The 65,841-nt window shown below is 44.4% G+C and overlaps 3 protein-coding genes across 4 annotated transcripts; 2 read left to right on the top strand and 1 right to left on the bottom strand.

Annotated features, from left to right (window-relative positions):
- Nucleotides 1–16,703: 16,703 nt before the first annotated feature.
- pde6hb (phosphodiesterase 6H, cGMP-specific, cone, gamma, paralog b) lies at nucleotides 16,704–19,780 on the top strand. Its single transcript, XM_071512133.1, has 3 exons — nucleotides 16,704–16,749; nucleotides 18,515–18,672; nucleotides 18,818–19,780. The coding sequence occupies exons 2-3, from the start codon at nucleotides 18,530–18,532 to the stop codon at nucleotides 18,933–18,935; spliced, it is 261 nt and encodes an 86-aa protein (XP_071368234.1). The 5' UTR covers nucleotides 16,704–16,749; nucleotides 18,515–18,529; the 3' UTR covers nucleotides 18,936–19,780.
- Nucleotides 19,781–21,673: 1,893 nt separating this feature from the next.
- LOC139638099 (G-protein coupled receptor family C group 5 member D) lies at nucleotides 21,674–26,153 on the top strand. Its single transcript, XM_071512132.1, has 4 exons — nucleotides 21,674–22,025; nucleotides 23,184–24,425; nucleotides 24,852–24,907; nucleotides 25,093–26,153. The coding sequence occupies exons 2-4, from the start codon at nucleotides 23,267–23,269 to the stop codon at nucleotides 25,189–25,191; spliced, it is 1,314 nt and encodes a 437-aa protein (XP_071368233.1). The 5' UTR covers nucleotides 21,674–22,025; nucleotides 23,184–23,266; the 3' UTR covers nucleotides 25,192–26,153.
- Nucleotides 26,154–28,775: 2,622 nt separating this feature from the next.
- On the bottom strand, nucleotides 28,776–60,017 carry LOC139638098 (RNA binding protein fox-1 homolog 2-like). Of its 2 annotated transcripts, none has more exons than XM_071512131.1 (12): nucleotides 59,627–60,017; nucleotides 50,516–50,719; nucleotides 49,283–49,462; nucleotides 48,700–48,753; nucleotides 48,248–48,340; nucleotides 39,378–39,465; nucleotides 38,203–38,259; nucleotides 37,606–37,753; nucleotides 35,678–35,720; nucleotides 33,704–33,801; nucleotides 32,537–32,612; nucleotides 28,776–31,926 (listed from the first exon to the last, which is right to left on the bottom strand). In XM_071512131.1, exons 1-12 carry the CDS (start codon nucleotides 59,657–59,659, stop codon nucleotides 31,882–31,884), a joined length of 1,119 nt encoding a protein of 372 aa, XP_071368232.1. In that variant the 5' UTR covers nucleotides 59,660–60,017; the 3' UTR covers nucleotides 28,776–31,881. The 2 variants fall into 2 exon arrangements, with proteins under 2 accessions (XP_071368232.1, XP_071368231.1); XM_071512130.1 differs by lacking the exon at nucleotides 35,678–35,720 and adding an exon at nucleotides 36,238–36,280.
- Between the last annotated feature and the right edge of the window lie 5,824 nt (nucleotides 60,018–65,841).

The following is a 65,841-nucleotide window of genomic DNA, read 5'->3' on the forward strand; positions in this document are numbered from 1 at the left end:
GTGTTTACCATTCTGTCGCCGCATACCTCGGAATAATCTGCGTCTATTTCTCATAAGAGCGCTATCCAACTTCGTTTTATGTGATCTTTACTCGGTGCCCCACTGCTCTTCTCCGGTGCCAAATCTAACAAACGGACCTGCAGGGCATCGTACCAGCATTCACCCACCCTGTCAGGAATCTCACACACACACACACACACACACACACACACACACACACACACACAAACAAGCAATCACACGGAGCGGCTCGCTTTATGAAAGGGCGTTGAGTGCAATAATATGAAAGCACAGGATAGGAAAGCTCTGCCCTTTGCAATCTGTTGTGGAGGAATTTCCCCGACCAAGATCCCCACACTGATTGTTATGCATGACCACAAACACACTAACTGCAACAATCTGCTCATCTATAAATAAGAATCATCTGTCTCTCTCTCTCTCTTTCTCTCCCTCTCTCTCTCTCTGTCTCACTCGTAAGCATTCTCTTTCTCTCTCTCCTCTCACCTTATCTCCTTTCTTCTCTCTGTCTCTCTCTATCCCCCTCTCTCATACACACTCAGTCTCCCTCTCCCTCTCTCTCTCTCTCTCACTCTCCTTCTCCCCCCCCCCCCCCCCTCCATATCTCCTGTTTTGCACAACAGTGCTAGTCTCGTCTGCTGTTCCTTTCCTCTTGGCCATGCATTCCCACTAATTATCCGAGGCCGGTCTTGGACTCACTATCGTCTCTTTTTAGGATTCTAAACTTAAACTTTACAGCTGGACTTGATGCTGACTGTGTAGGGCCAGACAGAGTATAGCCTATATACTGTGTGACTGTGTAAACCTGCTTGCAATTCCATTTCTGTGTGTTTGAGTTTATTACTACTATATTACAACACTATAACCTCACTACCTGAACTTGTAATTTTGCTCCTTTCTGTCACATCTCCAGTACACTTGGTACTTTGTTCTCTCTCTCTTCTGCTTCTGTGATCTCTTCTTTTCATCCATATTTGATGGCCTGTTTCAATTTTCTCTCCCCATTTCAAATTCTCACTGCCTGAGTCCTCACCCACCATTTCTCATCACCTCTCGATTATCCCTTTACCCCTCTCTCTGCAGGCCTGCATCTCATCTTTCTCCCTCGCTCTCTTTCTCCGCTCTCTGTCTGACTCACTTTCTCTCTCTCTCTCTCTCTCCCTTTGCGGTTGTCAGAAGCGGTCAGCGTAATCACATGTGCGCAGCCACTAACACAACAAGCCAAGTAGCCAACCAACACACAGTCTGCAGCCGACGGGTGACACGCAGGCAGCCAGCGGCACGGAGTGACGGCGACCCGCGGAGCCCTGCGGAGACGCACTCGGCGACCCCTTCACCTCCCTTTCTCGTCCCTTCACCTCCTTCCAGCTCCCTTCATCTCCCTGCAGCTCTCTCCGCTCTCTCATTCTCCCAGCTGTCATCTTAGTTTTCCGGCGGTACGCCCGCTGAGAAATAATGTACAGCCGTGTCACAAAGGCCGTACCGTATACTTATCTTTCCGCCATCATGAGGACTGCATAACCCAAACCTTACCAATAAGTTTAAGATGAGGTTAGGATAGGGGTGGGATCAGGGTCTAAGAGGGAACAAAGGGTCAGAGGGTACATGTATGACATTCAAACCTCGTCCAATCAAAATGGTACACAATCTTTCACCCCACATACTTCCCTTACACTCTTGACCTCCTACTAAGAACGCAGCCCTCAAAAGCAATAAGCAGGTGCTGCTTATCAAAGTGCATCGATTACACTATTTTTTTTAATCTTTTCTACTATAAAAGGTATATGGGGTGTTTCTAGACCGCTGACTGGCAGCTGACATCAGGACTACATCCGCTTCTATGAGAGCAGCGTCATATCCAAGAGGGTTTGCTGATTTCGTAATAACAAGCCGTGGATTAATAAAGACTTTAAAGCCCTCCTCAGCAGGAACAAGAGGGCTTTCGTGGCAGGAGACGGGGGAGGAGGTCAAGTCGGTCCGCAGGGAGCTGACGAGGGGAGCCGCGGGAGGCTAAGAACAGCTACAAGGATGAGAATAGAGGGCAAGCCGCAGCAGAGCGATGCTAAGGAGGTGTGCAAGGGGATGGAAAGGATCACCGGCGACAAGTCAGGACCAGTTGTGGAGGGGGAACCAGGAACTTGCGAAACAAGCTTAACCTGTTTTTTCAATAGGTTTGATTCCCTGATGTGGTGATGGGCAACACCGGCACCCCAAGGAACCTTTACACCTCAGACTTCCACTTCGACTCCCCCAACCCCTGTCACCATCCAGGGGGAGGAGGTAGAGATGGTGGACCCTGGACCCCCTTACACCCCCCTCCCCCTAACCTAAAACTGCATTAAAACCTAAAACTGGGTCTTGGCTATGTCGCACATGGATATTACGTACCTCTGGACTAGGTCCTTGGACTCAATCTTGCACAGGAGTCCATTTATTGCACAGAACTAATGCTTAACACCACTTTAGACACTATGCACTATCATTTTATTGTTTTATATTTATTCATATTATCTTTCCTATTACCTTTCCTGTATTGTTTTTATAACTTTTCCTGTACTTCCTAGCATTGTTCCACCAATTGCTGCCGTGGCACTTGAATTTCTCCGAGGGGATCAATAAAGTGCAATCTTATCTTATCTTATCTTATCTTATCTTATCTTATCTTATTAGGCCTATGTTTGTGCCTTACACAGTGCATTTATGACATTTGCACCTTGCAGAGCGAAGACACTTGTAGAACCTTTTGCATAGGGAAATATACAGATATTACTTTTATGAGTACAGATGGAGTTGACCAGATATGATAGCGCTAATTTAACTATGCCCTGAATCATCCAGAACTTTACACAATGGGCTTCAGCATGTGTCACGATCAAAACGAATATATATTGGTATATTATATCTAACGCATGTAACATGCAAGAGCTCATGCTTCAGCACGAGAGCCTCTATCCTCTGCATGAAAAGCCCAGACTGTGTGCAGTGGATTGGAAGTCCACACACCAGGAGCACGAGCCACAAACCACTTACTTTATTCATAGCTGCCTGCGGTGTGCTGTCTGCTGCATGTGAGCTGTGATCTGATACCTTGAAGCCGTGGTAATCTGCCCTCTCTCACCCTCCCTGCCACTGTGATTGACTTAAAGCTTAAAGAGGGCTTGACACCTGCAGAGCACTGTGCTCTGCTAAGTGAAACTAGTCTGCCCCCTGCAGGTGTACAACAGTGATTGCGATTATGAATGCACTCTTGTTGTTATAGTCTCTGTTGCTGTTGGAATTATTCAGCTTGGATCATCATATGAAAGATTGAAATATAGATGCTTAATATGTAGGAGACACTGAATAGGCAAAAATGTGATCGATTTACACAGAGAGGATACAGTCTCGATCTATTTGAGTGAATTCATATGAGGGCCTCAGATGTGTCTGCGTCTCTCCCTCCCTGCATCTCTCCTTTAATTTTTTTGCGCTCTCTGTTTCTCTCCCTCTCCTACTTGTGGTTTGGGGTCTCTTGCCAATCCTGCAATTCCTCACTTACAGCCTCATTTCCTGAATTCTTGCACCCTCCACCATAGATACCCTGTATCCTCCTCTCCTCTCCTCTCCTCTCCTCTCCTCTCCTCGACACCATCTCCAGCCAACAAAAAAAGCTCTGGCAGCACATGCTGGCTGCGTACTTGCTGCCAAAGCAACAGAAATGCCAAATGTTTTCCTTAACGTAAGATAGACACAACACAGATGAACACGCGAAAAGACTCCTCCTGGTGCTGCGCCACTCAGTTGTGTTTTTTTTTAAACATGTGAATGTGCATATTCATTCGGGTGTTACAGACACGGCCGTTCCCACAATTAGAGATGAACTATGAAAGAATCTACTCATGAATCCTCTCTCTAAACCATTCCTCAGAGTCTTTCCATTTCTCTCCACTTTTATGCTATTAAGCTCTATGAGAGCCTCCCTGTTAGCATGTCCCTCTGGAGCTTTCCTGACCTCTGCCTGACTGCCTGAGAGCCGCCAGCTAAGACTAGTAATGAGATATTAGCCCTGACAGTGGTAACCAGGGAGGGAAGGAAAGTGCTATTCCCTCATCCCCGCTCTTCTTTCCTCTCATCATCTCGCACCGTCTGAAGATTTACCTCCCTTCACTCCTGCGGGGAGCCGCGGCATCTCTTCTTTATTCAGATTCCCCCCCCCGCTCTCTCTCTCTCTCTCTCTCTCTTGTTCTCATCCCCTCTTTCCCCTCTTTTCTGTCTCTCTCGCCCTCCCTCCCTGTCTCTCCATCTCTCCCTGTTATTCTCTTGCACGTCTTTCTCACACGTTCTTTCTTTGCTCCCGTGTTTCTGCACATTGCAGCAGTGTGAGTGGGTGAGGGATTAAAGTGAAACTTCCACCTCGGCTGCACCACACACACACACACACACACACACACACACAAACACACACAGCTGGGCTTTGGGTGCAGAGGAGGAGGTCTGGGCACTCTCAGTGTGGAGTATAGGCTCCACATAATGTTAGTGGTGTGGCTGAGCCATTTATCATAGAAACACTATGGGTGGAATGAGATAAGATAAATATTGCACAGGGCCCATTGCCTGATGTATAATGTCCTGGCATCTAACAACATTGTTTTTATATCATGTTTTTGGATAGCAAAGGCCTATATTTTTCAATTTGCCAAGTCGCAGACATTCTGCGGAGAATAACTAATTAGCAGGAGCAGGTTTGATACCGTTCAGTGTAACATTTGAGATCATATCTGGCTTATGTTTTCTGCAGAGCCTTGGCTGGAGTTAGAGAGACACCTTCAGGGACTAGAGTCTAAGTGTGCTGTCTGGGTTCACAGAGTTTGTTTTCTCGCAGCCTGTTTCATAATGCTCCGCACTCCTTCACTATCGCGCAGCCGCTCACAGCATATAGCACATATAATGCATATGCCTCGCTTTAATGACTGCTTAGAAGCGGCGATCGCAGCATCACATTATTACAGGCTCTCTGTTAAGTATTAATGAGTACATTACTACACTGTGGGCTAGACGGAAATGGGACGTGTGGCTAGCCGAGGGCAAAGCCCATACACAGGACTGAATAATGAAGCTGGACACGTTGTAACAGCTACTTGGTTTATTTGGGTTATGGGCGAAGATCTAAGAGGTAAACAGATAAACACACATGCATCACATTCATTAACAGTATATCACACACACACAGTGAGAGTATGGAGGTGGGAAATGAATTCTAAGATGAACTTGAATAGCTGTCCAAACAGATTTCTGTGTGTGTGTGTGTGTGTGTGTGTGTGTGTGCGTGATGGAGAGAGGGCAGAGAGATGCATGCACTGAAATGTGTGTTTGCTATAAATATGTTGAACACAATACCACTGCAATGAACAGATGTTCCATTAAAAGATCTCAGGATGTGTATAATAGTAAAATGAGTAATTGCTTAATTAGTACATTTAATGGTAATACTTAACATATGGCATTGACAGTCCTGAAACAGAACCAGAATATTCTCATTAATTGTGGTTTTGTGGATTTTGTTGCAATTTATTTATTACCCTGTAAAGATTTGGTTCTTGGAAATATATATATGTTTTCAAACTTTTCAGTCAAAATAAGCCTAGTTTTTCATTATATATATAGCTATCCCATTCCCTCCCATTTCGACCCGGCAGTGAATACAGCATTTATCAGGTCTGCAGGGTGAGAGAGAGCACCGAGCGCACGTGTACAATGCAAAATTAAAGGGAAGAGAGACGCAGAGAGAGCCGTGGGGAGCTGGCAGGGGAAAGCTCGAGTCACATTGTGTGTGATATAAGAATGAAATAAGACCGCCTGACACTGCAGAAAGTAAAATCACATCGCATCAACTCAAAGGACTAATTTCCCCTCAGCGTGACTGTGTTTTTATCATGTACTGTACAAAGCCTCTGAGGGACGCCTCTGAGCCGAATAGCCTTTCCCTTCCTTGCTCCTCTCCTATTCAGCTCTCTCTTCCTTTAATCTTTATCTCTTTTTTCGCGCCGCGTACACATCCGTGCCCTTTTGCTCCTTCCACTCCTTTTCTCTGGGCTCTCTCACTGTTTTTGCAGCACCAGTGAGCTGATTTGCAGGCAGCGTGGAGTGCTGTGTGTGATGTGCAGGCAGCACAGGAAGTGAATTACAGCCAAGGCACACACACACACTCCTCCAACGCATGACACATGCCGACACAAAGATGCACAATATTCCCTCAACATGCGTGTGTGTGTGTGTGTGTGTGTGTGTGTGTGCAGGTATACATGAATGCATGCCATATGTGTGTCTGCACCTGCTTGCATGTATAAGTGTGTACGTGAGCTTGAATGTGTTTACATAAATAGATACGTGCACATCGAATAGTGCATGTATGTGTGTGTGTGTGTGTGTGTGTACGTCTGCCTGTGTTTGTGCGTATTTTCGGGCAGCATTGGCGTCATTGGCCTCCCTGCGCTATTAACGGCGTCTCCATTGTTTCCCGGCCCATGTGAACGTCATCCACCTCTACTCTGCTGTCCTGGGTCTGCACAGCGTCAGGCACTCTGATTTGGTAATATCCAATTAGTCTCTCCTCCGAGGAGAAAACGCTCACCGCTCCGATCTAATAAGTGTCTTCCCTTAATACCCATGGAAGCCGTAAAGCCCAGATTACAGCTCCAGCTCCCCTCGCTCCTTTGCTCCATCTCAGCCTCACACCCGCATCTACCTGCCCCTCCTCTCTCCCATCCGCTGTACCTCTCCCCCAGCCTTTCTCTCGCTCTCTTGTGCTTTATGGACCTTTCTGTGTTTCTCTGCACTCACTCCCAGCAGCTGGCTAGAACACTATCCGTACGTGGGCAACGTGAAGTGGGAAGAGAGAGTTTCTGGAGTGCAATTTGAGGAGGATGAAAAGCGAAATGTGAAGTTCACTCTCTTCCAATAGGATTCAAAACAAACTTTTACCCGCTTTCGATCCTCACACCTCATCTGTATGGCCTAAATGTCATTCTCAGCATTATACTTGCAAATGGTTATCATATATATATGAATGGATGTTTATGCTGCAGCCAAGCAGCTAGTGAGTAACCTATTAAAATGTAAGCAATGAAGAGAACAGATGAAATGGCATTCATTCATATAGGATTGAAAGCGCTGATAAACAGATAGGAGGCCGGAAAGCGTTTTAGCTTCTGATATTAAAGATATTAGTGTTGCTCTATGGAAAAAGAGTCTTCTAGTCATGAGGTAAAAGAGATTCAAGGCATTCCAAAATATTATGTGAAAAAGCCTTTATTCTATTTGGCTATTCATTATGAAAAGTTTAGAAAATGTGGCCAATGCATTTCTACCCCACAGCCTTCATCTGGTTAAGGAAACCTTTACTTGCATTACTTGCAAATGGATATCATATATATATATATATATATATATATATATTATGTTACTTACTACAGGCTTCAGCCTTCAGAGAGAGTAACCAAGTGAGTAAGCAATGAAGAAAACTGATTAAATTGCATTCATTCATATAGAATTTAAAGCCTTTTTTTTTTAATATGATCTCTATTTGTTTACATACAAGAAATCCATCCCTCCATTCTTCCAGCTATCTCTCCCTCTGCTCTGACTCATCTTTAGTTAAAAGGCAGGGTCGGCTTTAGGGCTCTTTTCCTCTCTTTCTGTCTCTCCGTCTTTCTGGAACTTCAGTGAGACTCAGACCAAATCTTCGTCTGCGGAGCCCGCGTGTGATTCCCGCCGTGCTTTGCAGTGCATTTCGCTCCAATGGGTTTTGCCTTCAAAGCGTAAGCCGTCAACTAAAATGCAAATAATGTGAAATAGCATTTATTCAAATATTTGTTTATATACGCTCCTCCGGCTATCTGTCGCTCTTTCGCTGTTTGTGTAGCATCAAAGCAAAGGTCAGCTTTTCTCTTTCGTACTCGTCTGGCCGTCTTTCTGCAACTTTCTCTGATTTTCTGGCTTCATCCTCAGCCAGTGAGATTCTAATCAAACCTCTCACACTTCCCTCCCTACATGTACATTCTCTGCACTGTCATGAATGGATTTGATGTGCCATACTGTATACTGCTATATTCTGTATGTTGTGTATACTGCACCTCCACCAGGTAGAATCCAAATGGTGAAATAGCAATATATGCAATGTGTAATCTATTAATTTATTCCAAACTTTGCTTAAATGCAAGGTTTTCTGTGGGAAAAAAGAACCCACTCTACCTCTCATCTATCTCTCTCTGCTCTGTCTATCATATCTGATTCATCTGACATCAAAGCCAAGGTCAGGTTGGGACTCTTCTTCTTCTCTCCTGTCTCTCCATATCTCTGGTGGTTTTCTGTGCTTTTTCCCCCCGTGTTTCCATTCCGGCCAATAATATCCTCTCCCCTCACCCAGATTGAAACCAATCATCCCCGCCTGTCAGATTCTCACATCAGTACGGCCCGCACGTAATTTTTTCCTCGCGTCTTTGCAAAAACAGTCATCATCACGCGCGGACGGGTTGGCGTCGGTACATCCTCGTTCTATAGGTCGAGATGAGAAGGGAAGGGGCGAGGCGCAAGGCTTCCTGTGAAATCGCTATCAACTATCTCTCATTCTGTTCTATCTATCATTTCTGATTCATCTAACATCAAAGCCAAGGTCAGGTTTGAGCCGGGTTGGGGGGGGGGGGAAGGAGGGGTGTGTGTGTGTGTGTGTGTGTGTGTGTGTGTGGGGGGGGGGTTACAGGGTTTTCTGTGCAACATGAATCTCAATTTTATTCCCCTGTTTTACATTCTGACTTTGGCATAATGGCTGCAGGACAGTGGCGCTGTCCACTGCTTCCTTCCTTCCTTCCTCTCTCGCAGTGTTTTCCCTCCATCCTCAAATCAAACATGGCACATTAATAATTGCGTGCCCCCGTACTTGCTGCTGGACATGTACAAGCTCACAGCCAGACAAAGAATAACAGGACTTCTGTGGCTGTGAGGGGGGGGGGACCTCGCCATGACTCTTCTTCTGTGAAAAGCGCCATATTTGCGCAGTGTAATCCCCACTTCCAGACACTCACCGAGCCGTTTGAGAGACAAAGGGAGAGAGGTTGGCAGTTGGCACAAATGTCAGCCGATGTTTTCCGCTCCCGCTGCACGTACAGCACTGGGAGAGAGTCAAGAGGAAAGAAATGTGCATTACATTTTTTTTCAAGCTGATGGGAGCCCGCAACATATTGTGGACGACCACAGCGAGTTTCAGCAGCGTGACAAATGACACCGCCGTCTCTTGATAGGTTCTGTAGGTGCCGAGTCAAAACAGCCTTCGAAAGAATGTTAAACAGCTTATCTCATAGCAGAATTCACAGTGGAAACCCTTTGAGCCTGAAACGTTTTATGATTCAACAGTGTCTCCCTGAACGAGAGATGATGGTGCTGAGAGAGAGAGAGAGAGAGAGAGAGAGAGAGTGTGTGGCAGTGTCATCCATCTCATCTGTAATGTCATCAGCTGACACTTTTAGGAGCTCCTCCTTTGACAGTGAGTGAAGAGACAAGCTCAGATGACGCTGTGACAGACAGTTTCTGGTTCTGAATCATTAGTGCTACGATGGGAAAAGAGTTCATTAGGGTGTAAATGTTCCTTCAGACATTACCAGCATACCAACAAAGTCACTTTCCCCTTTTTACATAAAGGTTTATTGTATTTGCTAAACACGCACAAACGGCAGATTCAAAGTCAGTCTCCCATTCAATTTCCAATTCACATGCAATAGAGCTTTCATTGAGTCAATGTGATGTTATCAAGCTGCAAAGAGTGTCACTTGATAAATTCACAGATTTACATCTTCGTTAATTGTGTTATATATTGTGTTCATATTCACAAATATTGGCGGGAATGTCCAAGATCATAAGAGTAACACACTCTATGTGAAAGCTTATTTTGGATGGATTTTCTCTTTGAATACCTTCCTCAAGGTTGTGTGTCACTGAGGTAAATAACTTGTAGATCAGCGTCACCTGACAGAAACAACAGAGTTTTCTAAAAGAAAGTCAAGAATTAAATGTCAACCTTGACGAGGTATGTAGGCACAACTAAGGAGGCCGCAAAGGATTTGAATAGTTCCTGAAAATGTTCTGAGAAGTGCGTCATGACGACCGGCGACTGTAAGCCTATGAAACGAGATTCAGGTCAATCTGCCCTTCACAGAATTCTTCCCACCTCCCAATTGGTTCAGCGGGCTGGCTTCCTCAGGTCTTACATAACGGTGACACACAACAGACGTAAATTTCACAGCTTCCTTGGAAGGAGGCCAAAGTCAGGTTTTAGATTTTTGCCATAATTATGAAATGGCTGGAATAAATAGGTGTTGATCGTCAGAAAGAGAACTAAAAGAAAAGATACAGTGACTCTTCCCCTGTTAGATTGAGGTGACCTGTGATCAACTCAGAAACTATCAAAACTATACTATTTCCATTCATGTCGGCCATTTTGCAATACAAGCAAACATAAGGGTAAGAGTTATTGAAATCAAACAAAATAACACATTTCATGGTGCATTACCATCTGAGTCAATATGCTAAAAAGTCTACACTGTCATATCGTGACTTTTGCAAGGAACACAGAAACATTCTGTAAATGCTTACTCAACAGCAACCAGATACTCAGAAATTGGAACGCTTTTAAATGGAAATTCACATGGGAAAAAAATCCCGCTAATCAAATAGAATGAAAATAAATTACTAGAGGCAAATCCGTATTTAAAAAAAATAACAAACTGAATTTGGTAGTTGCCATGAAAGGAAAAGATTTAGGCTAAAACTGAAGGGGATGAGGATTTTGCACTTCAAAGCTTAAAGGAGCGTGGCTGATAGGAAATGGAAATGCATAATGTGTTTGCGTAAATGAGAAAAATCATTAGTTGCATTTGAAATGTATTTCTGTAAGCCATGCCCTGGAATTTCAATCTAGAGGGAGAGGAGTGGAAGGAGGACTGTGAATGCTAACTGACTTTCATACACTACCCATCTCTTATGTATATATGTATGTATCTATCGATCTATCTAGACTATGCAGGCACATGTGCGTGTGTGTCCATGCACTCGCGCTGACCCGCCTGTGAAGTGTGTCACTCGGCACCTCGGTGTGCGATGCTGAGGTCAGAGGTCAGTTTTGCTGTCGATGCTCGCTGTCAGCGGCTGATTAGATGGGATTAGGAAGTGGCGTGTGTTTGAAGTAGGCTGTATGTGATCTGCTGTACTGACCGTGATCCACAACTGTCAAGACCAATACCGCTTCACCAGCTGACCTGATATACAGAAACCCCTTACCAGACAGTCTGAGCTGGCTGTCTGTTCATATGGGCCAGACATGTTATGACACACAGTGAAATGGATACATGACACTAGTTTCTTCCTGCTCACTGACCCTAAGATTTTTATGTGAAAATACACCCGTCTTATTGGCCTAAATCACAGAGTGTGGCTGGAACAGAGACTCCATGGAGACTCCATAGTTTCAGCCCATTTGCCCAAATTAAATTCTAGTGTCTGTTATGGACTCTTCTCCACACACTGGAAGTGAAGAATCAAAACTTCATAATGAAATCCAAACTGTCTCCTAAACAGCAGCAGAGAAAGCTGGACTCACCAACGTTAGACCTTTTCCTCTCTTGTCTCTTTGGTTTCACATTACACATTTCTGGGTATTGAAGTTCCAATTTTTCAAACAGTTACCTCATTGAAACCATATATCTCCTCTCTGTTTTTATAACCACAAAAAGTAGTATGTGCATTTTTTTTTCACTGACAACATTTTGGCAAGTGAGAGCTCAGTACTGTAGTTTTAAGTCGTTATTCAGAAAATTGGGTGATAAAGAGGAACATACAAGGCTGCTGGGAATACAGCTTTCATTTCATCTTTACTGAGTAGCAGCTGAATAGTAGACTAGATTAGAGTTGAGTAGTGTAGAGAAGAGTAGAAGTGAGAAGAGCATAATAGAATAGAGAGTCGAGTGGTAGCTGAGTGAATTTAAAGAGTGTTTGGTTCCACTCCCCTAACATCCCCAGTCTGTCTGCCTAAACAACATAGTTAAAAAATATTTGTGCTTTTGGTCACGTTTTGATATTTCTGGGGGGGGAAGATCAAGGCTGTTTTCATGAAGCTTTGGAGTTTACACATATAAATTTCATCTGGAGCACAAACCCTGATTTCAGCATCTGAGTCGGCGCTGACACTAGAGACTGTGGTTCGGTCCTGTCTAGACCCTTTTTAATAAAAAGAAAAAAGTGTTCATATCCCCTAGAAGAGTCACTTTGGTCTCTTTGAGCTTTTTAAGGGGTGGGAAACATACCGGCACACATTCCGCAGGTCAAATGTATGCATGCACTGTATATAGTTACTCAAAAAAGCTCCCTGCCGCTCAGGGCAGGGAGCTTTTACATAAAAGTTTACTGTATCCTCTGGACACACACACACACACACACACACACACACACTCTGAGGACTGTTTCCAAAGATTCACTGCATTTCATGAGGTTCATGAGAGAACAAATTTGTCCGTTGAAGTCATACTTGGCAGACCTTTATATAAATATGTCAAGCAGTAAAATGTTGCTTGTAAAATTGAACACATGCATGCACGCACACACACACACACACACACACACGCACAGGCGTACAGTGTCTTTCTAGGATAGCGGGTCATATGTCATATTGCCGTCCCAGTGCCGTTTTTCAATATTGAGACTCTAATCCCATTAGGAAGCATTAGGCTGTTCTGTACACAGACAGAGAGGCGGTGGGCTGTGGGCGTGGAAAGATTGACATATTGACCTACAATCTAGTAATGTAAACACTGCACATGGTCACTGTAGTTCAGCCCTGTTCATCGTTAATATCTTTAACTGGAAATAGTTTGGTAACTATCTGCCGGGCCGCAGAAAAAGAAGCTTAGTTGAGTTAACTGTACTTACAGCGGCGTATTTGGCAACAAGTTCCTGTCATACAACATGCAAACATCAACATTCCTCACCGCTGCTGGACTTTGAAGAGACTAGAGACTAGACTTGTCTTTGATTTTACTGTGACTCCGCGCCACAGGAGAGACAAGAGATGTGTCACTGCGTTGGAGCTACAGCATCAAAAACTCATCTGAAGACTTATTTGAAGACTTGAACGTCACACACACACACACACACACACACACACACACACATGCCTTGAACATTTTCAGCTCAGGACCCAAATTGGGTAAATTTAGTCTCAACCCAGGATCCAGACATATTGAAACACACTAGTACACTTGTGAACCTGCTGCACTTCCCAACCCATAGATTAAGAATCCAGGGCACACAGTATATAATACAGAATTAAGGTCTGTGTTGATAAGAAGGCCAGGACTTTACCTCACACCTCCAACCTGTCAGAGAGGCTTATAGCCACAGTCCTGTCCTCCTTTAGGTGCAGACATCCATACTGTCCTGCCCTCAAAACCTGCATTGATCCATATGTAGGATATAGTTGACCCCAAATCGACCCACATTGACTGATTAATAAATCAGTCCATGTCTGATCAATAAATCTGTCAGTGTAGTAGAATAAATGTAGGTTTTCATTCCAGTGCTGTTCGTTTTGGAAATAATTTACTACTTTAATGTCACTATTTTAGAAAGCAGGATAATTTTAAAAACTCTTTTATACACAAATGTCTTAAGATGACTTATAACTTTCACAGTAACTAGGGATGGGACAATATATCGAAATTCAATATATTGCAATACAAAAATGTGACAATACGTATCGTGGGGCAGAAAAATGAAATGTGATATTAGCTCCATTTAAATGGCTGGATCTGTAATGACAGGCAGTGTGTGTGTAATAAACTGGTTAAACCTTCTTCAAAGCCATGGAAGTTTTGCCCATGCATGCTCTCTGGATTGCGTTCGAGTGAGAATATGGCAATATGACTCAAGAAACAGGTTATGAAGTTTGTTCCCTGTTACGAAAATGATCTGCCTGTGCATTCGTCATCCACTTTGTTTTTGCGTTTGTCTTGTAGCTTTAGTGTTGTGTTGTATTGTCTGGAACTTCATGTGATGCCTCACAAAGATAAAAAATACAAAAATGTCTGCTTGCATAATGCCAGTTCTCTGTATCAGTGTCATGGCTGCTCCAGACTCTCAGCAGCAGTCCAGTTTCCTAACAGGCTAATCCAGGATCCTCCCATCAGATCAGACTGCTCCGCCCACTGAGGCTATATCATCAAGCCAAACCTTAATGTCACTTTATTTGGTCGCACCTAACTATTGTTGCTGTTGTGTGTAAACCTTGTAACATTCTAGTTTAAATGTTTTTCATTTGCTTTTTTTCCACAGAGAGAAGCTGTCCCATTTGGGCCTAGGACTCAAACTGAAAACCCCAAAATGCAAAGACACCAATCAGTAAAAATGTGTATAAAGGTATTAGATGTTATCTAATGCAGTAGTTCTCAATGTGGGGTCCGGGGACCACCAGGGGTCCTTGAGGGGGTTCCAGGGGGTCCCCAGCAAACTGATGAATTGTTAAACTTCAGCATTATTTAATTTACAAGAAGTTAACACAATTAGAGAATGTAGAAGAATGACTGTTCTGATCATAGTTTCTCTGTTATCTCTCTACCTACAATACAGATAGTCATGGAATTCTGGACAAAATCATATCTAACAATAAAAATATTCTCGGATTTGGGTTCAAGAGACAAAATCTCATCAAATGGGGGTCCATGGCCTAATGTGGACTACATTAGGGGTCCTTGATATGAAAAAGGTTGAGAATGACTGATCTAATGTCTTTATATACCTTGTGTAAAGCACTTTGAATTGCCTTTATGTACGAAATACAGGGGTTGGACACAACAGCAGCTCTATATTTCTGTATGTATGTAATATGTAGTTCCCTCCTCGAACAAGGGTTTTGTTTGAAATATTCACTTTCTGGATATTGTTGATGATACAATGCATTATTCTCCATCAGTGTAGATAAAAAAAGCAGAATTTTAAGTCGATATTCTCTGTAGTTTTCCTCACGTGTATCGTTTGACTGATGGCGTGATGATCATAGTGGTCAGGTAGACAGAGGAGACAAACCTGTAGTGAAGACCTCAAGGTGGAAAACTTGCAAATTCAGCATAAAATGTCAATAAACCATAAAAAGTAGTCCTTCAGGGATCTTTACAGACAGCAAACACTTTACAACACTGTAACACAAAACGCACACATTTTAACATCTTTCTCAACCCTACAGTGTTAGTGATTTATATTTATTTAGTTCCTGTTTAGAAAACTATAAAAAAAAAATGGATCGAATGGATCACCAGTATGATGATCCAGAGGTTTGGTCAATTCCGCTTGTTCTTCATTTACACACCAGCACTCTGAGTGACTGCTGTTTATCAGTTTATTACGGATGCCAGAGCCAACACCCTCGGCCCTCCCACACTGGCTGTAGTACATTCACAATGGAGGTGCTAAAACCAGCATGTGGAGAGGATCCAATTAGCTGTCATTTGGAGGACAGGAATGGACTACAAGGTGCATTTAGTTAAGCACAAAAATGTTTTGCAAGGCCAAGTGCATAACAAACTATGTTGCTGAAACAAAACTTAACATAAGAGTGAGATGTGGTTTTATGTGGAATCATAAAAAAGCATAGATGCTATAGTTTTTACTCTCAGGGTAGAACTTGAAAAACAAAAACTCATCCTTAAAAAAGTCAAGAATCAAATTGTATTCTGTTTATTATCAGTGGATGAGAACAAACTCACTTTTTGTTCTAAAATCTAAATCCATTTTTGCTGTTCTTCATGTCATGTGGGTGGTTGATGGTACAAGATATTTTGCCTACACTTTTTGTACAAATAGAAAATCATACAAAAGGTTTTTCCTTGGGACTTGAACCTTCTATGCCAGAAACACCCAGCAGCTCGGCTCCCAGGCTCAGAGCCAGAACTGGGTGGAAGAGAGCTTTAACTGCACCTCTGCCAAAAATAAGCCTTCTTCGAAATCTTGAAACACATTTTCTAAGTATTTGAAGTGTTTACATTTTGAATATTTGATACAGATTCCTCAAACTATTCAAACAGTCAAGTTTCATTGCAGAAGGAGGCACACTGACTACTTCAGCAAAGATATTCATCATATTCTCATTCGTATGAAAATATTTGAAAGCAAAGTCTGGATTTTGAGTTTTTATCATATCACAGATGGTATGGTGTTTCATGGGGGACATTTTTCAGATATGATGATATTCAAGTTCAAAAACACAACTGTTAGTGGCCTGTGGCCTCACAGGACAGACGGTAAACAAAGTCCCACAGTTAAACACGGCGCCTCACATGGACCGGCAGGTGGACGTCAATCCGCGCTCGTCTCCTCACGTTAGGCTAAATGTGGCCGTGCTGAGGTTTAGAAGGATAAACCCATTAAAATCTTCCAGACTGACCTCTGATGCTGTCCACCCAACAGGTTGCCCCCCACCCCACACACACTTCTTCCTCAGGACAGGTAAGGGAGGGCGGCGATAGAGAGGGGGGAGGAGATGATGCTGGCTCGTTCCAGAAATTTGGCTGACCTTTTCCGTTGACCATGTGACTGGAAAGAGGAGGATTTAGGGATTAGAGATCCAGGTATAAAAGTAGGAGAGGGACACCAGTCATCACAAACTCAAGCAAGAAGCAAGAAGCAACTCTGAGCAGAGAGCAGCATCTGTGACAACAGGTGAGAAACTCCAGCTAACTCTACTGCAGCAACTAGGAATACTGCTACAAGTACTGCTGAAATTACTATTTGAACTGGCTTCAACTGTAATAGCTACTACTACTACACCTTTTAGAATGTTTTATGTCTTTTATAATGTATTATATGTAATGTAGTTATACTGCATGGATGATAGCAACTACTTGTTGATTGGTTCTAGATTAAATGAGTCATGGTGGCACTGATTGTGTGGATAACAGACAGGAAAGGCTAAAGGAGGCAGAGATTCTGATGATGACTGTTTGATTCAGCCATGCAAAACAATTTTTGATATTGACTCTAACTGAAACTGTTCAGCCGAGAATGCAGATAGGACTGAATGTACATGGTTGGATTGGTAAAGTGATACAAGGAACAGTATGCATGGATGGATGAAATGGATAGGGGTTCCTACACAGGCTAGCTTCTTGACAGTCAAGCACTGAGGTTTGAGTGAAAAAGAGAGAGGGATGAGAGAAGAAAAAAATGAAATTCTCTACTGATCTAGCGCTGGCAGAATTTTGAGAAAAGTAGTTTAATGTTGCTCCAATAGCAGATCCAAAACTGCAATGTAATCAGCTAAAAAATGGCTAGAGCATAACAAAATGTGAGTTTAAGTGCAGAACTATTACTGTAAAATTGTTAAGAAATTGAGTTCTGAAAGACATGCATAGAAACATGTAGAGGAGGACAGGTGTGGGTGTTTCCTAATGCCCGGTGAAAAGAGGATTGACTTGACCGGCAAAAATCACAGCACCAGATGGCTCATGACCTGTTGGACAGCAGAGTCTCCAGAGTGCAGCTCTAGTGCAGCTTCGCAGATCTCTACACACGAGTGCAGAACGATAGACTACTCAGGAGAGCCACTTTAAGCCTATCCGCAGGCCTGTTAGATCTGCTGCTGCGGATGCAGGTGGCGCATGTGCTTGAGTTGCATAACGTGCCCTGCCAGGGTGTTTTTTACCTCTGTCAAATTCCCCTAACAGGATTACCAATGTCAGCAGTCAAGGGGAGGAGGGGGACAAGCCAGAGTTTAGGCAGGATACTGCTTAAGGAGATGAGGGGAACAAGAAGGACAGACAGTGATGTTTTGTTCAGGCAGCTGTCTGAGTCACTAAAGAGATTGGCAGGCTCATGCACATGGCATATGTTGGGATCTGCTTACTGCAGCCTGCCTGGGAACTGCCTCACTGTACTATCAGGACCTGGAGGCCCAGTCAAACCTAACAAATATCATCAAAATACTATAAGATGAATGTACAGCATAGCAGCCCGCTGACAGATGGCATAACAATGACTTGAGCAAGTGTAATAGTTAATAATCCAGTAACATGCAACAGTTTATATCTAAACTAATGAAGGGCAGCAGATGGAAAGAGTTCTCGAAGAGAGTCGGAGTTGAAAATAGGAAAGTTTTGAAGTGAGGAACAAACAATAGAGGTTGATTTCTCATTGCGCAGGGCATCCCTGTTGTTTAAGAAGGGCAATTAGTCTACCGGGGATTGGAGCGGGATTAGAGCTAATCTGGCTGTTCTGGCCTAATCTGCATAATCTTCACTAATTAGCATTGAGAGCTGGGAGGAAGCCGGCAGGGATTAACAGAGGGCAGCAGAGAGAGAGGGGCAGAGGACAGGAGGGAAGAGGACAGAAGGGTCCAGGAGAGGCCGCTGAACTCTGATCTGTGAGTAAACGTGATGACACCGCTCTAACACCTCCCCCCCCCCCACCCCCCTCTGTGTCTTCTCAGAGACCCTCAGCAGACATGAACGCCTCCCCCCCTGCAGGAAGCGCGCTGACCGCCAGCGGAACCACCGGCCCCACCACACCCAAGAAGGGACCACCCAAGTTCAAGCAGAGGCAGACCCGCACATTCAAGAGCAAGGCCCCCAAGCCAGGCCAGAAGGGGTAAACCGCTCTTTTATATGTCTTCTTTACAGACTTCACCACTGAAATCTGACACACACACACACACACACACACTGCAATCAAACCGAGTCTCATGACTTTTCGTCGCTGACCTCTTTATTTTCGCTCTCCCCCCCCCCTCCAGCTTTGGTGACGATATCCCCGGGATGGAGGGCCTTGGCACAGACATCACAGTGGTTTGCCCATGGGAGGCCTTCGGCGACATGGAGCTCAGCGACTTGGCCAAATACGGCATCATCTAAACCTGCTGCCTCCTGCCTTCCTTGCCTGCCTGTACCTCTCCTTCCTCTAATCCCTCCCCCCTCACCCCCCTCACCCTGCCCTCCCCTCTATCTCAGCCTGGCACGCCACGATAAGGCCGCCAGCAAAACCCCCCTAATGCCCTCTCTCGTCTATCTACCTCACGCTCTCCTCCACTGAGTGGACGGAACGCATAATAATGTTCTTATTTTTGTATTATTATTATTATTATATAATACTGTTTACAGTATATAATGTATACTTGAAACGATACGACGAGAAAAAAAGAGCTCCAACTACCTTATTCCCTTTTCCTTCATCCCTCTACAATAGTCTACCTCTCTCTTTACCTCCCTTCCCCTCACTTCGTCTTTCCTCTGTACCTCTGCCACTCCTGAAGCATGGCAATGGACGCAAGCAAAACACTAGTTACTACTAGCTTGTATTTGCTTCTAGCTGTTTATTAAACTGTAAATACTTTGTTTTCAGTGTTGAACCTTTTTACCTTGTATTCCTGCTTACCTTTTTTACTCCCCTCCTTTGGCCCTTTTGCTTTTTTCTCTTTATTTGCATCGTATTTTCTGCTCCTTTTGCATTGTAAACACCAAGGAATCAAAGGGATGCAAGGAGGGTGTGCAATATGTTGTTGTGATGATCAAAACTACAATGCACTTTTTTTTAGATCATTATGGTGGAGGAGCTCCCTCTTATCCCACTCTTTCTCTCCTTGCCGCTATCCCAACCCACAGCCCTCACCCAGAAAATACAGACATATTTTGTGTAACGAACACAATAACACAGAAAATGTACTGTGAACCTGTATGTCCTGGTAGCCGCAGTAAAAAAAAACGTGTCTATTTTCACTACTGTTCTTGTCGCTTTTTTTCTTCTGGAGCACCTGAAGAAGCTAAATAACACACACACACACACACACACACACACACACACACACACACACACACACACAGCTTTAAAGAAACCTCCACAGAATCAATAAAGGGAATCACTTCATCACTTCATCACTGAACCTCATGACTCATGAGGTTCGGAGTCATCACTGAATACCTGTGGCAAAATAATTTAACCACAATCTTTCAAAACTTATTTGTAATACAGGAAACATGACATATTGCTCTCTTCCTTGCAACACTGATGCCATGCAGTTGCCAATTTGATCTGATGGGAAACAACAATAAAAATGATTGAAATCAATCTGACAGTGGTTTCCAACTGTATTTTTCCGAGGGGTCCATTAACTCACCCTGATGAAACTCTGAATATCTCTCATGATTATTGCCTCTAATTCTGAGGCCTCAGCCTTTCCTGAAATCATCTTTTTGAGAATTACCCACCTATAAAATATTCACTTCACAAAATCTCCTCTACCGGTCAATTAAGGTGCAATTTGTTGGGAAAGAAAAACAAATCACGGTATTGACTACTGCAATGTTCATATCACAAGAGGCTGCATGTTGCAGATGACCTGCTAAACAAATATTCAAATCTTTCAAATCAAATCAGCTTGCACTTCCCTCATTATATTTAAACAAATCCTAAGCATTAGCATCTTATCTCCTCCTAAAAAGAAAAATAAATTCTATTCTAAACTTATTATATAGAAAATATATACAGTAATTCCATACTATAGTATACAGAAAAGGGATGAAGAAAAAAATGTATATCATAATCACAACATTCAGCACAGAAACACTGCAGTACACCTTACACTTTGTAGTCAATCAACAGATTTGATCCCACCCAGCCACTTAACATAGCTGGTTGCCATGGTTTCTCTCTCAAAATACTGACCCACTATGAACACCAAGTGACTGAGCCACACACTGTCCACACACAAGTGTCTCTTCTTCCCATGTCAGACTACCCAACAAACACTGTGTCAGAGCAGGGAAACAATGTGTAATTGCTCGGGGATATTTCAGATCATGATGTCATGCTTGAATTCCCCCGGTGTTACATTACGCATCAGATCGGCCTTTGAAATATTTAATAGACCTGCAGGATCTGGTGTTACATACATGTCTACATACGTTATATTCCCCTCTTGCAACCAACAAGTTTGCTGATCATCATATAGATACACAGCTATCCCTCTGTGTTCTTTACCTGTAAAACTGAGTGACTTTCCTCTTCTGTTTCCAACTGAACACACCCTATGAAGTCCATACTTGTACAGGCATGAGCTGAGGTGTTACGTATGGGCTTGTACAAGGCAACAGTGGAAAGCATTCTCTAGTCCCGGTGCAACTCACCCTAAAGCTACAGCAACACTTTGGGGCTGTGGCTTGCCAGTAACTAATGTGACTGCTGCTTTACCAGTCCTGGACTGTGATCCTGGTGACATCGGGCTGAGTCAGCTGGACTCAGCTCCACTCCCTCCCCCCCTCATCCAATTCACCTCAACTTGTTGCACACCGTTTCTAAGCATGTGATTTCCATTCTATATCTCCAAATTGAAATGAGCTGGAAGCTGAAATTCAATATGATACTCCAGATAAAGTGTGCACTGCTTAGGAGGTTAAAGGAAGTGGGATTCAAATCCATGGAGGTGTGGACTTTTGTTTCTCTCTCCCTCCCTGTGTGTGTGTGTGTGTGTGTGTGTGTGTGTGTTCCATCGCCTCCAGGTGTTTCAGCCCCACCTATAGTCTGATAGGGAGGGACAGAGAGAGAGAGAGAGAGAGGGAGAGAGAGAGGCAGGAGGGGTCTGAAAGGAAAGTATGAGTAGGGGTGCAGGTTTCTCTGCTCTTGCCCAACCTGTTGATGTAAATCTGAAGAGCAGCGAAAACAATCCTCTCCTCTCGCTTCACAACCCATTGGCTCAATCTCTCTCTCTCTCCCCTCTTCCTCATCCCGCGCCCTTCCTGTTACCTCGGGCTGTCAGAGATATGGGCACATCCTCAAGATAGGAGGTGCATGGCTACACACTCAGGTTAGCGGCCATCGAAGCGCCAGCGGAGAGTTTATCGCAGCACTTCCAGTCAAACGAGTAAAAAAGTGCAGAGTTTTGGAGCGGGAGCGGGAGCGAGAGGTGGAATCAGGACGCTGCGTCGACTTACATCCCCCAGGATAAAAAGGTAAGTCAGCTCCTTGACAAAGGCTGGGTCAGGCTTGTGAGATGGGCCTCTTAATGTGAAATATGGCTTGACTCGTTTTGCTTTAGTTTTTGGCTACAGACTTCTACTGGAAAGCTCTGAACCTTCACCGCTATCTTGCTTAGAGCAGGGTTACAATAATATTTCTGGAATTTAGGCTCTGTTTACTTATTATCAGTTGCGGTCTCACCATCATGGTTTACTTTGCAGTATCAGCTGGTTAATAATCATTTCACTGAACCGTACCAACAATCAAGCTCATAAAATAAAGTTGATCGCTTCGATATAGGACTTTTGTTCATCCCATATTCAAGTGAACTCATCCAAACCCCCATGCCCTTACATGAAGATGTAAATAATCTCTTAGAGTCATATACTTTCCAGATACCCATCTGTTTTTTCTTATGAATCTTTCAGCCACTGTATGATCTCCTGACCAGCTATACAAACGAATGCTGGCGTTAGGGCTAAGTTCAGGGCCTGGGTCATATTTGTCCTATGATAAGCCCATTAAAGGTCATCTTTGTATCTCTGACATTGAAACAAGGGCTTTGTTATGGGCTGGAGGAAGTGACAATCAGCTATCAGGAGTGTATATCTCTGCCTCCTCTCTCTCTCCTCCAATCTCTATATTAACCCCAACCCCCACATAGTGTTTGGCTGCCACTATCTGTGCATCTCCCTCTGTCTCCTGGTTCCACCACGGCTTTTTTACGCGCTGATGTAGCAGAAGAGCAAAGTTACCTTTCACGCCTATTACGCCGCCTCTGTCTCGGCTTCACCTTGATGTTGCGTTTGTTATTCCTCCGCTGTTAGCCCTTGCTCACACACTTCTCTGCCTTGTTCTGGCATGTTGACGCGCTCCCCCTCCGCCCGCTCCCTCGCTCTCGCTGTCAGTCGACTCAGAGCCTTTCTCCCTCCTCCTCTCACCTGCCGTCTCTTCCTCGCTGCGACCTTCATGCGATCCTGTTTTCCATTTCATCCCGCTGCTTTTGCACTGCCAGTCAAAGTGACGCGTGAACATATTTCGGGAAACTTGTACCTGGCTGTAACGCACGGCTCTATTTGAGGCGCTTTGATGGCGCCGCAGTCAGAAATACATGCGAAATGTTTTATGCTGAAATGTGCTGCTCGTTTCAGGAGACAAAGATCCCGCCGCATCAAAGGATCCATAATAAAGGACACTTAAAGGGAAGGACTTTATCCTCAGGTGGATTACTAGAATGAGGATGGCCTTTTCATCCCAGAAGCACAAATCCCTGTTCCTCCTCCTCCTGCTGCTCTATATCCCTCTCCCCTGTCTATGCCAGGCGACACAGACTGCCAACAGCAGCTCTCCCGCTCCCACAACCAACGCCTCCACCACTTCCTCTCCCCTACCCAGCAATTCCTCAAACTCCACTTCCCAGGATGCCGTGCCGGGCTGCGAGGCGGGGCTGGACCCGGCCTACACCTACCTGTGTGACCGTGAGTCGGCGTGGGGCATCGTGCTGGAGAGCCTGGCCTCTCTGGGCTTCGTGGTCAGCGCTTTCCTCCTGGTCGGCCTTCTGATCTGGAGCCTGTGGGCTTGCGTCTCGTCCCGGCGGCAGCAAAGCAGCGCCGGCGGCACGGTGGCCGGCATGTCTTTATTCCTGCTCGCCACGGCCGGGATCTTCGCCATCACCTTCGCCTTCATCATCCGCCTCACCCCCCAGACCTGCCCCACCCGGCTCTTCCTGTTCGGGGTGCTCTTCTCCCTGGCCTTCTCCTGCCTGCTGGCCCGCTGCCTGGCCCAGCTGGGCTTCGCCGTGGCCCGGGGCTGGGGGGAGCCGGCCCTCGCCCTGGGGCTCTTCGCCGTGCAGGTGGTCATCGCCGCCGAATGGCTGATCATCGTGCTGGTCCGGGACGCCAAAGCGTGCGAGTACAGCCAGGGCGAGTTCGTCATGCTGCTGATCTACGTGCTGTGCCTGCTGGCCGCGGGCCTGCTGCTCTCCCTGCGCTGCCTGTGCCGCTCCTGCTTCACCTACAGCTACAGCTACACGGGCGGGGGCCACCGGCACGGCCAGGTCCGCGCCACGCTGCTCTGCCTCACCCTGCTGCTCTCCGCCTGCATCTGGGTGGTGTGGATCGCTCTGCTCACCAGGGGGAACCCGGAGATGGGCCGCCGGCCGAAGTGGGACGACCCGGTGCTCAGCGTGGCCTTGGTGGCCAACGGCTGGGTGCTGCTGCTGGGGCACGGCCTGGCCCAGGTGGCCTTCCTCTGCAGGGGCGAGGCCAAGTCGAAGGAGGGCCCTCTCAGCTTCGCCGGCTGGACCAGCCCCAACGCTGATATTCCAGGACTGGGCAGCCAGAAGGAAGGAAGGGAAAACGGAAGCTTTGAGAATGATGGTGCGGACAGGAGAGGTGAGAACTGGAGGAGGAACACAGAAGCACTTTTAGCCAAACTTCTCAATAGCTGTAATTTGAAAGGGGGCCTATGGGGAGGTACTAAACTAGGCTTGGCAGAGCTAGCGAATAATAATACAGCTAAAATCTCTAAGTCCCATCCCTTCTACACAGATAAACAAAAAGGAAAAAAAATGATAGTTTAGGCTGAGGCTGGCTAGCAAAGGACACCAGAGGCCAAATTGACAGAGATTCATCGATCGGCCATGGGACATTCTTTATGTTGAATCGTAACTCTGCAAGCCAAAATGAATAAGGAGCCTCTCTCCAGCATTGTGAAGTGAATCCCACTATCAGTCAGCTCAGCCCTCGCTGTGGGCCTTTATGATGAACAGTATATAATGAACCAATAATTAGCTAACTGTATCATGTGTCTCCCTCCAGGCAGGAGAACCGACCCAGCGCTGCGATCGCCGTACGAGTCTGGATTCTCTATGACAGTGAGTAATAAGCCATTAGGATTAACAATCTAACTTCACATACTCGGTAATTAAGGGCCGTGACCTTTTACTACTGGAGGCAATTATGGCTAAGTCATATTGAAAGGTTAATGAAAGCGCAGTTTATCACTGGTATTAATTGCACTGACGTGATGAATGTGTGATTGTATGTATCTGTGTTTCAGGAAATCGACCCTGACAAAGATTACACCATCCCTCGCCCCCAGACCACCAACATCAGGGAACCTTATGATGAATATTATGGACGCGGCCTCTCTGATTAAAATCACTCTGATTTTCCTATCTGCGCTCTGTTGCCCACACACACATACACGCATGCACAGGTTGTGCACAAACACACACATACACACACAAACTGACAGATACCAAAGACAAAGCCAAGGCTGACCCAACTCCTGCACTACCATCTACTTAATGTATTTGGCACCAAAAAAAATGTTTTTGAAGCTCTGCTATGTTTTATTTTCTTGTGCAAATGTAACTATTTTTGTTTAGAATATAAGAAATGTTATTTCAACTCTGACCAGAGGATTTAAAATCCACTGTCTGCAAAAAAAAGAAAGAAAAAGAAAAAAGGGTGAACAGTATGACTCATCTACTTGAGTGTCATCAGTGAGGCTGGATTCAGATAGTCCAGCTTTCTTCTGTCCGGAGATCCACATCACAAACTCTTAGGGGGATGTGAGTGTCTATGATGGGTGTGTGTGTGTGTGTGTGTGTGTGTGTGTGTGTGTGCGTGTATGCGTGCACGTCGAGTGCTGCTCTGAGATGGTATATAATATCCCTGAGGTTATGGAGGAGGCGTGAAGCTGTCACTCTGAAGGTGCCAAACTGCTGAACAGAGCAGAAGCATGTGTGAGGAGAGGAGAGGGGAGGAGAGGAAAGGAGAGGAGAGGAGAAGGGAGGAGAGGAAAGGAGAGGAGAGGAGAGGAGAGGAGCCTAGATGAAATGAGACAAGACGAGAGGAGGAGAGGACAGGAGCCCTGTCACCACAGTGGGAGACTCGTGCCATCATTGATTAACATCTTCATATTCAAAGTTCCAATATGGCTGCTGGGCTCTGTGGGTGCAGTACAGTAGCCCATCCATAAAGGATGGATTTTTTTTAATGTACATAAAAAGATATAAGGTATACAAGATATACCCTTTTTCAATAATACATATTCTAATGATTTTTTTATACTACATGCTCCTGACAAGCGTTATCAATAAAAGGTTACTGGATAAAAGCACATATTTGTTTGTTATCTTTTCAAAGCTCAACCCTTGTTTCTCCCACACACAAACTGCACAGATGGCACACCAAAGGCCAATTACTCTCTCATCCAGAATCAGTGCTATGCCTCCGGGCGCCTGCTGTAAATTGTAGGCCGAATTACAGTGGGAGCCGAGTGATAGTTCGACTCTGGAACCACTAGGGGGCAATGTTGAGGCGTATCAAACCACCGGCACCGGCGAGCTGTGCCTGTGCCACAGCGAGGCTGAGCTGCTTAGGGTGGATGAGAGGAGAAGATGAAAAATGTGTCTCAGAAGATTGTTTGAAAGATAATGGTGAAAAAAGGGCTAGCTCCGGTCCTCAGCTCTGACTGCCCAAGTCACGTTTACAGCCGTTGCAAACGTGACTGACAAATGCGCACAGCTGTGACCGCGTAACAGTCAATTTAATATTAATGCGCCAACCGAAAATCATCTCTCATACCGGTGCTCGTGTGTCGCTTAGCAACCACTTTGTTTAGCCACTATTGAAGAACTATTATATAACCATTAGGCCTATTATTAGACGTAGTAGTAGTATTATTATACAATGCCTTTTAGCTGTTATAAAATCACCGAACACGGTCTCTAGTAGCCTAGCTTACTGCATAACTTGATTTCGAAGGTGTGGCTTAGGTGTTGTGTGTTTACGAAATAAGTTTCTTAAACTTGACCGTTTGTTCTGTAGAGGAGAACGCACCTGAGTTACCTTACCCTGTGAACTTTCTGAAAATCCACCCAACACAGATAGACGACTGAATTTGTGATGGAACGGTTGGTTCTTCACTTCCATGCTGGTTGTTTTTTTCCTTCCAGTAGTGCGTGACTCAGTCAACCAGTGAGGTCAATTCTTCACTCCAGTGGATGCAATCTTCACACTTCCCCACTTATCAGACGGTCTTCAATCTATTCTTTCAATTACTCCGACTTCAATTACTGTTAGAGAGCACGCCATCAAATTGGCAATTGGCCTCTTGTGCATTAGAACAATTAGCAGGGATATGAGGTTTCCGCCACATCCAACCCATTTACGGCCATTAACTCCAGATGCAATTAAAGATTGTTCCAGATTTTTTCCCTCAGCAACAATGAGAAAGTTGGAGGTGGCTCGGCAGTGGAGGAGAGCTTATCGTGCAGTAGAGTTAGTCTGGAGGAATAGAACTCAGTTAAACCCAGTGCTACCCGGCGGAGCGGCATTAATCGTGTGCAATTGTTGCCACCATCAATCATCTCATTCACAGCAGCTATCTCGCCTACTGCACACTGAAGAGAAAAGTTTCTGGTTAGTCTCACGAACAGTTCTTGGCTACTAATCAAAAGGGGACTATATTCCACTTATTTTATTCTTTAAAAATATACTTTAGATAATAGAACCATTTTTGATTTGCAGTTTTACTAAAAAATAAAAAAAAGTTCCATTATTGAACTGCTTTCTTCCCCACTATTTAAAGCATTTCCTCTCTTGATTGCATAACCTCCTACCAGCCAGACTTGTTGGAAAGAAAAAAAGATAAGACTCAGACAATCAGAGGAATGAAATAATACATGGCTGCCAGTTCCAAAATTAGTAAACGCTATCTGGGAATGTGCTTTATCACCACCTGATAATCACTAGTTCTGAGTGCTTGGCCTACATGGTATAACACACAAAACTGGAGAAAAGCACAGAACAGCCGATCAGGGAATAACCAGTCACAGACCAGTATAAAAACCAAACAGTTTATTTATTATATACATTCAATAATAACAATGAAGGGAATAAACAGAAGGCAGACACGAGGATGGCAAAATAAAACATGGTGAGAAAATACACAAGTCACTTATTGAAAAAACGAACAAAAAAAAAAACACTTGGATAAATGAGCTTTTTTTTATAGCAATGATGAGCATGTGAAATAAAAAATAAAAAATAAAAATCCACATGCAATTGAAACCCATTTATTAAATCCCTGTACAAAAACTCCCACTGGGTTGACTTGAGCACAGTGCGGGGAGTCGGGGTCAGAGGTCAGGGGGCTGGGAGTCGGGCCGGGCTGACGAGCTGAGGACATCCTGCCTGCTTTTGCTTGCTTGCTGTCCCCAGCTCCACCTCTGCAGCCTGCCATATAAACACGGGCTCACTTCACAAGACACCACGAGAGAAAGCAACCGCGCGGGAGTCGACGCCGCTGCTCGATAACGAACCCAGCACCTGACCACGAGCCTCTGCCGGCGGGCCGAGCGAGGCGAAGCTGTTCCTAAATCTTGTGCTCAACTACAACACCGGCCTCGTTTCTGGAGAGAACCGGTTCACCCCTTTTTTGATAGAGAAGCTTAAGGCCAAATTGTCACCGGGCGGACCGCTGCTGCCGTCATCATCATCAGTTACTTTGATTTTTATTTTCATTATAAAAGAAAACCGCAGGGGGTCCGACAATCCAAATTAAACTTTGGGCGTTTGATATGACTGGTGATTACCACGACGGCCACAGAGGCGCAGAGCAGAGATAACCCAGTTTATTAAAGCCAGCTGAATGGGCTGCGGCTTTACATAAAGCGACTGCGGCCGCTCGCCTCTCCCCTCCCCTCCCATCCCCTCCCCACCCAGACACTCTCTACTGGACCATTACTGAGCTCCCCTGTCACTCCTGTCACCTCGTATCACATAACCTCCTCCGCCAAAATTCGTTTTCTTCCCACTCCTCCTCCAACGCCCCGTCCTCCACCTCGTCTTCCTCCTTCCAGCACTATGATTTGAATTCATGCACAAATGAAAGGTCTCTCTTGACACCCTGCCTTTCTCACAAAAGCATGCATAGCGACACGTCTGATAATACTTGTAAGGAAAAAGAAAAAGACAACAAAAAACAAAACAAAAACATGGTAATGATTCCTCATGATCTCATCATAAATACTCATTGGAACACCTACTGCAAAGTGTATCATGATCATAGAAAACGTCAGCTCTCCTCTTGTTATGGTATGCCCCACCCTGGGTGCCCACTGAGTGTACTGTACCCCCTGAAAAAAAACGGTGGGGAACGTTGTTATCCTGTCAGCTAATGATTAATGACTCAGCTCCTCACCTTCACCACCACCGACACAACGTCCCTCGACTATCCGCCCACACACACACTGTTCTATTGTTCAAAGGTGGCCACTGCTGGGCTGGAGGGCCCTTTTGACATTGTGTGGAAGTTTTCCCAATTTGCTTTGCCTTCTGTTCAAGCTCTGATTTGGCCCTACTGGCAAAATGCATGTCAAACTATCCTCTCCGTCTGCCTGACTTTCAATGCGTCCCTCGTGGCTCCGCGCTTTACGCGGCCGCGCAGCCCGCTGCTGTCCACCCACTGTGATTTCCCTCATCTGCAGTAAACACCTCGCCGTCTACGGCATCTTCAAAAGCCTATAAATCTGTTAAGGGGGCTGAATAAAACCGAATAAAATTCAGGGTTCTTTCGGTTGCAGTTCAGGACTCCAATTTGTGAATTTGTTGCTACACGCCTTAAACGTGTCTTTTTCTCAGTCCTCTGTAGCTCCTGCTTCAATGACATTTCCCAGCTTGCTTTTCAAAACACCTTGCTGAGGCAAACTAGAAAAATACAGCTTTAACCCACAAATAAAAAAAAAATTATAATGAGAACTAAAGTAAAGGCAAAAAAATCAACCATGAATAAAATGTAATACGTCTTGACCAAAAAATGTGCTTTCTTCAGAGAATCTTTGGAACCAAAAAGACAAACAATAGTAATAACATAGTGAGAGTATATGGAGATATAATACATAGGACAGAGACTTGGTCTATACATGGTTTGCTTGCCAGTCCCGTTACTATACCTTCAAACAGACCGGTAAGGAGGGGACTGAAATAATTTGGACTGCCTAGAACATTCCCCAAAGAGAACCAGGAGGGAGTTGGGTTAAGATTGCAACATAATGTGGAGAACAGAGCGTCCAGCTAGAGAGGGGGGATTTAGTGTCCTGTTCACACTGAAAATAATGAACATGAATAGAAAACTGCTTTGTTCATTACTAAGAATCTTCTAAGACGTTCTCCTTACTTGACGACAGTGTTATGTGGATGCAACCTCCTAGCTTTTCCGGGCTCCACTGTATTCTAATCTGGGTTGTTCTAATGGGATCTACTGTTCTGTTGAGTTGAGATCAGACTCCAGCAGCTCTGCCTAAAGCCTGTAGGCATAAATATCTCCATTGGCCAGGAGGGATTCCCATTTGGCTGCCTGGTGGATGATTAGTTTCCCATGTGGGTGTTCCCGGTTCAAATCTGGTCTGCTAAATCTAGTTCATTCGTATTCTGTGGTTCCTCGTCCATCTGACCCGTTCAATCACCGCGTCGCCGCTACAGTCGGAATGTCTGACAGTTTAGTAGATAGCAGGAAATGTATTGAGTCTTCGAAGAAGCACTACGAGCAGATAAGGAACACGAGCTGACCTGGGATCAGCCGGTGAGGTGCGGCGCACTGAAGTCTCAAGAGGGAGATATAAAGTCAATTCATAGCTGAAATGCATACAGGCGAGTTGAACACTCCATCTTAGTGTTGTCACTGTAGTTGCAATAACAGTAATAAATGTAATACTTATAGACCAGCAATAAGAGGACAATGTGAAAATAATGACTATAGCACTGATAATAATGGACAGTTTCATTGCGTCCACGTTATATATAATAATGACATTTCTACGCAAATTCTTTTCAATGGCAGCAAAACAAAATAGAAAAAAGAAAAACTGAGGTAATGCAGAAAAACAAGTCACTTGTTTCTTTTTTCCTTGTCATTTTCACACTTTTTGTATACTTTTTTTTAGCGTCAGTTTTTTTGTTTTGTTTTCTTTTGTTTCCTTTTACACTTGGGGAAAGTTGTGAGATGCCGGAAAGAGGACCAAAAAAAAAAAAGGATTTCCCCCATGCCATGTTGTTGATGGTCTGTTGTTACCGGGGCAACAGTGGTTTCTGTCAGTCAGACGTCTCCCGTAGCGCCGGCTGAATGTTCGGTATTCCAACGTTCAAAAAAAAAAAAAAAAAAAAAAGATTCCTCCATCTCCTCCATATTGAGCAGTCCAAGTTTATTTCGCTTTCTCGGCGTTATTATGCCACCACGCTAAACCAGAGGGACGTCTCTGCTGTAGAGGCGGCGGCTTTTTCGTCAATGTAGTGTGTCAAGACAAAATTAAAGTACCTTATTTTTCAGGCTAGTAATGCTGTGTCGTGGCAGTTCTATCTGTGCAGGCCGACAGTAAGGGAAAACGTGGAGAAAACCGTAGATCGGGTGCTGAGTGTATAGGTCTGATTAGGTAACGTAGGGCAGTGGATATGACTGCACAGACTTTTAGGAAGAAAGGTTTGTAGTGTGCAGGATCACACAGGTGAACAGCGGTCTCTCTCCCTCCATGTCCGATAGTGTTTCTAAATGTAACCCTCCTAAATTGTGCCTTCGAAGTAGCATCCTCCAGCTTTTTTTTTTTTTTTTACGTGGGAGACTCTACTGGCAGTTTTTCATTGTATCCGTGTCACCGACAGACAGAACAGCACAGAAACTGAGTTTGAGTTGATGATGTGGCAATGACCTCTCTCGCCAATAAAACACATGAGTTGTCACTATCGTCCGCCCGCAGAAAAATGGAGGGGAGCTCCTGCCAAACAAAGAGCTTGAAAAGGGGTTTTGGAGCGATGTGGAATTCCTGCGGTGTGATTTGTGGTTTTAGTAAGGAGCAAACCGACTGTATCCCGCCCGGTATAAACTAGCCTGAAAGAGACAGAAAGAAAACAGAGTCGTATATTACAAAAACAAAGCTACAGCCGTATATTGCTTTTGTCCGGTGAAAACATTGTTTGAGAAAAATAGTGGGGTTTTTTTGTTTTTTTTCTTGAAATGGTGGATAACCTTCTTGGGCTGAGCAAACCACCATCTCTCGTCTGAACTAAGGTTATAAATTAGGGTTAAGTAAAATATGAAGATATCCTAAGAGGGACTCGAAGCACATCTTGACATCTAGCGTTCATTTAGTTATACTACATATGCCTTCATAAATAACACTTTTGTTAATCTGTTTGTATAATAATTTGAAAACACTATTCCCACTGCTCAAACTGCAGCCCGTCTTGGATCCCGAACAGTAGGTTAAGAAACATTGGTGCAGCAGGTAAGACTTCCACCTCTGGAAAGTCATAACGCCTGCTGGTCTGGGATCAAATCCTGCCAGAGGTTTCCCTCCTGTGTCCCCCCCCTACTCTGTCTTCCTCTCAATAAAGAATGAGTATTATGTAAATTGAACTTCTCGCATTCCTTAAAAAATACTGGGGGATTTCTGCTCCAAGCTGGGTGTTGTGCAGAGAGGCTGTGTCAGTTTTCTCACCATGGCTCCCACTCCATACGCAGCAGCAGCTGGGGCTAAAGCGTGGTAGGGGTCTGTAGTGTACACCCGGCCGTAACTGCCAACACAAGAACATCACACAGAAATGAGTGAATTGGATTTTGTACAAATATGACAACTTGCACTAAAAATGTAGGCTTTGTCTCTCCTCATGGTAAGTTTGCACTTTGTTGTTGGTTGATATGGAAATTCATTCTGTTCCGAATTTCCTATGTCCAACCATCCTGAAGGCATGAAATGTGTCAGGGTGCATTGCCGGTGTATGGCTCCTCAGAAACCTCTCCACGCATCAAATTATGATTGGTAGCAGTTTAAAGAAGTTATTGTTTGTTGTGGTTCTCAATTGATTATCAGAATTCATCTCTGCGATTTCATCTTGTTTCATATGTGACAATTTCCATCACATTTGAAATGAATGAAATTTCCATAATTGGTTTTGATGTTTTTCCATTTCTCTAGATATTTAGGTTTATTACTGAGGCCAAGTCGTTTGCATACTGTTCTAATAATTATGCATAATATTAATTCTATGAATTTAGCTCCCTGATTATGTTAACAGTCAACTACAGCTTATGTACCACATTATAATTTTCTATGCTACAGGATTACATTTTCATGGTTAAATTTAGGACTAGGCCTTGAAGCCTTACTGGCTTTCACCATGGCTTTATCTTATCCACTCCATTCATTATCTATTTATTAATATTGGGCTATTGAACATTAATATTTTCACATACTATTGCAACAAATGATTGATTAGTGCAATTTGTGATCACACTCTTATGTCTTATGTTCATCCCCATTCGTCCTACTACCTGTTTTCTCTGTTATCATGGAACCATAGCGTATCGTTTTCACCCTGGGACTCTGGATTCCTCCTTGGATTACCTTCAACCAGTCAATCAACTGTGTGCTGTAGATCTGCCAATGTGACTACTGTGACTCAATTTCATTCAAAGTCAGAACTGAATCTTCTGGCTAAACTCCTTACTGAAGCCCACAGGGGATGTGAGTGTTTATGACACAAGACCATCTACACAGTCTGTATCTCAGCAGCTCTGGCGTACAGTGAGGCGTGTGGATGCATTCTTCCAGCAGTCTGTTGGTTTGTTTGTTTGTTTGTGTGTGTGTGTCCTGGGTTGACCTCACCTGTCGCTGTAGGCGGCAGCTGCGGCAGTTGCTCCGGTTACGGCCGCAGGCTGGGCATAGCGATAGGCGGCGGCGGCAGCGGCAGCAGGGTAGCCTCCCTGGAGACAGACACACACACACACACACACACACACACACACACACACACACACACACACACAGGTTATGGAGCTAACTAACCGTGCCACTGAGGGAGAACACACACCTGGGTTAGGGTGCATGACTGAGAAGGGGACCCGCACAGAGATACAATACACTGACATTTATTTCACAGATATACTGTACATACATGTGTGTCTATTTTCAACCATCTTCCAAAAAAATATATTTTAATACTCCCTTTTGGTCATTTTAAAATTTGATTGTGTACATATTAAAACTATGATTACTGTATATTATATATCTATGAAACTATTAGTTTGTAAAAAAATATATATGGAGGGAATATATACTGTGTATATACTGTGTATACATACATTTATTTCCTTGTATTAGGAAAAACTAAATAGATTCCTTAAATATATTTCCCAAACCTGCATATTGAAAATATTCACAAATAAAATATATGTCAGTACATTGCATTTCTGTGTGGGGAAAGGAGGTAGAGGCAGGAGGGGGGAGGATGTGGGACGAGTACGCTTCATCAGTGAGACAGAGAGAGAAAATTGGACTGTCGAGGTTGAGTTAGATTGCATTATTACCACTACGGCAGAGGGGAGGTAAAAACAGTGCAAGACAAAGTGTTCACTGAGTTGGGGAAATATAGCGGCCTCACTGTCTTATCAAAACAGATTTAGAAGTATTCAAGTAGTGGATGGAAATGTCAAGAGGACATCTACAATGGATAGCGGATACTAGAGGATACTAAGGTTCCAGTAGAGACATGTTTTATGCTAAAAACAGTATTTGTTATTATCATTTGTGTTGTTTCACATGGATTTAGAGGACAGACAAAATGAAATGGTGAGGGGGAGGGAAAAAAAGGATCACACACACAAACACACCCACACAAGCCTATACTGACACTAAAATCACCTCCTGGCATTGAGACTGCATGCATGCCCCAATTTACAATGCAAACCTATTTAAAAACACAACACCACTGCATTTGGACCTGATCAGAACAGAGCAGAGCAAAACAGAACAGAACAACCAAGCATTCTCCTAGACGCCTGCAGGACATGAAGAGGAGGAGAGAGAAAGTGGGAGGGAGGAGGAGGACAGAGAGAATGGGGAATTAGGGGGAGAGCGAGGCTTCTGGGTGAGTGGAGGATCTGGGAGAGAGGGATAGAGCAGTAAGATGTCTGCATGCAGCAGTTGATCGGCACATGCGTCAATAACCATCCTGGGAGGGAGTTGTGGGGGGTATAATTCAGGAAGAGAGCGTGTTCTCCATTTCAACATCAGCCCCTCAGGGCAAAGGAGTTCAGAACATCTCTCACCCCAGGCTAACATCGACTGGACCTTGCTGAGAAATGGTAGCCTCCAATTTTAAAAGAATGATGAAAGAAACCTATAGTTTGGCATCATTACCATGGCGGTGTCCAATTTGAATGAATGATGCTGTGAACTGATTATTTTACTTTTTCAGGACAATGCCGCCATTTTTGACATGTGGGTCTAATGCCATTCTTGCCAACATGAGACCAAAATAAGGATGAATGTTGTTTTTAATAACTAGCTACCCAGACAAATTGAAGAGACCAGGTTCTCTTTTGAACAAACTGGTAAAAAAATAAAAATAAAACACTCAATTTAGTAGTTTAGTAAACAAACAAACAAGCCCCTTCCCCACAATCGAAAAGTGCACATTTCAGTGAGTTAGTAGAAAAAAATAAATTCAAAGCAGCGGTCATTTTCGAACAACTAAAAGACAACATGTTCCAGATCAGATCAGAAGATGATTCATAAGACCAAAGGAGGTAGTAAAGTAAAACAATGCACACTGTGGGTTTGGTGTTGAGTTGACCCTACCTGAGGCAATCTGGGACTAAGGACTGAGTCCTGAAACACTAGTCTATAGAGAGAACAGAAACAACCGTTGTCAACCTGGATACACACACACACACACACACTTATTCATACACACACGCTCGTACACTGACGCACGCTGCCGCATCCGCCCACAGAGCAGCCTTTGTAGTGGTGTTTGAAACCCTCTATCCCTTCATCACCGAGATTTACCCACCCTCTGTTTTTGTTATTTTTGAAACCAACATCACGTCTTTTCACCCTGGCTGTGATGAAACCATACAATCAGGGACATTATCAGCACAACAGAAAAAAGTCCTGAGGGGAAAACAAGGCTTATCAGAGAAATCACATCCTTGTATGGTCAGGATCTTGGGGTTAATTCATTAAGGGGTGTGTTGTGCTTTTGACCGGTTGGGCTCATTCACCTGTGGGGTGGGGCAGCTCTGTGCAGCGCATGACCGGACGCACATGCAGAATCACCCCCAGAGGAAAAGAGAGGAGGAGAAAAGCCGTGAGGCGAGGGACAGAGAGAGTTGTTGGTGGGAGGTGAGTTTACTTACGTATAGGTCCGCAGCTCCGTAAAACCCATCCTGATACACCACACTGAGAGAGGAGGAGGTCACACAGAGACAGAGGGAGGAGGAGGAAGAGCAGGAGGAGACAAAAGGGTAACAGAAAGGCAGGAAAAGGTGAAAGAGAAAGGGGGAGAGATGGATGGAGAGGGATGGGGGAGTGTGGGGGGGGGGTGCAAATGGAGAGGTGCACAGTCCCAAACCAGAGTGGATGAAGGTCACAACACAGCAAAAAGAGAGGTAAGAGAGAGAGAGGGAGAGAAGGAGAGAGAGAAAGAGAGATAGAAGTTATTTCACACCCATGCAGCATGCAGAGGAAATACAACTTCCATTTATGCTCCACAAGTGCAACCAAAAACCATCCAACACCGTTATGCATGGCAACAATGGACTCATGGGGCAAATAGATAAAGTTCATTGACTAGCATTGAACTGAATTGAAACCATAAACTGCTATTGTTCCCCTGCTACAGGAAAATCAAGGCAGTAAAGGCCACTTGAAATAGTTTTTTTTTTTTATGAGGAAATGATCCTTGAGAAGTGAAGTACTTTTTATTGGGTTTTTAGGGCCAATAGTGGAGCAGATATGGAAAGGGTAATTCCTGCAGCACCCAATTTCATCCTGTTTAGCTTAATTTGAATGTCATCACAGTAAGCAGCCACAAGGCCATTAACCAATCAACTTCTGCTTTGATCTGAATATCACAGCAGTCACAACCCCATTAGCCAATCAGCACAGCCCAGCAACAACGGCATGCACAGTACACACATCGAGGAAAAAAACAAAAAAAACACATCACAGTAAACATGAATAATTTGTAGCAAATCTGTGTGCAGGGTGATTGCGTATGCATAATGTCTGAATGTGGTTTGTGTGTGTTTATGCAAATCTATTGATGGTGGTATCTGTGTGTTTATGCAAATGAACCTTCAATGGCGCAATCCCGTCACCGTGTTATAGTTTAGTGAATAGCTCGCAAACTGACTGACTATGTGCCAGTTTGGACTGTTGAAGAGAGTGAAGTGCGAATAATGTTTGAACATGAGAATTGTATGAGCGCAGCTGTATTATATGGAAACCTGGTCAAATATAAATTGGAAAATGATGAAATTGGCGTTCAGGAGGTGTGCTGTGCTGCATTTACAAGGCACTTGAGCAGACTCCGACTATATTGACAAATGAAGTACTACTTTGTATGTGTGTTTTTCTAAACAAATCAATCACCTATCCCTTTTTTTGTTTCTTTATATACAGTAAACACATAAAACACTTCATTACTATTGTGCGTAGCTCGAGTGCAGCTACAAAACATGAGGTGAATGATTCCTGTTTATAGAAGGCTGTATGTTTCTTACCCCGGGTAGGCGGGGATGGCAGGCTGAGGCACGGCGGCCCGCACAGCGCTGTAGACGGGCCGGCCTCGGCCCCTGAGGTGGGCACCGCGAAACGCTGCTGCTGCTGTGGTGGCTGCTGCTGCCGCCGAAGGGTAGGGAAACCCTGGAACTGGAGGAGGAGGAGTGGAGGAAGGGAGGAAGAGAGGGGGGAGAACGAAGGTAAGCGGGAGGGTGCGAGGGATGGGTGTGGGGGAGAGGGGCAAAAAGGAAGGACGGGGAAAGGAGGTAGACAATGGGAGGGAGGGAGGGAAGGTGGGGAGTTTAGAACGTAAGGGAAGATACCGATGCAGGTAGGAAGAGAAAAGAGAAGGGAGGGAAAAAAATGGGGAGAGAGGGAGGCCGGGAATGAATTAAAGGAGAACAAGAGAGAGCAAAGAGAGAAAGGAATAATGCGACTATGGCCTTGAGGGCTTGATATCAATAAAAAGTGCCAGTGAAGGGAAATGCTAGGCAAGCAGCGCATTAATATAAATTAAAGATTTGAGTGTGACTGTAATTTAAAGTAGGCCTTTTTAGTGTGACTGCATGGACAGTAAACGAGATAGAGCCTGGCTTTACCTGCATAGAGCTCTGGTCCGTACATGGCCCCCACCATGGGGCTCAACTTCCAGCCCGCTGATCGCCAGAGAGACAGGAGGGGAGCAACAGTTAGTAGGGGTAGGTTACAGGGAATATAGGCTCCTGTATGCCCCACTGTACTTGGACATAGCTTGGTGTCGTTAAATACAACGACTTCACATGACAACATTATAATTGTCATTCACAGTTATTGCATAATTACTGGGAAGCAACACGCAGAAAGGGCCTTCAGCGTTGGCATTGAGAATACTGATGCTTGACCAGCTATTTACAACAGGAACATTTATGAATGGCATGTGATCAGAAGTCAAAAAAAGGAGGAAAAAGCAGAAAAACAGTAATCTCACATTAAAATAAATGGGAGGGGATAGCCAGACACTGAAAATCATATCCTCTCATGATATCTGCATTTTATACAATGGAAAACATATAAAGAATACATGCATCCGCCATCAAGGAGTGAATCTAGGTCAATCTAGTTGCAGAAAGCTCCTGGTATACCACCACTGGAAACAATGCAAAGTGAACAGTGTCAGGTTTCCAGTGACTTTACAGGGAGTGTTCACTCAGCGGTTGACACCTGATAGCAATGGCTGATACTTAACAGCTCTTGTGCAAAATGTTAGGCTACTTTCAGACACTAACACTCATTAGTGATGTTATCTGTCTTTCTTTATGCGTGTTCAAACTGCAGAGTTATTAATTCGTACCACTTTACAGTCTGTTGATAGTGGACATAGCCGCTCTATCTCTTAGCTCTTATTATTTTTTCGTTTTTTTCCCCCAAGCTATTGTGCTTCTCTATTGATCATTTTATGGTCGTAGGAATATTATTATGACACCTCTGACCGCTGCAGTCTTTAATAGTGCTTACTTATAATAATAATAATAATTTTGTTGCCCTAAGAATTTGACCTTACTCTCCTGCACTCGTAAGTTGCTCTGGATGAGTGTCAGCTTAAAAAATGAATGAAATTGGTTTGCTGACAATCTAAAAGTACATGGTCTCCAAGGGAATCTACAAGCTGCTGTCTGTTTTACTATGTTTTTCCCCCCTGCCTAGCTCTTTCTCTCCCTCTGTCTCTATGCTGTACTGAATTAGGCGGGCCGCTGTTCATGTTGTTCTTGTTAGAGTGTGTCAGTGTGGTTGTTACCATAAGGCAGTGTGCTGAGGGCCTCTCCGTTAGGGTAGGGACTGACCATTTTCTTGTTAGTCATCACCCTGGCGGTAGCGTTATTCACCTGGGGATGGAGGAACAGACGGTCAAAGGCACAGACACACAAAAAAACAAACAAAAGGAAACTAAAGTAACACACATACTCACACATATAGGTCAATATCACAAATCCAAAGCTGATATTTTCACAGTGAATTTACATCCAACAAGCCTGCCACTATGTGCCGGTGGGATGGTGGTTGTGTGCTTGCCTCCGTTTCTATGTATATGTCTAAGGTTTGTATACACTAAGGCAGACAATGTTAGTGTCTGTGTTCATCTACTGTTGCTGGATCATTAAAGGAGAATACCGGTGTCATTTAGAGTTACAGCCCATTTACCACTGCCTACGTCTAGTTTACATTTCCCCAATCATTTTGCAATGCATGACGCATGTAATTAGATTTTTTGACATTTACTAATTTTTTGTCATTTAGCTAGCTTGAAATTAACTGCTGCCCCAGCTAACAAAGACACCCTAAATAAAAGGACATGGATGTGACAATAAAATCAGTAGTAAAAATTGTAAGGCGACATGTTTTTGAGGGATTATTTCCTGGTGGAGACTTCAATTTCTCCCTGTGGGTGTCAGGTGACGTTAAGCAGAGCGTTACATAATGTGCGCACTGATATGAAAACACTCAATGACATACCTATAAAACAGGAACTTTGACTAAACCAAATTAAGGCTTCATGTTAACTGTGATGGATCGTCTATCTCAGGCAAATTTTGAGTCTGTGGAAGTTATTTTTCATACTGTACAAGAATGAATGGCAGCAAATGGCTTCTTCTGAAAACAAGCCCTGATATCTCCTAAGCTGACTGTGTGGAGACACCAGCAGGAATAATGTAATGTAGAGGGGCAAACTAGACAATCGGCATAAACTTTGAAAAAACAACAAACAAACAAAAAAACACAGGTATTATCCTTTAACTGTAGAATCAATGTGGATCAGGCTTTCAACAGAATTCTACCCCTGACATGGCTGCCAACTCCTTCAGTGGTGATGTGATGATGTGTGTACGCGTGTGTGTGCTTGTGTGTGTGTGTCGGTGTGTGTGTGTGTGTCTGTGTTTGTGTATGTGTAGGTGGGGGGTTGTTAGGGGGATTCTTAGTCATCATGCAATTAAAAAACAGAGTTGCCCAGTAGAGATTTGGTGATTCATTCTGGAGAGATATGAAGGCTGCCATGGGTGACATTGTTTATGCCCCTACTGTGACTAGAGAGAGAGCGAGACAGAGAGCACGAGAGAGAGAGAGGGAGCGAGAGAGAGAGAGAGAGAGAGAGAGAGTGAGAGAGCGAGAGAGAGCGAGAGAGAGCGAGAGAGAGAGATACGCAGAGGTACACAGGCAAGTCACAGCAGGGGGAACTGAGCTGTACTTTTTTGGCATGCACAGGTGGAGGTATTGTGCATTTGTCAGGCGTGTGTGTGTGTGTTTTGTGCACGCTGGCTGACATTTCATTCTAATGCTTAGGCTTTTCAGTCCAAGATGGCTGATAATCTCCTCTCTGAGCTTCAAAGGCTCATACTCCAGTCCCTTGATCTATCCCTATCTTCCTTTGATGGGCTTTAAGAGAAGGAGATTGTAGCTCTCTGTAATAACCCATACTGTCTGAGTGTGCTGTCGAAGCTCTACATCTGACTGTGTGGCAAGCTGAAGATTAATGACCTTTTGGCTAGCTGAGGGGAGCTAGGAGAGTGAGTATGTGCGTGTGTGACAGTGGAGGAGAGAGAAGAGGGATTGGGTCAGTAAAGAATGAGTGTGTTTGTGTGTGCGCGCACACTGTGGTCCCATTTAGTAGGCCATTATGGCCTATACTGCGATTCGTATTGCCCCTCTCAGTGAGTCATGTTCTTTATCGGCCGGGGCTTCATTCAAATGGAAATGAGATTTACCTCATTTTTCCCTCATTGCAAATGAGAAGGTCAGTGGCGAGTGATTCAATTAGCCTAGCCTGGCTAGCTATCTGACGTAACTGTCCGCGGGTGTCTGAGTGCAGACATTTTGAAATATAAATCAAGTTGACGAGTCAAATTAATGCCAACCGTTTTTTTTTTTATATCACAGCAGGACTCAATCAAGACTTTGGTGAACTTCTATCTTGAGTGTTAACGGTGGGTGATAATGAAGAATTTACCCTCTGTGAACGGTGGGAAATCGTGTGTCTGTGTGTGTATTCCTATGTGCATGTCGAGGGCAATTAATGGAATTGAATCAATCTTTCTGACAGGAAGACATGCAAATCAACAGAGACCAACGTGGAAGGCAAATCTGAAAGTGTTAATGATTAATAAAACATTCAACCTTTCTCATCCCACCTTTGCCCTCCCAGTCCAGCCTGACCAACAGAACTGGACAAAATGAAATCACATTTCCATATGAAACCAAACTTGTGGGGTTTACATACCTAAAAAGAAATATTCAAAAACAAAACCAAAAACACAACAAGGGAGAGGGAGAGAAAGAGGGGGTGCAAAAACATTTGTTTGACAAAATTAATAATCGTATAACACAGAAATTACACGCAGCCAAATATGGGCGCATCACATGACCAAGAGTGAGAGTAACGAACCAAAAAAAGTAAAAATTCAGCCAATCAGCAAGCCTCGGATGCAGCATAGAGACCAATCAAAACAATCGCAGCACTCCCACATCAAACACATAAGAGACGGAGATGGGACGGGTAAGTTGGGAGAGAGGGATGCAGGTGAGAAGTACAGAGACAGAGCCAGTCCATATACAAAAACAGGGGAACATAAAGATGGAGTGAAGAGAGAGAGAGAGAGAGAGAGAAAAAGGGAGAAACAGTTTGTCTACATAAGCAACACCAAATAAACAACTGATAAACGATTACTGTTCAAAACGAAAAATTAAATACCAAGGTGCGTCATTCAAATAAAGCAATTAGATTTGGTGACCATTCTCCTGAAAATCTCATTATATGTGGGGGGTTGAGAGACAGAGCACCAAAGGATGGAGGGAGGAAGAGAGAGAGATAGAGAGAGAAGAGCAATCCTCATTCCCAAAAAAGGAGAGAAACAAAATAAACATGAGACACTCTGCCAGGCATTAGAACTGTGTGTCACAAACTAAGACCAGTACACTACTACTACTATTACTACTACAACTACTAATACACAGACAATCCACTACAGGAAAACCAAACCAAAACAAAACAAAAGAGAAAAAATAAAATGGCAGCATAAAAGAGAGACCCAAAGAACAGCGAGGTAAACCCCATATCGGTTTAGAGATGCATATGGTTGCACAACACTGGCTGATTTGATTTCTGGACAGATCTGGAGCGGCATAATTTCTGAACCTATTTATACTCTAACATAAATTAACAAAAGAACCCCAATGAACAACACAATTATATTACTTAATGTTCCTGCAAATGAAGGGGAAAACTGTTCTCGCTAGTCTATCTTTTGTAGAAGGGGAGCTCTCAAGGAAAGTACATTTGGAAATTCTTTGAGTGTCTTGGCATCCTTCAACTGTCTGCGTTATGGCGTGCCAGGATGCTGGCTAGCCACATGTTAAACATTTTACCATTAGCTCACTGCCTAGAGTCATTCTTTCCCTGAATTTGAGACCCACTTAGCTAACATTTTTCAAATGTACACTATATCCAATTGCCTAACATTCGTCCAGTGTAGACTATGCTAAATGCAGACAGGTCAATGAAACAAAGGAACTCAAAATCGGAGCAGCGTCATTTGCCCTGCAGCTCGGGGTCTACATTCACTCAAAGCAACTGTAGGCAGCGACAAAGCCCAAAGCTTTATATCATTCCTGTTGATTATCATTAATCAAGAAAATGAATACTGTATATTGAGTCCAATGGAGAATTAATCAGATGGATTGTGGACAGCCGTGTCATTGCAGAGAGGAGGGTGATTACATTCGGTCATTCCCAGTGAGGTGTTAATGAGATGGTGGGGGGGTGGGGTGGGGTGGGGGGCATGGGGAGAAAATATTATTACTAAAGGATCCAGTCTGTCGAGGATGTGTCTGTCTGGTTGTGTGCCTGTTTGGTGCTGTATTGTGTGCCGTAAAATTACATGATATCAATAGCTTTCTGGGGCATAGAGCAAGGGCATTATACAGTGTGGGCCTGTGCTTGTCACTCTAAAATCAATTGGTAAATAAGAACACAAAAATGACTACTGTAACAATATAGTGGATATTACATGGTATCTAATGCCCATTTCAGGGGTGGGGTGGGAAGGGGATCAGTTCAGTGATAGATGTTGTTTGTACACAACTTACCGTTGCCGTAGAAACAGCGTGTGGTTACCGTGGAGACTGACAACAACACACAGAAGTCGTCAGGGAAACAGAAAAAATATAATAAATAAAGGAACAAATAATCCTAGAAACAAAAGAGAGCTAAATACCCCCCTCCCCCCATGTGAAATAAAAAAGTGATAGCAGCAGTGTTATAGTTCAGAACAGAATATAAGAGAAAGAAGAAAGAGAGAGAAAGGAAGAGAGAATGCTAATTCTTAAATGCTAAACAGAGCTCTGAGCATCGTTTCAACAATCGGGCCGGTGACAGAAAGAGATTCGGTGCTCTTTAGAACCAAAGCTACGGTAAAGGGGAATGGAGATAAGGGGCAACCTTGCCTTAACCCACACATTATCCTACTGTATGCAAGGGGCTAAAAATGCAGCTAATTGGAACATCCTGAAAGGAAGTCAGAAGAGCGGGGACAAATGCACACCCCTCTATCATAAGAGCAGAACAGTAGCAAAGATTGGTTTAACGGTGTCTGGAAATGGGTCTACCACAGTCAAGAGGACAAGCAGAGGTATTTTGGTTAAATGTTGCAAGAAAGGATTCATTCTTAGGTGGTAAAGTTAGGCCACAAGAGAACAGTGTTTATTTGATAAATGGTCAAGGATAGAAAGGCTATAATTTCCACTGGTTTTACCAGTCACCACAAAAGAACATATTTCAGGTTGTACAATAAAGTAACAAAAACAAAGAAAACAAAAAGCAAAACAATAAAGAGGCAGATAGAGATAATGGCGAGGAAGGGTATTAAAGTTAGAAATACAGGTTAATGTCAAAGAAAATACGTAATGACGGCTATAGCATTTTAGCAGAGGTGCACATAGACAAGAGACAAGGCAAGGGACTATTTCGGTCATAAAGAAGGCAGCGTGGACTAGGGTTGGACAGTGGTGGAAAAAATAAAGACAAACTTGACTGGCAAGAGGAGAATGGAGGGACGAGGAAGAGAAAGTGGAAAAGTCTAGAAAACAGAAAGACAGAGGGTTGGAAAGGGCAAAGTGCAAACTCTCTTTCCCCTTTTCTTTCAACCTCTTCAGATTCACACATGTACTGTGCAAACACACATGGATACTCACACGTAGTCACAACATTTCATTCATGGATCAACCTTTTTCTGTGGCACATCATGCAGCCTATAACAGAACAAGATCCTGGCCAAATCCAAAACTAGACCCAGGAAATGACATAAAGCCCTTTCTGGGGAGTCGTCATCTACGAAACTGGGACACAAAGCACTGGCAAGCCTTCACCTCAGCCCATCTCAAATCCATTAACTCAGAATCGCATTTTTAGCATTTCAAACATGGTCTCAATTGGAATGATACCACTGGATAAAATGATAGAGGCTGATAGGGTTTGTCTGTGAAAATAACTGAACTAACTAACTAAAGGCCCAGGCAAAGGTGATATGGCAAGGTGAAGGCTCGGAGTTCAGCAAATTGTGTCCCATTGAGGAGTGTCTGACCGCAGTGTTGGTGGGTGAGAACGTGCATGGTCAGCCATGCAGGACCACGGGACAACTTCTTTTCATCCTTTTCATCACACACATCCATGCAGTGGTGATAACGCACGTGGTTCATAACAAGGACTTTTCTCTCTAGTAGCTCCCCACTGATGAGACAGACGCATGCAGAGCTGTACCACTTGTGACACACACACACACACACCCACACCTCGGCTAGTCTAAACTATTGTATTCAAGTGTCTGACTAAAACTCTGCGCTGCGGAGGAGCCATCACTTCCCATAACACTCCAACCACACATACCAACCACAAACACACAAACTTAGAGCAGGAGTTAGTGAATGGTAGCCTAATGCACTTTCAGTACAGCCAGTCAGTGTCGCTTAATAATGAAATATGTGACTACACAAGACAGAAATGGGTTGCTTTTTGGGGTATCTTAACTAAGTGCCACAAGTCAATGAGAGACAAAATGTTAATGCCAATGACAGACAAATGTTACGACCAAGGACTGCTTGGCCACATAAACCTAATTCTGCATCATTTCTAGAGCAGTTGATGAGGACATACATACAAACACAGAGACAGCCATGGATGGGTAGAGATGCATGGAGGTGTGTATGTTTGTGAGTGCATACTAAGATACACACCAAAGGTCATTGTCACACCTATATATAGGTCTATAGGACTCTATAGGCTATATATAGAGCTACTGGAGATGAGATGAGATCACAGAAAGCAGGTAGACACAAAGTGAATTGTAGTTGGGCCACTTACATGGATACATTGGAAGCGCACAGGAAACTGACTTCTTCAAAGCGCAGAGTTTTATTCCAGACAAAGAGAAGTACAGTATAACTTTAAGAACAACAATTCTATTTCTATTATATAGGCTACATACATGCACACTATGGATAGTTAAGCTATGAGAAAAACTACCAAACTCCCATTGGCATGCACCAAGAATAAGAAATGTCAGCACTCAAGTTAAGTACAGCCTGCATCTTTAAAGATGGACAAGGTTGAAAGAAAAAAACATTTTGAAAACTAAAAATTAAACTATTCAACCCTATTTCCATGAGTGTAGCAAGGCTATGAGACACCCAGGTGCAATTGATTTCATGCCAACTGAACAACTAAAATTTAACAGTCCCATCACCAAACCGAATTCAACAAAATAGCTGATGTAAAAAATAGACATGCAAGAAAAAAACATCCAACTGTCTGCAGTACTGCCTCAGGCTACATGAAAAAACCATACTAAAATACCAACCATGCACACTTAGGCTACATCAACTAAGACCCCATGCCAGTGAATAGCAATAACAAAAATTGTATAGTCACACTCAATACTTGGTAAAATGTTTATGTAAAACCATAGCATACAGTAGGCCTATATTTCAGAGTTTCTGAATTATAATACAGATACATGATCTCTCCAGTTTCGTTTTTCCCCATCATCTCTCTGAAAACATAGTTCAACAAACTCTGAAATGATATGACCAAATTAAAGCAAGAGTTACTGCAGCAAGATCTACAAGAAAGGAGAATCGCCAGAAAGCATTGCCTCAAAAAGAAATGTCCAGCCCTTTTCTCCTCGGTTGAAAGAATGTATGTATAAACACAAGGCCACCATTTGGCCTACATCAGCCCTTTGTCTCGTCAAGCCCATGCACTATAAACAGAGAGAGACAGGCTTTACAGACTCCGCTGCTGGCCCACCATGCAGTTGATACATGACTCGCTACAGCCTAACACCGCTACTGAAGTACAACAGAACACATGCAGAAGTGACAACTCAAAGAAAACTGCCCGCTGATTAATAAAGGTGACTCACATCATGCAAAACACAGGATCAAAATCAACTTCAGACACACAGAGGTTATAGCAACGCCAGGGACAACACAGGTTGTTGATTGAATAAGAGGCACGACTGATGCAGGTTAAATCGGCTCCATCAGTATCCATTCAGCTTGCTGATTGACTGAAGGTGGAGGTGGCAGAGGGGGATATGTTGTACCAGTGGATGCAGGTGGCTGTCATTCATTCACGACCAGACTGGGGCAGAATTAAGAGTACAGAACTAAACGAGGGTCCAGCCAGCCTCATCCATCATGCAGGGACTGACTCACACACGCCCACACACACAACAAGGAAATCACCACAGTAAGCCCATGCAGAAATCCTGGCTTAAAATGGCTTGGCTCGAGAGATCCAATATGGACGATTGGCAGATTGACACCTCGCTCAAAATAAATAAATACATAAAAAAAATGAAAACCAAAAATAATCAAAAGAAATATCATGCACCTCCCCCCCACTTTAAAAACTCAACACGTGCGTCAGTTTTTAAAAAATGGACAAAGACTTTACATAAGAACTACAGTGTACAGTTCTTTGGTAAGAATCCAGACTTTAATAAAGAGAACATGCGTTGGTGTTGCTGCGATTCCCAGCATGCTGCTGTTGCACCAGGAGCCATAAGCTTGTCACAACCACTTAGCCACAGCACTGGGAGAGGGGAACAGAGAAGGATTTCTAAGCTAGGGAAGAAAATAAGAGCATCTGACAGCAATCTGCCATGCATCATCCTTTCACCGCGTTCCTCTCATGCCCTCCGGTGCCAGCTACACAAACATCATTTCAATCGGCGCAGAAAAAGTTGTAATATCAGTGTGGCTACAACTTGCACATCAGTGGCAAAAAGAGGTGAAGAGAAACAGAGCTTAACGTCAAAAAATGATGCAGAGAGGAGGAGTAACCAGCATGCCTTACGTGGTGTTCTTGCACCCCCAACCTTTCCCGCCACAAAACAAAAATAGGGGAAAAAACTAAAAATAAGTCAGTTTTTTTTTTTTTTTTTTAAATTAAAAACATTACAAAAGACCAGGGAGTGGGATACCAGCGGGCTGCATCAGAGCATGTCACTGAGGGGAGAATGGGAGCTAGCTAGCAGAGTCAGTGATCAGGCAGAATTACGATGGGAGCACAGAGAGAAGACAGAGAGAGAGGGAGAGAGAGAGAGAATGGAAAATTACCTCAATCTTACGACCTTCCACCAATGTGCCGTGGAGCCTTTCCCTGGCTTTCTCTGCATCTGCGCTGGTCTCAAATGTCACAAAGCCAAAGCCCTGCGGTACACGGCAGAGGTTACAGAGGTCGATGGTGAGAGTGGTGCACAGCAGAAGGGATTTTAGGGAGGGGGAGACCATGAAACAGGATGTGTACTTTTCAACTTGTGTTTTACACATTGAGCTACACACTGACTTTGTTCGATAAATTCACATTGTAATCACAATATCCCGATTATTTGCTTTCCATCTGATAAGGAGGTTGAGCAGTTTTGTAAAATGATTCCCCCTGTGACATGTTGATAGCAACAGTCCACGGGGCAACCGTGCAGCGTGGGAAATATAGTCAATACTCAGGGAGGATTGTGGTCTTGTTATGCAGTTGGGCCAAGAGAATCACATGGCCTCTGTGCACTTACCTTGGAACCCCTCTCATTGAATATGATCTCTACATCCAGAATCTTCCCAAATTGCTGCAAATGAATTTGAAGAAAGATATTAGGAAACCACAAGAACCCAGCCTATTCAAAGGGGCATTTTATTTAGCTTAACATTTCAGAACCATCTCAGGGTCCTCATGAACCGCTTGGTTTAGATCTCAATCATTCAAAGTAAACCTCACTGCGTACTCAAAAGCCTCTGACATCAAAGTGTGAGTTACATTTACTTTGCACTAGGGGTCACTATTACGTTTCTAGTCCATAGCATTTCAATGTATCCCTTCCCCTCTGGTTTTCTACCCTTTTGCTCTAAACTCTGTTCTGTCCCCCTTTCTCTCACATGGCCACTCTTGCTAACACACTGACACATATAGCTAACTGCGCTCTCAAGCACCAAAAGAAAACCCATGAGTGTCTCTTCTTTGTGTCAGCCAGGCCCTTTTGTCCCTCCCTACACCCCAGCCCTGGTGACCCAGACCCTCCCCTGCAGACCAAAGAGGCCTAGACTGATTTATTGATCCTGTTGAAAATGAGGCCCCCCACAACATTCCCAGCTCCTTACCCCAAACATCTGCCTGAGATCAGGGTCCCGGAAGCGGAAGGGGATGTTTGAGACGTGGAGGCGTTTGGGGGTCCCTTTGGCCTCTGTGGGGTCTCCCACGGACCCTCCTCCTCCTGCCCCTGTCCCTCCTGTACCGCACTGTCCACCCACCTCAACCTGGGACGTCTCCTCTGTCTTTCCCTGTGGGGAGAAAGAGAGAAAAGAAGGGTTGAGGAGGGAGAAAGAGGTGGAGGTGAGAGAGTGTGCAAAATGAGGAGAGAAAAAGAAGGAAAAGAGAATAAGATACAAGTGAAACGAGCTTGGCGCTAGTTACATGCTTGTCAGCTGTGAGCATCTTGGCAAATAATTTAACAAGGATAAGCACCTCTACATCTCTACTCTTTTAGCAACACCACTTATAGAGTTTACAGTCTTGGATAACATCATGACTACTGAGCGAGAGACCGATAGACTGGGCATTGAGAACAACAAAACGTACTGATAATCTCATTATGTAAGATTAAGTGTCATTAAGTGCATTGAAATGTAACGATTATTGCAAATAAGTTCAATAAAAAGTGTGGATGTTTGATAATATAGCAGGCTTGAGTACTGTAATTGCATGGGTCAATCTTCATTATACATTTCTTTAATAACTGATATTAGGCGAGGTTGTAACACGTTTCAGCAGTTTGTAACTATTTTTTTTAAGTATTACTAAAATTTAGGCATGGCATTTAAAACTAGCAGTTTTCAATAAAGCTGGTTATTTTGTGTTCAGTGAAAGTTTTGAATGATTATTAGGGACTCTGGTGCTATGTTATGTCTTTTTACAATGGTGTTTGTCACACGTTTTATCTTCAGTGTGATCCTACATGACAGGCCAACAGCTGGCCTATAAAGGTTACTACCATAGGCATTTCAGACTTGTGCAGCACATCAAGGACCTAATAAAACTCCTACAGTCACTTAGCGACTTCAGTAGATCTAGTCTAGATTAGATGCTTTCCATACGGTGAGTATAAAAGTATGAGGGGAAGAGAGAGGGAGAGGATGAGAAGTGTATTTTTTTTCTTGAGGACCAGTTTCACTGAATACCTCTAGAACAAATTATCATTTTAGATCAAGGAGGAATGAAAAAATGATTAACACAAAAAACTCAATATCCCATAAACCCATAAACTACAACAGTCAAATCCATTCAACAGTTAAACTACTAAGCAAGGCTTTATGAACACTCAGTGTTGTGCTTACATTGTTGTTGTTGGTGGTGGTAGTGGTGGTGGATCCATTAGTGCCAGCCCCTACCTCTGCTGCACCTTGGCCCCCAGCACCAAACAAAGCCCCGGGGCCAAACTCTGTCCCCGACAGCCCGTTCTGAGGAGGGGGCGGAGGGGGGAACGCTGTGAAGGGTGGGGCCACCAAACCCTCCTGTCCTCCTGTCGAATCCTGAGAACCCTGCAGGGAGGAGGGGAGGGGAGGAGCAGGGATGGGAGGGAGGGGAGAGAAGAGAAGGACAGGGTTTAATATATATATTTGGTAGCTCTTCTACAGTGGCTGTGAACGAGGGGGTTAAAAACACAGCAATCAAATTTCACTCTCTCTCCTCCTCCCTCCCTCTTCACTCAGTCTCTCCCTCCCTGCCGTACTCTCCCCCTCCCTCCATATCTCTGACAGGCATGTGTTTTCAGTCAGCCGACCATGAAATATTTACAGCAAACACATCTATTATTAAGAGTCAGAAAATTTGATACACAGTCTGAGGTACAAAGATGCTTGTTGGATGGATGGATGGAGAGACAGAAGGATAAATACTTACGCTGACACATTTACAGCTACTACCATATGCACTATGAGAGCACGTGTTGCTGTATTTTCGGGCTTCTATTAGATGCCATCTATAATTCAGATGAATTGTGTATCAGCTGGGCTCTTGCAGAGGTGCTGCGGGCCATTTCCTCTATACTGTTACAGCTGTATCAGTAACAGCAGTACCACCTACAGATTCTTAAGAAGTGTGACACTCCTGCACTGCACACACCTTGTCCTGTGTGTGGTGACTCTGCAATATTGCATGCTTCAATCATTTCACACACTCAAGGGCATCCTGGAATAAGTTCCACAAAATCCCTTTACAGGAGTGCGAGAGAGAGAATGGATGGCCAGGGAGATGTAACAAGAACGAACAAGTGTAAACCGAGAAAGAAAGGAGGTAAAAAACTAAAATCCATTCAGTTTGGGGGTCGGGACCACTCCTTCCACAGGGCCACACCAGGTCAGGCAGGATGACACACACCATCCGACACCATTAACCACTGGTCTGGTCTCTGCCGCTCTGCCGTGGGCTGGATCTGGGCTGGGTGAGGCCTGGAGACACTCTGTCTCCAGACAGCCTTTTTAATTAGACAGAGTAACTAAAATGTGTTGCCGCAAAGCAAATGAGCTCACTCTCCCTCTCTCTTTCTTGCTTTCTCTAATCCTGTAGCCTGACTGCTCACTGCTCTCCTTCTGCAGCAACAACCTCACAGACACTGACTGTAAACAGCCAGCTGAGGCTAAGGCCTGTCTGCAAGCCGGAGTAGACAGACAGCTTCTGGGGTCTGGGCCCGAGAGATAGAGAAAGCATCAGAGAAGGCTGCCTAATCCAAAAACAGGATGGAAAAATCTAGGAAAGTCATCCTCTTCCACACTCTCATTGTGGCAATGCTGAATGCATGTTAGGAAAGAATGTGTGAAAGCTGATTGTGTTTTGCATCCGCTACAGTTTCTGTGCCCTAGTGATAAAAGTGGAGCCATCAGAAACCTGTATAAGAGACGATAAGCCATTAAAATTCATTGGGTAGGCCTTAGCATGCACTAGCTACCTTAAATCAAAGACTAAGTCTACTTGTTAGGACATGTGAGCCCATAAACATGCAGTAGCCTGTAGTCAGCCACTAAAGGGTGTGTACTATAGGCATATCCCAGCCCAAGGCTGAGTCACACACACCAAAACTGTTGGGGAGAAGGAGCTGGAGAGTGATTCTGTGTGTGAGTGTGTGAGTGTGTGAGAGAGAGAGAGAGAGAGCGAGAGAGAGAGAGAGAGAGAGAGAGCGAGAGAGAGAGAGAGAGAGAGAGAGAGAGACAAGGAAGGAAGGAAAGACAGATGGAATGGAGAATGTGAGAGAGAGTAAAAAAGATAGAGGAGAGAGAAAAGAGCGACAACAGAACAAGAGGGTCAGAGCTTGTGATTAGACAGAGCTGGTATTAGGCGTAATCATGTCATTCTAACAGGAGTGCTCAGCAGGGGTTTTGCCTTTTAAGTCTCACTGAATGAGAATGTCAGTGACCTGCGGTTAGCATTCCTACTCTGAGATGCTTCATCAATATGCATGCCATAGCCTGGTCACCTAGTTGTTTTCAGAGGCTGCTTCGGGCCCCCAGATTGGATAGTGGAGAGATAAAAATGGGTCCCAAAATTATCCTCGAGAAGCAGCTCATGGTCTATCATAGGAAAATTACAAGTCTGTATGAAGCTGCTTGTTTATCCTGCCGTAGCACTGTTCCTAGCTGAATAAAATACCATAAAGCCTAGCACATGCTTAGGCAATTCTTTGAATCAACTAGCCTAGATGTTGTTACATAAGCCTCCACAATAACCCACATAATCAGTGATGGGAAAAAAATATTTTAGATGCTATAATATTTAGGTCCCTATAGCAAAAGATTAAAAGAATGCTGTCTTAGTGTTTGTCGTCATGTACAGTATGTATATGATCTGTGCAGTATCAATTGAAAGTTGCTCATAATGTATCCATCCACTGGACGGTGTGTAGTATATGCTGAAAAATAAATGGATGAACAGACTGATGGATGGATGAATGAATGAATGAAGGGAAGGAAGGATGGCTGGCACTGGATAGCTGAGTATTATTGGGTAATACTGGGTGCAGGCAGGAGAGTACAGCCATTAGTCCACACAGGCATTCCTGATACACTGACTACAGAGCAGGACTGCCCTAGATGGTAGCATCATATAGTCATAAGGAGAGAGCGAGAGAGGAAAAAAGAAAGAATGGAAAAAGAAAGGGGGGGCTTAAGGGGAGGAGAGAGGGGATTATGGAAAATAATGACACGCTCTATTACAGTTATGTTTGGTCTCATCTTATCACAAACTTTCCAGACCGAATTTCGACATAGTGAGATAAGATAGAGAGCCTTGGCTTAATCTCTGGTACATTTAATTAGCCTAGGCTTCACATTAAAATGACATGAAAACTAAACGATCTGACGAGAGCTGAAAACATAGCGGATCAAGTATCATCTGACAACGTGGTTTTTTTAAATCAACAGTCTGATATTACCAAGCAAAAGGACCATCTGGTGTAGGACCTATTCATCCATCCTGTTTCACTCTCGCTTTATGCATGCACACACACACGCACACAAACACACAGCGGAAGCACAGTTGTGTTACCTGAGACACCATATGTTTTTCCATACACCAAGAGGATGAGGGGGAGGGAGAAGCCTTTTCAGGGCAAACCTTTCAAGCGTTCGTCTGTGTCTGTCTGCCAAAAGCCCACTTTAGCCTAGCCAACCAGGTAAAGCGCACATCAACAACAGAAAACACAGAATGGACGGCTGAGTTGGTGATGCTACTGCAACTCAACGGACAGAGTTGGTTTACTCATCAATCATAGAAATTTATGAGAATTAGCCTATTTGGTAAACTAGCTATTGTCTGAAAAGTTGCCTGGCTCAAGATAAAAAATACTGTATTCAGCTTCTTCTCCCTCTGCAATCCGTCTCTTTTCCTTTCCTGTGGTTGGAGAAGTAAGTATGCCTCCCTTCATTTTCCCCCCTCCTTTTTCCCCTCCCCTCTTGGTTCTGGCCTGCCACGCTTGATGAAAGCCAGAAGGAGTTTTTTTTCCTTTCAAACCACCGGCACCCGCCCCTCCAGTCACTCACAGCCTCTGCTGCACTGCGATGCCAATCAAAAGCACAGGCCACAGCCCATCTCCTTATAAGGCTGCCTCTGTGCAGAAACTCCTGTCGCTACTTCCTGACTGTCAACCAATCAGATCAGGCTAAGGTTGTTCCTTGGAGGTACATCAGTAGCTAACTGGACCAGACTCTGTGGGCACAACACCCAGGAAAACACATGGACATGCATTTTAAAAGGAAAAGGCACCTTGTTGCCTTGTTGAGAGCTTTTAGTTGAAGTTAATGCAGTCAACGCTTAAAGCAGTGGTCAGTGATAAAACAGAAGACCTCTTAATTTTGAGTCTAAATTGAGTCACAGAGATGTGCCATACAATACAAGCAATGGTCATTTGTTAAAAATAACGAGGCAAAAGATGACATTTTTCTCAAGTTCTCCCTGAAATCAAGGGGATACATGTCATAATTTGTGCCAACAACCAGGATCCCATCTGCTTTAATCCCTCCTCAACTGCAGAGACCCAGGCTAACACGATGCAGTCTGTCAAAGTCAGCGGCTCTGAGGCCCTGCTGAGACCTGTGACATACAGCTTGTCTCTTTTTGACAGTCCAGATCATCATCACCATCACCATCATCATCATTATCATAATCACACTGACAGCCCTTTCTCTAAAAATCAGAATCACTCATCAACAAGTACAATAAATGTACAGGAATCTGTCTTCAGACTAACCAGAGATGGAAGTTCAACAAGCTCACTAGCCTAAGGCCAGAAATGTTCCTACCAGCCAGACTTTGAATGGAGGGCAATGCAGAAGACGTGGCGTTGGCAAGAAAATAGCCCCATCAGGATAATGTCTAAAAGTTTTCGGTCCATCCCTCATTACAAATAAATCCTTTACATAATATAGCCATCTAGTTCAGATAACAACTCATTAACAGCTTCCCATAAATAGGTTCTGGTTTCTCCTCCTAGTCACAGCGAGTAAAAAAATATTAGTTGCACCTTCTTAATATTGAGCTGAAACTCAATTTGTTTCAAATTAGCCCAAACACCTTTAATCTGTTTCCTCCCCTTTACCTACATCTTCTCTTCACAAAGGCAAACTATAGCTTTCACCTGGATTCACTGAACAAGTATTTTGGTGAGAAAGCAAGTGGTCTAAACATGCCTGGGTCGAACGATATTTGCATTTTGCAAATAGATTTTAGTGTTTATTTTAGCCAACTTATGTGCCTGATTATGTGCCATACAGGACAAAACAATAGAAAGTTTGAAAGTTGAATAAGTATACTTTTCTACCCACATGACATCTGCCGCAGTAAATCCCACCCATCTGGCACTCCAATTAGGTTAAAACCAACGGCAAGAATCATTTGCAACTAATATTTGACTCTGGTCTAGTGTTAATATTTTATACACTGCATATTTAATATATTTCAATGAGCCTGAGTCCCAAGGTTAGAAACTGATGAGCCTATCTTGTCAACACCTGGAAAAGAACCTACACTGCAGGTGGAGTTTCATGTAGACGAGCCTTCAGCCAAAACACGGTGAGACGTCTGCAGTGTTTCTGATAGATGATGAGCAAGGTGAACCCAGTCCAAACAAACTTAACCTCTGTCTAGCTCTCAGCCCGGCTTCGTCCTGAGGCATATATGGTGTCTCATGTGTTAGGGGTATGACTGCCTCTGCAGCACTGTTGTGCTCACTGTCATCATGATTACTTTAACATCTCTTGAGGTTTACTGGAAGTTTTGGTTTCACTAGACTTCAAAACCTAATACCAACACTGACTGACATTTACATTTAAGGGATTTACCTGACTTTTTATCCAGATTATCCAGGACCTTTTATCCGGGCTCTCTTTTGCAACAGTAGAATAAGATTAAAATCCTAGGTCACGATCAATCCATACAACTAATACTAAGGAGAGAAAAAATCAAAGGGAATGTGAATCTACAGATGTTGCCACAGCAGAATTCACACTTTTCAAAAAGCTTACTACACTGCTGCTGCCCTGGTCCTCCATCCACAAGAAGAATTGTTTGGAAAATCCTACACTGCTAATTCTGAATAGGTGCAGCAAAATGGGGAATTTGTACACTTTTACCGTCATCTTGGGAGAGCAAATTTGAATTTACAACCCAGTGGCAGATTGTACCCAGTGACTTACTGCGGCAGTAGGCTAGGGTGCAGTGTGTGCAGAGGCAGAGCAGTGCCACCAATGCTGTTACCAAGCCATAGCGGGAGTAGGGAGATTAGGAGACACCGCATACATTCAAGACTGCACTGCACCACAACTGTGCATAATGTCACTCGAATCTGTGTTTGGGTATGTTCATATGTGTGTGTGTGTGTGTTTTCACACCTCAACACCCTGCATGGGTACACCTATGGCAGTGGCAGTTAGGGCGGTATTAGGTTAGTGCTGGACAATACCACAGTGGCTAGATGGCCAGTGTGAGAATAGTTAACCAGTTAATCCTGAGGTGGACTAGTGTCACACAGTGCATTAGGCCACCAATACTGCCAGCTCTGCACTTTGGGTTAGTGCTAAATGCGCAGTAACAGGTGAGACTGTGTGTTTGTGTTTATGTGTGTGTTTTCTTGTACCTTGACATGGGGGTGGAGGAGGGGGGTTGAAGTGTACTGGGTAGTATCTGTCACTTTCTTATGTGCGCAGCTATACACACAAACAAAGAAACACCCATAATCCTGCCAGGTTAGCACTTTGGGATAGTGCTAAATACGGCGTAACAACTAAAACTGAATGTGTTCGTGTGTTTATGTGTGTGATTTTGCTGTACCTTGACAAGGGGGGGTTGTAGCATAGTGGGTAGTATCCGTCACTTATGCGAGTGCAGCTACACACACAAACAAAGAAACACCCTAATCCTGCCAAGTTAGCACTTTGGGCTAGTGCTAAATGTGCAGTTACAAGTAGGATTGAGCATGCATCTGTGTCCCTGTCTCATATGCGTGCAGCTACACACACAAACAGACACACGCACATAACCCTGAGGGTAAAAGGCTTGGGTGGGGTTCTCTTGCAAATTCCTTAAAGCCCTGTCCTCCTCTGGTGGCTAACCAAGCAGAGACGTGTGGAGATAATATGGGAGCTGGAACTGCTAGGCAGCCTAAATACACAGATGCCACTCACTGCCTAACATCCTGCCAGTCATCCTGCCACTCAGTCGAACAGCGGCTTGGCTTGACACCTTTCCTCAGTGGCTTAGCGCTAAGCAGGTGTATTAAGGTTAATTTATGGTTCAACGTCAAAATGTCGCCATAGCTACACTGTAGGTGTCTGCGGTGCCGGCGTAGCCTGCAGAGCCATCTTGCGTGCACCACCCCAAAAATGGAACTGCACGTAGGGCAGCACGGAAGTAATAAAAACGTAATAACAATAAAAACTGCCATCTAGTGTTTCAGCAGTCTACACGCAGAACCAGCAGCACAGAACTATGAAATGCTTGCGCCACTGTAGACAATGCAAGCAAGCTGCAGTGTCACTCAAATGCAAAACTCTATTTCGGCCTTTAGAGGGATGATGTAACATCTCATCTGTATCTACACATACAGAGATGTAGGGCTAAGGAGGGGAAAAGTGTGCTAGATACCCACTAAACCACATATTTTTAGACCATTGGTGAACCAGATTTTGTATTTTTGTTGGACTGTAAAATAATAATAATGATAATAATAATAGGCTCCCTGCTGCGATGATGTTAGTTGTGTCAACTTTGACATATTTGGCTGTCTGTAGTGTCAGCAGACTGTAAAATGGTGAGAGTGATAACTTTTTAATGCATAAAGAGAGACTGGTAGTTGCAACACTAAGGATTTCACTGTAACCCTTATCCATAGCCTATTCTATAGAGACATGTCACCCAAAATACAGAGCAGTAACATTAACTTAACAGAGGACAGGGTGACAGGCTAGTGGCGTGTCACCTTTAAAATGCATTCCCACATGGAACTGCCCCCCTCTCCCCCTTTCTAGTTACTACCCCCATCCTCCATTTGGCGTCATTCTCTTTGAAGAGGAATAACGTGTTTGGCTAACAGCTGCTCTCGCCTGCGGGGAGAGGAAAATAGAGGAGTGAGAAGGGGAGAGAGAAAGCTCACGAGGGAAAGAGAGAAATGTGAGTGCGGGAGTTTTAAGAGGTCTTGGGGGAGATTCCACCCATGGCTAACTGACCAATCAACTCCAAGACCACAGAAGCTCAGAACCTTGACCTGCATGTGTGTGTGTGTGTGGTTTCATTGTACCATAAGACAGCAGCGTTATAGTGTACTTATTAGTAGCAACTATGTGTGTGTCTCTGTTTTTCTTGCGCCATTAGAAAGAGGAGTAGTAGAGTACTCATAGTAACAACTGTATATATGTATGTGTGTGTGTGTGTGTGTGTGTGTGTGTCTACAGTAACAACTGTGCCTTTGCACCTGTCTCTCTCAATCCAGGGAGAGATAAAGACTAAACTGCACCGACAGCTGGGAGGACAACAGAGAACTGCTCAACAAAATCATATCCTCCACCCCCTCATACCAACACATGACATGAGACACACACACACACACACACACACACACACACACACACACACACATACATACATACATCTAAAATGTAACATGGCGTTCTGTGCGGTCAGCATGGCAGGAGCATGCAGTGCCCGGCCAACATACAGGCGCCCACGCACACGTCAACACAGGCAATCTAAGACGACATGAGCAGCAGCTAGCCCCCCACCCACAACCCCCACTCCCAAACACACATACCCCCCATCTCCCCCCGCAAGGCCCTTAGGAACCCAGGACCAGGGAGCAGGACATGCCAGAACAGAGCCGGAGAACAGCTCTCATCCTCAGGCTGTCTCTCAGCTAAAGTAGCACAGACACACCCACCATATGCTAAGAGTAGCATAACATAGAACATCTACTGTATAAACATTGTATTCTACAGTGTTAACTATTGTTAACAGTCATAGCCACACACACTCATTTCCACTGCATGTGAAGTCCTGTTAACCTTGTGCCATGTGACACTGTGTATGTTGTCTCTGCTGCACCAATGGCCAAAATCCTGTGCATTTATTGTCCTGGGCCATTAAAGTGACATTGATTGTTCAAAGGCGTCTGGGTGCAATGAGTTAAAAGTCAAAGAGCCGAGCTGCAGGGACAAGCCCTGCTGTTAGCCTGATGCCCTGCCAACTATCTGACAAAGGCCTCACCTGGGCCAAGATACCACAATCCAATCAAAACAAACCACACAATAAACAGTACGCTAATCACACTCATGCTTTCGTGAAGCCAAAATTAAAGGACTAAGAAAAATCATTATTAATCTCTCTTGTTTTTCTAGTTCTTGCCATTCTGAGCCTGTGCAGAAAGTTGTTTACAGGAAAAAAAGGCTCCGTTTAAGAAGTGAACTTACCGGTAGCACTGCAGGGTAGTACAGCCCCATCATTGTCTGTCCTAGAGGAACAACTGCTGACGAGCTCTCCCCTTTCCCTTTTCTCCTCCTCTCCCCGTGTCTCTATCTCTCCTCCTACTCCTCTTCTCCTCTCTGCCTGTGCTCTAGGACCATGAGCTGTCGACCGTTTCAGTCCGCGTCTCTCGCACACATTCAAATTCTCCCTCGTTCACTCCCTCTTCCTCCTCCTCCCTTTCGTCGGCGTGCCTACCTTCCACTTCTCCACCACGCAAGCCTTGTGTCTCTGTCAGTCTCTGCCTCTCTTTCTTTCCCTTTCCTCTCCCTAGCCCAGCTCCACTGATCCCCGCTGGGCCTTTCTATCTCTCCCCTCCTGACAGCCTGAGCCTCTTCTTCTCTCCTCCTCTCTCTCTGTCTTCTCTTGCTCTGCGTCTGTCATTCACGGGCTCGCGTTACCCGTCCTGCTGCTCCCCCTGCTTCCTCATGTTCCCTCCCCTCTTTCAAACTTTCCCTCCCTCTCAGGCTCAGTCCCTCCTATCCATCAAAGCATCCCTCCTTACTTCTATCTGTCTATGCATCCATCCGCCCTATCTGTGCATGGAGTCTGGAGAGCTGCTGTTGTTGTCGTCTCAAAGCCCTGGAGAAAGAGGAGCAAGAGGAAGGAAGAAGATGCTGTCTTCTATCCACGCGCCTGGCTGCCTGGAAGTACAGAACACTAACGCTACCCCCACTGCATTGCAGCTTTTTTTGATCATTTATTTATTGCGTGGCAGCTTGTCAACTCCAGGAAGCAGCAGTAGGTAGGCCGGCCGGTAGACAGCTAGCTAGCTAGCTGCGTAGGTAGGCTCCTAGATCACCCTCTCCCTGCTGTAGCTGCCTTCATCACACAGATGGAAGCCTCACAATACTGAGGGAGCGCCAGCCCAGATCCTAGCATCTAAACCCCAACCTGCACATGAATCTGTATTACGCTGCATTGCGCCTTTTCCCTCTGGCTCGGGCTCAGTTCTCTTACTTCCCACCGCTGTATTGTTAGGGGGCGTTTAATTGGCCGAGATGAGAGTGCAGTTCCTTGTACTGCATTTTCATATGGGAGGGATTGAACTCTGCGGAAAAAAGCCCTGATGCCAAGCTTTCAGACATCTGCTGAGTCTGGCTAGAACCGGGTCCAGAGGGATGGAGGGATAGAGGGAGGGCAAGGGAGGTGATGCGAGGTAGTGGGAGAGGGGTAAACGAGGGGAGTTGGGCTGGAGTGGGGGATGGGGCTGCGGGTGGAGGGGCAGTGGATGCGAGCGAGAGATAACGGGATAGAGAGATAAAAGGATAAAGGGCTGGGTGAAAAAAAAAAGAGCGAGGGATGGCAGGATTAGGGTGTAAGTGAGGAGGATGAGAGGATGAATAGGGGATGATCTGAGGATTAAGCGCACAGACTGAACACGCCGATAAACACACACAGACACACACAAACACATACACGTATGTACACACAGATGTGCCATGACCGTATTCATGCTGCTGCTCCCTGGCTGGCATACAGACACACATGGACTCAAACAAAGGGCTATTTCCAACCCATGCTCATCAGCTAACCCAAACAAAGACCTTCTCCTTCCCAAACAGCGTATAAAGACAATCAATAGCCCAGGCTTACCTATTATAGAGTAATCATGCAGGAACATTTGCAGAAGAATTGCAATTATTCATGAGAAGGTTATGGTCTTCTATTGGATTTAAATCCAATATTGCTAAACGACAGAAAAAAATGCTTGGGTAAATAGCCTCTGTGACTTGTCTGTGTGAGAGTGTGTGTGTTTGTTGCCAACCCTGATGATCTTTGTGGCCTAAACAGCAGGGGGTTGACATGTACAGTCCCACAGGTAAGAATCGCAAAGGTCTATGTGACAATGGCTGCGCACACACACACACACACACACACACACAAATGCACTCATCCTTCTCAGTGTGCAGCAGCAGAGACCCACATGAGCCCACCACCCATTGCCATGCTCGTATTGACACAGGCAGACCTAGAGGCAGTTCAAACATGCATACATAACGTAAGACGGGAGCATTACCAAGACAAATGTACTGCAGCGTTGAACAAGCCAACCCGGCTAGGCTAGGCTAGCCCCATTTGCATGATAACCAGCAGCTAGTGTGCTGGAGACTCCTAATGTGTGCTCAAGGGCAGAATACATTAGCAGGGACGACTGTTAAATCATTTATAAAACAAATGCAGCGGTGTACGTTAGGCTAGCAGTGAAATTGTACAGATGACAAGGGGAGTTCAAAGGTATCGGGGATCATCTGTGTTCTCTGCCCAGGTGTTTGTCTTACAAGCAAATGAAGCCAGGTAGGCGAGGGCCAGGATTGACGCATAGGTCGACTCAAACTGAGCGTTTGCCTCTTGTTTGATTATGTGCCCTGCAGGCTAGCCATCTTAAATAACTTGCTTCCATTTCTGTTTCACCTCTGCTCCACTTCTCTGCCTCCTCCTCTCATTCCTTTCCTGCCTTAAACCTCTCTCTCTCTGGCTCTTTCTTGTCATCAGGTGAACACACACACATACAAAAATGAAGGAACAATGGACAGGAAAGCAGGGAAATTGAAATCTCCCATTAAACTGACAATAACTGTCTCCTATAAAATCTGAAAATCAAGTCTCGCTGTCTTGACATCTCTCTCTCTCTCTGACTCCAAGTGAGCCGTATTCCCAAGAAAGGAGATGCCAAGGGTAGAGCAGGATTGGCGGATCGGGCAGAGTAGAGGAAAAAAAAGAGAGACAGGATAGAGGGATGAGGCCTATGAGAATCTCTCATGTTGTGATGTGGAGAGGGAGACTGGGGGCGAAGAAGCACACAGACCAACACTCCCCTCCTGTGGCACTGGCAGCGAGCTGCACATCCCAGAGACAGACTGGAGACACATGTGTCTGTGTACACGTACAGACACACACACACACACACACGCAGGCATGCACATGCTCTCAGATACTGATTCACACACACTCACATTCTCTCTCTCTCTCTTCCCCACTCATAGACACACACACAAGCACATGTGCATACACGCATATACACACACACACACACACACACACACACACCAAGCACTGAGCTGGTCTGAGCTGCTCTCTGTGCTCTGCTGCTTGGAGGTAGATAAGAGAATAGTCAGCCACCCTGCCGCTGCACTGCACACATAAGGCACTCATTACTGAGAGCAATACGCAGGGAGAGGCACTCAGAATGAGAAAGAGAGAGCGAAAGAGAGAGAGAGGCAGAAATAGAGAGAGTGAGGGAGGACAGAAACAGTATTATGAAACGTCAGGCATGCAGAGGGCGCAAAGCTGTGATTGGAGAAGGTGATCACATAATTTCTCTGTACTCTCTGAGGGTCAAGCCTTTGAAAGAGAAGATCAATCACTACCAGTTCCTCTTTTATCAACTCCTCTAACAGCCTTCATTTATCAACTACTGCAGGCTATAGCAGAGGAAAAAAAGGAGACCTTACAGTACTTAATAATTGTCACAGTAATGATGTCGTAGTACAGAGCCAATTCTGCTCTAGGACTAACAGTTGTAAAAGAAGTGGCTGACCACAACACTAGGTCCAACTGGCTATTAAGAGTTTGTATATATATCCATTTTTGGCAAAGAATTATTTCCTGAAGTACAACACTCATTTTTTATAAGATGTAGACTCTAGACTATAAAGGTTGCAGCCAATGAAATAAGTTAGCAATTATCCTTAGTACTATACTTCTGTTTTAATTTGGGGCTTTTAATCAGTTGGCAAGAGCAGTTTGACTTAGGGTTGTTCAAGGCGCTGGGGGCTGAAATCAAGCGTGTCTCAAGTGATTCAAGGATTTTACATGACATTATTTTTACATTTATTTTTTACAGAGGATTGGAAGCAGTCGCTAATCTCTTACCTGACTGTGAGGTGGGTATCCATGGAAACCGGGGTTTAAAGGCTCATTGTTCTGCAAGAGACAACGAGAGGGAAGAGAGGCGTGTAAGTAGCTAAGCTTTAGAAAATGACTGGATGCAGCATGACAGTCCAAAACTTTTACAGTTCAGTGGAAATGCACTCTCAGCCACTACTCCACCAACCTTTACCACTAAATATTCACAAAAGAACAAGTTTTGCCCTTTTGAATAGAGACAGTTAAGACTCAATTGTAAGACAAGCACCTCCACCCAGCTTCTGTTTAGCCTCTCTGCAGGATCCTGGGAAAAAAAAACAATCTTACAAAGCTAGTGGTGGGTATCGTTGGAAATTATTCAATACCGATCCCAGTTATGATGCTTTCAATTCAATAACAATACTTTTGTCACTACCTTTCTTTGTTAAATGAAAGCACAACTCACTATGGAATAGCATCATTGTATATCTAACATATGTATGCACCACCTGCTTTTCTAAAATTTCTAGCTACAGTCAAAAAACCTTTAAACTGGTAGAAAACCTGCGATCACATTGCAAGAATTAAACTTTTTAAAGCTTTTGGATATCTTTCGAACCCTTTTGATACCTTAAAATCAAAAGATACCAAAAATCGTTTGTATGGTAATAACGTTTTTCAATACCCCACATTATACAAAGCGAACAATGATGCCCAGCAATGGAACAAAGTTCATACAAGGACAGGAGGCACTTCCCTAAAGGGGGAAGATGAGTGAAGTTAACTGTTAACATGTGCTTCAATCTGTGTGGACCGTGAGCGTTGCTCAAACGCCATGACTGACTAGCTTGTGAATCATTCCAGCAGCTCGCCTGGCCTCCGTATCCAGCCACACTAAACCAATCGTCTTCCACTCACAGAGAGTGAACCCCCAACCCCCCCTCGACCCTGCCCCAGAAACCAGTGTTGTGGTTAATTGCTCCGTAATTACTTTTAATTAGATTATTTCTGTCTCTCTCCCTCTCTTTTCTCTCCGTCTTTTATTTTCCTCTCTGTGTCATTTTGCCCCGGCAGAAGAGCCATTGTTTGCCGCAGAGCTAGGTGAGGAGGAGGCAAAAGAAAGAGAGAAAGACAAAGAGCGGGGGGGAGCAGAGGAGGACGGGAACAATGGGGAAAGTTAACCAAACGATGATATTTTGACAGCAGTGAGAGAGATGACACCAGCACAGTCTAGCCTGCTGGCACGCTGCACAGAGAAAACACGACCGCCTAGTGAGACTCGGGCCTCTGCTATCCTGCAGGAGAAGGGGAGGGGGGAGGGGAAAAGGAGAAGAGGAGGTCTGAGGAGGGGAAAGAAAGACATGCGCGTGTGTCTTTGCCTTTGTGTGTCTGTGTATGTGTGTGGTGGGGGTCGTCTTTAGAACTGCAGACGTGTTTCCATTACGTTTGATCTGCGAGACTGGGGAGTTGACTAAATGTTTCAAATTCATGCGCAGCCCCTCGGCCCGAATACACTCCCCCATTCACCGAACAGCTTGAGTGTGGGCCGTGTGATGCTGCAGTGAAGAGGAAGGCGGTCGTGGCTTCTGAAGAGTGTCAACAGAGTTAACCTCCTGGCCCTGACCTCCAGCTGCCTGCTGCGGGAATCACTTCCTGATTTCATTCACTCAGCCAATCAAGGGGAGGCGTCTGACTCAGGGTGCCATGGCTAAAGCAGAGAAGAAACGCACTGATTGCCCTAGCATGCAGATAAACTGCTATTAAAGCTGATCTTGGACAGCTAGCTTATACAGTGCAAGTATTTTTTAAGACTAGGACTTTGAGATCTATAGGCTAAGACCAAAAACAGATGTGGTAATGATGGATGGATGGGTGAAGGGAGGGAGGCGTGGCTAGACAAAGAGGACCAGAAGGGAGCCATGGGGGGAATGAGTTCACTAACAAGGCGAGAAAGAGGTTTGCGAAGACGTAAAGGCAAAAGGAAAGAATAGGACAGAAACGGTTTCCTTCTGAAAACACAGCTTGTGTCTGACTTTTGATGCATGGGCAATAGGACTGTGTGTGTGTGTGTGTGTGTGTGTGTCCAGAGTCGAGCCCCGTTCTCCCGCTCCCCTGTCTGAAACAGCCCTCTCTTTGTCTCCCCCACTCCACTTCCTGTTTCATCTGGAACCAATTTCCCCCTCGTGCCTCGTCCCCAGGGGGAACGCTCTCCTTGGTGCGCCACTTTTACAGGGGAACGGACAGGCTTATATTCAGCAACACACTGCCTGGGTAAAAACCGCTGGTGCTCATCACGGCACAGATGGAAATGCAG

Source organism: Centroberyx affinis, unplaced genomic scaffold (genome assembly GCF_046629955.1).
Source record: "Centroberyx affinis isolate AG114_WGS23_722 - 3 ecotype Tasmania unplaced genomic scaffold, CSIRO-AGI_Caff_v1 ptg006109l_1, whole genome shotgun sequence".
NCBI lineage: Eukaryota > Metazoa > Chordata > Actinopteri > Beryciformes > Berycidae > Centroberyx > Centroberyx affinis.

Excerpts from the sequence above, each read along its gene's own strand:
- LOC139638098 (XM_071512131.1), bottom strand. The coding sequence starts at position 59,659 with ATGATGGGGCTGTACTACCCTGCAGTGCTACCG. Across the intron at positions 50,720-59,626 it reads ACTACCCTGCAGTGCTACCG|GGTTCTCAGGATTCGACAGG; the intron begins GTAAGTTCACTT and ends TCCTCCCTGCAG. Across the intron at positions 37,754-38,202 it reads CGGACCAGAGCTCTATGCAG|TTCCAGGGTTTCCCTACCCT; the intron begins GTAAAGCCAGGC and ends CTCCTCCTCCAG.
- pde6hb (XM_071512133.1), top strand. The coding sequence starts at position 18,530 with ATGAACGCCTCCCCCCCTGCAGGAAGCGCGCTGACCGCCAGCGGAACC. Across the intron at positions 18,673-18,817 it reads CCCAAGCCAGGCCAGAAGGG|CTTTGGTGACGATATCCCCG; the intron begins GTAAACCGCTCT and ends CCCCCCCTCCAG.
- LOC139638099 (XM_071512132.1), top strand. The coding sequence starts at position 23,267 with ATGAGGATGGCCTTTTCATCCCAGAAGCACAAATCCCTGTTCCTCCTC. Across the intron at positions 24,426-24,851 it reads TGATGGTGCGGACAGGAGAG|GCAGGAGAACCGACCCAGCG; the intron begins GTGAGAACTGGA and ends GTCTCCCTCCAG. Across the intron at positions 24,908-25,092 it reads AGTCTGGATTCTCTATGACA|GAAATCGACCCTGACAAAGA; the intron begins GTGAGTAATAAG and ends TCTGTGTTTCAG.